At 36.6% G+C, this 60,948-nt stretch overlaps 2 protein-coding genes across 2 annotated transcripts; one reads left to right on the top strand and one right to left on the bottom strand.

Moving 5' to 3' along the window:
* The first annotated feature begins 231 nt into the window (after window positions 1-231).
* On the top strand, window positions 232-7,693 carry LOC133778279 (kinesin-like protein KIN-UA). The gene is made up of 19 exons (XM_062218157.1): window positions 232-675; window positions 1,558-1,658; window positions 1,769-1,891; window positions 2,019-2,204; window positions 2,377-2,598; window positions 2,707-2,863; window positions 3,419-3,568; window positions 3,683-3,771; window positions 4,093-4,296; window positions 4,563-4,709; window positions 5,236-5,364; window positions 5,486-5,617; window positions 5,774-5,912; window positions 6,022-6,114; window positions 6,327-6,452; window positions 6,568-6,693; window positions 6,785-6,928; window positions 7,028-7,156; window positions 7,251-7,693. The coding sequence occupies exons 1-19, from the start codon at window positions 468-470 to the stop codon at window positions 7,409-7,411; spliced, it is 2,766 nt and encodes a 921-aa protein (XP_062074141.1). The 5' UTR covers window positions 232-467; the 3' UTR covers window positions 7,412-7,693.
* A 2,416-nt stretch (window positions 7,694-10,109) lies between these two features.
* Window positions 10,110-11,897, bottom strand: LOC133778278 (AT-hook motif nuclear-localized protein 26). The gene has a single exon (XM_062218156.1). The coding sequence runs from the start codon at window positions 11,459-11,461 to the stop codon at window positions 10,553-10,555; it is 909 nt and encodes a 302-aa protein (XP_062074140.1). The 5' UTR covers window positions 11,462-11,897; the 3' UTR covers window positions 10,110-10,552.
* Window positions 11,898-60,948: the final 49,051 nt, after the last annotated feature.

Below are 60,948 nucleotides of genomic sequence, written 5' to 3'. Positions count from 1 at the left end.
TTAACCAACAAAAAAAAAACAATTTTTTTTGGGTCTGGGTTGGAACACTAGTGTTTTTACAGTTAATAGAACTAAATACTAATAATACTTAAGACTGTACTAGTAAGTTAGCTTAAGCTCCGAGTTTATCTGAGTCACGTCTAACACGATTCCGGACTTGGTCCACTACTACCTAAATCGCTTTACTGCTAAAGTAATAACCTTTCTCTTTCTCACTCTCTCTCTCTCTCTCTGCATTCAAATACACCCATTTCAAAGCTTAACTCTTTGTGGGGTTTTCTTCAATTTCACAATACGCACTTGGGTCTTTCTGTTTCTGGGTTTCTCTTTAACTTTCAAATTTGTCAGAGCTTTAGTTTATCTGGGTTCCTTCAATTTTCAGCTCACATTCTTTGTCTATGGATTTTTGAGCTTGTGATTGTCACTTGTTTTGAAATTTTGTTTAAAAGTCTTTTTCTTTCTTTGCAATGGCTGCTTCTGGTGGCTTTAATCACCGGAATGGTGGTGCTCAGAGGAGCTCACTCAAGGTCGACAGGCCTCTCTCTGTTAACTCCAATCCCAAGTCTTCTTCTTCTTCTTCTGTCAAATCCAAGCCTTTGTCTTCTTCTGGGGTCCGCCGCAGCAGTACCGGCTCAATGGGTGGCTCCACTGCAGCCGCCAAGGACGATGCAGGAGGTTGGTTTCTTCTCTTCTGTTTTTAATTGAAGAATATGATTGAGATCTTGGCTCTCCCATTTCATATGATTTTGCTTCTTGTTTGAGAATTAAAGAAAATGTGTATATGGTATATGCCTTTTTTTAACTTTTGGTGATGGGAGCTTTTAAACTTGCTTTGCAATTGGACACTGTGGTGTCAAGCTGTGATGTTTTAGTTTTCCATGATGCTAAGCAATAGAATTATTGGATTTGGAATTCTTAGTCAATCTGCATTTGGGTCCTGTGAATTTAGATTTCTTTTGACTTGATGTAGATGCAGTTTCTAAATTTGGTAACTTTATTTAAAATTATTATAATAATAATGATGACAAGATTTTGATAACTTTTCTTCTCTTTCAAATGGATTTGCAATGAAGTCATGCAGTCATTCAATTGTGTAACTGCATATGGTATCTACTATCTGGAATCACTTTTTAGTTGCAGAAAAGCCTTGGCTTTTCATGGTTAGATTTGCAGGAAAATTAATCAATGGCCAAATTTTCCTAACAGAAAAAGAAAAAAAAGCCTGTAGTCTGATTCATGTGCAGTTTTTTTGTTTTGGTTTACTTCTTATAGCACTTTGCAAATTTCCAACATTTCTTGCTATATCCCCTGCTTAAATTTTATTTTGTTCAATGCTAAGTTGTTGTCATTGTTAAAAATATTCTTTTTATCAACAAAAAAAAGATTATTATCATTGTATTTTTTTAGTCCACATATTTTTGCCGTTGGCTGTCCCATTATTGTACTTGCCTGCCTAGTTGTCTTTAATCAAAGAGAAATTATGATTACCTTTAATAAAATGTCAAATTTATAATTTAATTAATTCCACTTTATTGTTCTATATGTGGATGGATGTAGTTCCTGGAAGAGTTCGAGTTGCTGTAAGATTGAGACCCCGAAATTCGGAGGAATTGATAGCGGATGCTGACTTTGCTGATTGTGTAGAGTTACAGTCAGAGGTACCCTGCTGCAATATATGGTGTTTTTGGTAACAGTTGCCAACCATCTGCAGACAGTATTTTCTGATGCTTGTGGTAACTAAATTAGATTCTTTTTCTTTTGTTATCAGCTTAAAAGGTTGAAATTAAGGAAAAACAATTGGGACTCTGATACATTCGAGTTTGATGAGGTGCTAACTGAGTTTGCATCACAAAAACGTGTTTATGAAGTTGTGGCAAAACCTGTTGTGGAGGTGCATCTACATCAAATTTACTTTCATTACAAGTGTTGTACTTATGCATAGCACTTTTACAATACAAACTATATTTTTGTAGATATTTCATTAAGTAACATAAAACTTTATAATTCTCTTTTCCCAGAGTGTCCTGGATGGTTATAATGGGACAGTCATGGCATATGGGCAGACTGGTACAGGTAAAACATATACTCTTGGAAGACTTGGAGAAGAAGACACAGCTGCTCGTGGTATAATGGTGCGCGCAATGGAGGACATTTTAGCAGATATTTCTCTAGAGACTGATTCTGTGTCAGTTTCATATTTGCAGGTTGTTATATTTTGAGGCAAATTCTTTTATATTTGTTTATACATAGTCATATTCTTTTGTATATGCATTGTCAGATATTTGTTTTGATAAACAATCAAACTTGTTTTATGCTTTGATTAATTTATAATATTTTCCAAATGATCCTAGTTTTTTTTTCCATCTATGCTTGCAGCTTTATATGGAAACTATACAGGACCTTCTTGATCCTGCAAATGATAACATTTCCATAGTGGAAGACCCCAAAACTGGAGATGTTTCTCTACCAGGGGCTACAATAATTGAAATTCGGGACCATATGAGTTTTGTGGAACTATTAAGACTTGGAGAGGCTCACCGTTTTGCTGCAAATACAAAATTGAACACAGAATCTTCTCGTAGTCATGCTATTTTGATGGTAATACTTAATGTGTAATTCTTATTTCTTGGTACTTTGATGGTTCCAAATTTTAAAAGTTTTAAATTGTTTAAGGTGGAGCATTAACAATCACATAAACTGCTACAGGTAAACGTGAAAAGGCATGTGAAAGGAAGAGATTCAACTCTTTTGAATGAAAATGGTAACAATTCCCACATAAGTAAAACTCTAAAGGCTCCTTTAGTTCGGAAGGGCAAGTTAGTTGTAGTCGATCTAGCTGGTTCAGAGCGTATTGATAAGTCAGGTAATGAGTGTTTGAATTTCTTATTACAAAATGAGTCTTTTTTATTGTTTGCTTTGTTGACTGGCCTTTATTCATATGCTTTAAACTGAGGCAGTTTTTCTCCACAGTTTATACCAACTTGCAATTCTTTTCCTACAATGACATGTAATGTAAGGATGCAAAATCCAATCAAGTTGCCTCCTTGATTCTCCATCAGGATTGATAAAAATAACAAAATAAGACATACTTATGAGCAATTAACCATGTTGGAATTAATTAATGGTTTCTTAGACACTAGTGAACTTTAGTAGAAGGATGGTAAATGGAATGAGCAACTCCATTCAGTGTGGCCAGCATGCTCATCCTTGAGTTCAAGTCTTGAATCTAATGCATTTAGCAAAGTTTCTTCACATTTTTTGCTGGAAGCAAAGTTTCTTTACATTTAAGGCAACTTTTGGTATAAAATTGTTTGAAGATTAATTCATGTGTGTTTATAGTAAGGGAGCTTTTTCAAAGTGATTTTACCTTCATAATTTTTAATCACTTATTTGGTTTTTTAAATGGAGTGTTTTGCAGGAAGTGAAGGACATACGTTAGAGGAAGCAAAATCAATCAATCTTTCTTTAAGTGCACTAGGGAAGTGCATTAATGCACTGGCAGAAAATAGTGCACATGTCCCAGTGCGTGATTCAAAGCTTACGAGATTACTTCGGGATTCCTTTGGAGGTAAGAGTAAATAAATGCCAAATAAAAGAATTCATTTCTTGTGGTCAATATGTATTCAGTTTTGTCGAAATGGTTAGGTTATTGCTCAATATTTTCTACTCGTGGTATTAACAGGCACAGCAAGAACTTCACTAATAATTACCATTGGTCCTTCCCCACGCCATCGAGGAGAAACAACTAGTACTATTATGTTTGGACAACGGGTGTGTTTCTAAGTCATTTCCATTTTTCTTTATAATTAGGGTCCACAGCTGGTCGAGCTGATTTAGTCTTTACTAGCGTATTTCTGCATTATTTTGAAAAGTGGAACGCAGTGATTGAAATGTGTTTTCTTAAGCTTTTTTGGTGCCAAAACAGTCAATAGGGGTTTTCATGAATATTTATTTATGTCCTTGAGTCTTCATTATCCGACTGAGAGCAGCATGAGAAAATTTTCTAGGGAGTTTTGTGCAAACATAACAATGAAGTTTGATCATTTGATTCCTTCATTCTGAAGAAGACACTAAAATAATCTCTCTTGATAGGCTATGAAGGTGGAAAATATGTTGAAACTGAAGGAGGAATTCGATTACAAAAGTTTATCCAGAAGGCTAGATATACAATTAGATAAACTTATTGTGGAACATGAAAGGCAGCAGAAAGCATTTAAGGATGAAATTGAGAGAATAACCATAGAGGCACAAAATCAGATTTCTGAGACTGAAAGGAATTATGCAGAAGCCTTGGAGGTAAATATTTGTGTTAATATTATCCAGAAGCATTGTGTTCCTTTGAAAATTCTGGCATGTTTATTTGTCTCTTCAAGTGTGTTCCTTCATGTGTTAAAATTTCTTAAAAGCTAATTGGTCTTAACAGCTTTTCATTTTATTATTTTTTATAAGCAAGAAAAGTAGCTCAGGTCTCCTTGTTTTTTTTAATACATGAACTTCTGATCTGATAAGTGCCTATAGTTGTTTTAATTGTTGTAATCCTCTTTTTTTTTTTGTATTTGCAGAAGGAAAGATTAAAGTATCAGAAAGATTACATGGAATCCATAAAGAAGCTTGAAGAGCAATTGATGATGAATCAGCGAAACCATGGCAGTGACAAAATCGCAAATGGAGCAAAAGATAATGGCACTGATGTGACATCTAACAAAGAGGTAATTATATTAGATGAGAAAAAGAGCTTCCTATATAATTGTTTCTGAATGATACCTCTATTATCATCACAGAAGTTGGAAAAATAAGGCATCAAATCAAACAACACATTTTACTTATTCTGTACTCTGATCCACCATAAAGCATGTTTGGCTGCACTGATGTCTCTAATGATGTAATAATTATACATGTCTAATTCAACTAGAACAAAAACAAGCACTAAAATAAATGGTGGGAATTTATTTGATATAAAGTATTCACTGTTGCTTTTGATCATCTTAATATCTCAGTCATTAAAAAATTGGCTTATAAAGTGATGAATATGTTGCTTTATTATAATGTCTTAAACTTAATATATGGAATAATAGATAACGGTAGCAGAACTGTTTAGAAATGGATGTGAGGCTTATCTTAAATGATCACTTAGGCTTCTGATTTTCATGCCATATCTGGTCTCTTCTTTCACTCTCCAATTCAACTAACATTTTAAATTATATTGTAATGTGTCTCCGGAAATTTATTTCACAGAATTTGTCTGCTCTAGAGGAAGTTGTTGAACTCAAAAAAATGCTTCAGAAAGAAACTCTTCTAAGGAAGAATGCTGAAGAGGAAATCAATATTCTAAAAAATCAACTTTCTCAATGGAAAAGGTCAGAGGTATGTTTCTTCCTCTCTTCTTATAACTCTAATTCGTTCTTTCTGCACTCCCATATCTTCCATGCTCCACATATATTTCTTTCAGCATTATGTTACATATTTACTTTATTGTAAGCACCAGGCAGTGGGGAATTCTGAAATCTTGAAGCTACGCAAGATGTTGGAAGAAGAGACACATCGAAAAGAGAAACTGGAAGAAGAAATCACTATGCTACAAAGTCAATTGATGCAAATAAGTTTTGAAGCTGATGAGGTATGTTACTAAGTGTAACATTTTATATTTATACATATGCGTGTGTGCGTGTGTATTCAAAATTAGTGAAGCTACCAAAAGTACAAGTGTGAATGGTGACCATAAACATATGGTATCTGAAATGTGGATTTTAACCGGTAATATATTCATTTGTAGACAAGAAAACAACTAGACCTGAGTGAGCCTGGGAAAATTCTTGGCGGTCTAGATTCTCTTATGGAACAAGTGAGGCAATCACAGCTGAAAGAATCAGGAAATGAAGAGAAATCCTCTATAGCGCAACTCTTTGAACAAGGTAGTATAGCTTGTTCTTGTGCTGCTAGGAAAATGTTCTCTTCCAGTAATAATTTAAACTCATGGATCTATTGCTCTTGTTTCAAATAATAAAATGCAATATACTGCAGTGGGATTGCAAAAGATCTTATCTCTGCTAGAAGCAGAAGATCCTGATGTGCGAATACACGCTGTTAAAGTTGTAGCAAATCTTGCAGCTGAAGGTGAATATGCAACTTACCCCCTTCATCACAAGCATCTTCTTAGTTTTTATTTTTTTCAAAATATTGCCCATGCCATCAAGCTCTGTTCATATATAAAACGAAATATGTACCGAGCTTTGTTTATAGACAAATTATCGACATGGTACAAGTATTTGCAAGTAAAATAAATAATACCATCAGTGAGAAATTATATTACTCTATCTAATGCTCAGAATCAAATCAAGAGAAGATTGTACAAGCTGGAGGTCTAACATCCTTGCTGATGCTACTGAAAAGCACCGAGGATGAAACAATACATAGAGTTGCAGCGGGTGCAATTGCTAATCTTGCCATGAACGGTAAAATTTCTATGTCTGCTACGAATGGTTTATAGAATGTGTGTGATCATTGACAACTTTGCCCTGAGAACAAACACGAGTTTCAGCTCTGATTTTCTTTGAACTTTCTTATCAGAAACCAATCAGGAGCTGATAATGGCGCAGGGAGGAATTAGTTTACTATCAATAACAGCAGCAAATGCCGAAGATGCACAAACCCTTCGAATGGTTGCTGGAGCGATTGCTAACCTATGCGGAAATGGTATAGTCTCAAGATGTTTTAACACTAGTTATGAAGGTTACCTTACCATATTTGAATCAGTTTTAGTATAACAAAATCATTTCTCATTCAGATAAATTACAAACCAAGCTGAGGGGTGAAGGTGGTATCAAAGCGTTGCTAGGAATGGTCAGAAGTGGTCATCCGGATGTTCTTGCACAAGTTGCTCGTGGAATAGCAAACTTTGCAAAGTGCGAGTCCAGAGCGTCTACCCAAGGTAACAAGGCGAAGAATTAAACACCATTTTGATTAAAAGAAATTCAGGGTATGATTAAGATTCTAATGACTGAATTATACTTGTTTTAAAATCATTCAGGAACAAAGACTGGAAAGTCTCTTTTAATCGAGGATGGTGCGCTGCCATGGATTGTACAGAACGCTAACAATGAAGCCTCAGCCATCAGGCGCCATATCGAACTTGCACTATGTCACTTGGCACAACATGGTATATTTTTCTTCTTTTACTTCCTTCACCATGAACTAATAATAATAAGCTATCATATTGGCTGAAACTACTTGCACATTTGCCCTATCTGCAGAAGTAAACTCTAAAGACATGATCATTGGGGGTGCTCTATGGGAGTTGGTGCGCATTTCGCGAGATTGTCCACGAGAAGACATTAGGAATCTTGCACAAAGAACACTGTCTTCCAGCCCCACTTTCATCGCCGAACTGATACGCCTTCGAATCGATTATTGATGAGGGTGAGAGACACACTACTGTCAGGCACTTCTAGCTGTAGTTCCTGCCTTTGTCTTGATCAGCTGCTCCATTTTGGTTTTATATGGTCAAACTCGTTGATGATATTATTATGATTATTGTCTCATGGTTGTAGATTTTTAACTAGGTGTGGCCCTTTGCATTTAATTGTAGCTTCCATTCAGTTTGTATATTTATTTGTATAGAAATAAATAGGAAAAAGAAAATAGATAACATGTAGTTTGTGCTTATTATTATTATTATTATTAGTTAGTCCATTCATTATTCTCATATTACCATCCTAATTAGAGCTCCTCATGAAGCAGTTGCTTATCTCTATTAATTTGTGATAATATCTATAAAGTGTTACTATTTATATATGGTGAATTTGTACTATACATTTTTGTATACCCATCAATGATTAGAACTAATAATTATTATTATAAAAAGAAGCAAGTTTCCAAAGAAATTAACACGACTTTAAAATAATGGGTAATATAATAGAAACAATCATTAAAATCAATCAGTAGCCAATAAGTTTTCTATAACTAAACTCCAAGAATGGTATTCTAATATGGTATACCAATTATCGTCAATAATAAAAGTTAAAACTGCCACAAAACACAACATTGTTGGAATAAGTTATCATATGTTTACCTTTTCCTACGTACAAACTTTTTTTATGGCATTTGTAACTCATGCGATGTAGTAATATTTTTCTTTAGTGAGCTGACCACGAGTCAAATAAGGCAAAAACAATAAAAATGATATATATTTATATATATATATATATACACACACACAAATATATTTATATGTAAGAGTTCTATGCTTGTATAATATGTCATAATTATTTTAGATGATGAGTATGTCTTTTTTGTAAATGAGGTAAATTGTTCCATTTTTTTAGTATTGTGTATATTATACCAAAATTTATTTATACGTACAAAAAACTTATTTTCTAGCTAATTATATGAACAAGATTAACCCTGTAATGGGATATTTTTTTGCAATACCGATGTATCTTTTTTCTATTTTCGGCACCTGGATAGATATAATTCCAATTTTTTTATATGATGGTTAACATTGTACGTCTTTAGAATATCCTGCAAATTTTTAAGAAATTCTGAATATATTTAGAAACAGCACCGTAATTTATTCGGAATTTTTTTAAAATTTGTAAGATGTTCTAGATAACTATAATGTACATCGTCATATAAAAAAATTTGGGGTTATATCCATCCAGGTGCCGGAAATAGAAAAAAAATGCACCGATATTGCAAAAAAATAGATGCGTTGTGTTGTATTTTATATATAAGGAAAGAAGAGATGTATGAATGAGGGAATGGGATCGAGTGGGACTAGCTAAGAGTTTTGAGGTACAGCTGCCCAATAGCTTGATTCTCTGAACCCAAGATCTAAATAAAGATAGATAAGGGTCTTCTTACTACTTTAAAAGCAGCTGAGAGATCGAGAGAAACACATTATATATATATATACATATAATTATATATATATATATATATTTATAGACACATACATATACATGTGTTGTGGGCTTTTAATGGAAGTGTTGTTGTTTGATGTTGTTTGCCTCGTAAAGGAACTTTCATCAGAGCAGTGCACGTGTATACCAGTACCCAAATATTTTCATGTCTCCATATCCTATGTATATATACACACACACATTCACGTACTTCAAAATCTCTCTTCTTTCTTCTCTTATTGATTGCATACAATATATATGGAGAAGATCTATAATCAAGCCCATACCTCTTTGCTTTTTCTCTCCTATACACACACAACATGATTAGTAGTATAATAATTATAATTAAGGCCTCAAACTTGTTAATTATCAACATCAAATAATCACCATTCATCCACGTAATATTATAGGATTCAAGACTTCAAATATATAACGGTTTATCAAAACTTATAATAAATTACTTATATTATACATATGTATGTACATATTTATATATTAACACATCGCAATAATGTGGATAAGTTAATATAATAAATGTCACGTTTCTCTTCAAATTTAAATATATGAATTATAAAGTGCTATATATAAACCGATCGATAAAATAACTTCAAGTTAATGTTATATATAGTTTTAGATTATAGATTTTGTGTCATCAATAATTCACTAATAAATAGACACTATATTTAATTCCATAACTACTATAATAATTATCATGCTATATATATATACAAATAAATACATAATATACATATAGAGAGACATAAGATGCATATGATATATAAGATGGCAATGGCGCCATGAAGTAATAATTATATCAGAAAATAAGTTGAGCAGATTGAAAAGTTTAACTCCGTTCTTCCACAAAATTATAAGCATAATTAAGAGCGAAAACTATACATATGATATATTTTGAAATATATACATTAATTAAGTTTCTTCAGTCTTCCTAAAAATATAGATATGGATTATATCTAGCTAGTTTGGCACATGTATTTGAATTTTTATATATATATATATATATATACATTTATAGCGCTTATAATAAAGTCTTAATTATCGAAGGAGAATTAACCAATGTTATCTGTAATAATAATTAGACACGAGTTTTATTGTACGAAATCATGATCTATGGTCAACTACTTAAAACTATATGGCACGTAATAATAGTATTTGACCCAGAAAAAAAAAACAATTCATTGGAGCTAGCAAAGCTAATTAACATACAATAAAGTTTTAGAGAACTAATCTAACTCGACATAATAAATTCATCATGAAATATACAAAGTCCTTCATCAATCAACAAGGTGAAACTTGTCATCAAAATGAGAAACGAAACTAAACCCAAAAAAGGAAAAGAGTACAAAAATCTTTCAAATAAAAAATAAAAGAAAAACCTGAAATATTAAGCTTTTGCTCTCGCCCGACAAACCCAAATAACTCCTCTACTAGCTACTTAATTCCTACATACACATACATATATATAGCTAGATATATATACACATATATAGCTACACATACACATACCTATATGTATATAGTACTTGGTAATGATTTCTAGGAATGAAGAAGGCCATGATGATGACGACGACGACGATGATGATCAACTGATATATGTATAGATATCTATATATATATAGTTGTAGTTGAGTACTCAATTAGAAAGGAGGTCTACCAGTGGCCCAATAAGCCTCAGATGGCATTTGAATGGAATTGAGTAGATTAGGCGGCAGCCCATGAAACAGACCTGGTCCACTCGAGTTCGCCTGATCCGCCGCCGTCATTAACTGCGGATTCTGCCCTTGTCCGTGCCCAACTCCGCCGCCGGTAGGAGACCCAAGACTCCCTCCACCTTGCATTGGCATAGCCGCTTCTTCCTCCTCCAACGGCAGCCTCTCGTAGGCTGCGTTACTAAACGAAGCCGCCATAACAACCACCGGCCCAGAAGCAATAAGCGTTCCCACAACGCTTCCCCCAACGACCTGCCCTTGTCCCCCAGCCAAGTAAATCGTCAGTCCGGTAGCCGCCGGTGGAGCCGGCGGAGGCAGGAAGCTCCCGGCAAGTGACAAGATTTCAAACCGGCCGTGCAAAGTGACAATAGCTCCCGGGGAAGCCGGCTGGCGGAGAGTGACGTTGGTGACAGTACCTGTACCGCTCATAATGCAGACACCGCGCTGGCGGCGGCGCGCGAAGGTAGCGACACTCTCGACGATGTCGCAGCCATCGGCGATCTCCATGACGTGAGTACGGAGAGCGTTGGCGCTGTCGCGTGTGATGATGATGGGTGGTTTGGGCTTGTTCTTGGATCCGGCTGGTCTTCCTCTCGGGCGCCGAGACATCATCTTGTCTTGGTCGTCGCCCGAGCCAGAGACTAGGTCTTTACCACCGGAGTGGTCTCCGCCACTGCCGTCATCTTCGTCACCGCGATCTCTCTTGGGGGTTTTGGTGAGGTGGTTTATGCTGCTCCCGGTTTGCTCATCTTCCGAGTTGTGCTGCTGCTGGAATTGTTGTTGATGGAAGTGAAAGTCTCTTGTGTGGAAAGGAGGTGGAAGAGAATGGGCATCCATATTTATATATAACTATAACTATATATATGTTTATATCAGTACGAAGAATTATTACCCTAATAATAATTCAAGAACAAAATTAAGACTCTTGGATCTATCTATCTATTTATATATATATATATATATTGCTGTTCTAGATATTAGCAGTAGTACTAACTAGGCCGGCTTTGGTGATGAGAAAGAAAGAGTTGTAAAGAAGTAGCATAGAGAGATTTTGGTGTGTCATGGCCGGTCCACCACCACCACCACCACCACCACCATCATCATCTTCATCTTCGTGATCTTAATTGTTGAAAAGGGTTTTCTGGTATGTGGAGCTTGGAGAGCTTGGGGAGGTGTTTGTTGAAGATGATTTTGGGGTTTCTCTAGCTCTGTCTCGGCTTCTCTAATATTGTATAGCTATAGCTGTTAAGTATTGGGTTAGGGTTAGATTGAGAAAAATAGATCGGGAATGGGTTTTGTTTCGGTAGAACTGCGTGCTCATGGGCGGTGGATGGGTCCCCACCTCTCTCTCTCTCTCTCTCAAATTAATTACGATGCTTAATCAATTAATTAATATTGTCTTCAAATTATTTTTAAAAAGTCCACATATTCCTAAGTAGGTAATATAATTAATTATCTCCAAATTCAACTTTTCTTTTCATTTGTCCTCTACTACTCCCACTTCTACTCTTTTTAGCCAATAATTAACCTTATAACTTTAATTTGTCTTCCTTATCCTTTTCTTCATCATCTTTCTCCTCTCAATTTTAATTTTTAAATATAATTTTAACGAGCTAGCTTTAAGGTTGCTTATCATATGGTATAATATAATATATATTTATCTTATTATTGAATATGTATATTATTATTCCAAAAACAAAATAATAGACTTAATAAGTACATTAATTATAAATAAAGTATATGTAAGATGGTTAATTAATTTTAGGATATTCACAAAAATAGCCTTTTTAAATCGCTTTATATATAGCTTCTTGTTTATAATTTTGTTGTAATATAGTTTTTCACACATTATTATAAACTTTACCTAACACACTTTTGACTATCATTTTGTAAAATAAAATAGGTTTATTTTCAACTATTATTCTTATGAAGAGTGAAAGAATTATCAAAATAAAATTATTTTATAAAATGATTTTAAAATGAATATTTTACAAAACATAACATGTAAATATGAACTCAACCCATAATCTCCGGCAAGATTATTTGTCATATCTATATAATAACACATCTGGACAGTTCTTTCCTAAAATTTCATTATGTTACAACTCTGTCACTGATCAATATCATTTATTAAATCAGCAATATTTTTTTCTACCAATAAAAAATACAGCAATATTTTTATTTCTGTAGTTATGATAATTTTAAAATGCTTGACTAGAATCTCTCTTTAATAAATTGCTTAAATTTAATAAACTTAATAAAACTAGATTGAGTCCCATCAACTTTTTAACCTATATATTAGAAGTTAGTAGTATATATAGCTAGCTCATGATTTTACGATTACCCGATCCCAAAACTTAATTTAAATTATCTAAAGTGTAATGAACGAAATATGTATACTTGTATTTTAACTTACACACATATATAATTGTAAATTATTTGTTAATCCTAATATTAGAGAAGAAGCTAGCTTAATTAGGTACATATATTTACACTGGCTCTTATTAATTTAATGAGTATATAAATATATATCCTTATAATTATAAATGATTGGAAAGTGAGGAACACTTCACTTCTAATAAATCTGAATCATTTAAACTCAAGTACATTAATAATATTTTCTAGAGAAATTTGCGGCAAAAATTATTAAGTAGTCTGAAAAGTTGCACTTAGGTCACTAAGTAATTTTTTTAGTGAAAATAGTCAATAAGTAGGCTGAAATATTGCACTTAAACCATTAAATAGATTTTTTAGTAGCAAAAGTTAGTGAGTAATAATTTGAAATATTCTTATATTTAAGTTACTAAGTAGTATTTTTGGTGAAAAAATTTATATTTTATACTAATTTTATCTCAATTTTAATTAATTAATAAAAACATAAAAAATATATAATTTTAACATTGAAAAATTATTTGAAATTTATTTTACAAATTAAAAAAATTATTTGAATAATATTTTTATATTAGAAAATTTTAAATTATTTTTTTATTTTTAAAAGAGATATCATTTATTATATTGATCTTACGAATATATATTTTTAGACATTTTATGATTAACTAAAATTAAGATAAAATTTGTGTAAAATGTGACTTTTACAATAAAAACAACTACTTAGTGACTTCAGTGTAACATTTTAGATTACTTACTGATTTTTGTCGCAAAAAAAACTACTTAATGACTTAAGTGTAATCTTTCAGACAACTTCTTAACTTTTGTCATAAAAAATACTACTTAAAAATTTAAGTGAAATCTTTTGAATTACTTAATGATTTTTGCCGCCAATTTTCATATTTTCTAATAATATATGGTTGTAAGTTTAAGTAATTCATAAAAAAGACACGGTGACAAAATTCAAATCCTAAAATAATTTTTTCACAACTTATTGAAAATACTCTATACCTTATCTAAACTAACTTCCATTTAATTTACAAAAGTTATCAAAAATTCCATTTTTAAATGTTCTATGTATTTTCAGCCATTAATTAGTAGATTAGTGGCATTTGGGTAATTAAAACAAGTTTAACATGGGTGATGACATTAGAATTTGGAGTGTAATGCAATAGGAAAAGAGAGAGAGAAAGAAAGAGGTGTGTTTCAATTTTCCAAGGCCCACATGATGATGCAGCAGCAGCAGCAGCACTAGCTAGCTAGGTCTGCAAATTCTATCTTTATCTCAAAAAGTTTAAAACTCATAGCTTTGAGGTCCACTTGCTTTTTAAAAGCATGCCACGTGGCTCTTCCCCCGCTTTCTTCGGGTCTAAGTCAAAAATCAACTTCAGTTTTCCTGGATTACAATTGGACTACTCTTCATCAATTACTTTTGATTAATTAGTTACTCGTCTTTCTCACTACTTAACTACTTTCAGGTTCTTATGCCTTTTCCTCTAATATTAACACCAAATTTTCAATTTACCCAAAAAAAAAACAAAAAACAAATAAGGTAAATATCATGATATAAATATTATTATGTGGTACTACATATTATTTTAAATGTTAATTGAGACTTATATTAATTACACCGATTACCATATATCGTATCATATAATATAGATTTAGGCAATTTGAGGTGAAATATTGTAACTGTTATCTAATGTTATAGTAAATAATTAAGGAACAAAACTTCAGAATCCATGGTTGCATATAGCTATAGTACTTGTAGTGATTGATACAACTCTAGATCATATAATCAACTTTAATATTATATGTCACCTTCCTTGTTAATTTCAAGAAACCACACCAAGATTTACAAAAAAAATAAAATTAGTTTTTTTTTGTTATATTATAAATATATTTATGTTTTATTAATTAATTGCATTCTGATTCTTATTATTTCATATTTGTATTTATGTGTAATCTTAAAGACAATCTAAGAGGGTTGAATTTGCATGATGTCTATGCATAAAGTAGATTTATGGCTGAGATCATGTAATATAATTTCTCAATTTATTGTTAGTTTATCATTTCACTAAATATAGTTTTTAAATATTCAGCAAAAAAATATATAGTTTTAATTGACAAAAATCGTGCACAATCAAATAATGATGAGCTTATCATGCATAGTGCTTTCTATATTTTACCGATTGAATTAATTAAGACTTCATTTGTTTTATTTTCTGACTTATGATCATTGAATTTAAAATACTTATAAATACATTTGTATATACATATAATTCAATAAAAAAATAAAGTAAAGTAAATTAAATGAATTAATTTTTAAAAAATGATCACAACAAAATATATAGCCCTTGAGTGTCATTTTAAAGTGACGTGCTTTTGTGTCTCTTTAAAAATTACTTGGTAGGGTATAGGTCTATTAATAACTTTGCTTTTATTATTACTAGCGACATTGTAAGATTAAATCATTGGTCTTAAAGTGCATACAATTAAATGTCTAATTTGAAATACTATATATGTCATTGCATATATATATGGTCTTAATATGTATATCTATATTTGAACAAAAAGTCAAGCGCTCTTAGAGATCGTTTCTATATTATTACACATATAGTATTTTAATGTACAGCTTCATTTCTCTTCTCACAAAAGAGCTATATATATATATATATGTCTTTCACTTTCTATGATCTCGATGAAACACATATGTATGCTATATAGCTTGTGATTTTTTTATTTTTTTTGTAATGTATAATATAATAGCTAGGTTTCATGCATGTAACTTAAAAGATTAATGAACAAAGCCTAATACCTAATGAACACATTATAGTACTTAATGTGTTAGAAGGAGAGAAAAAGAGAGAATGGATTAGATATTTATATATATATATATATACTGAGAAATAGATCGATATATAACTGAACAATATGCTATATATATTTGTATATTGTAGTATTATATATTACTAATAAAATTCATATCATAGTCCAGATGTAGGAAACGCGCGCAAAATGACAAAATTAAAATAGTGATGATGGAATAAGTAATTAAAATATGAGCCAAATCTAATCTAGGTAACCTACTACAATTAGTTTATATATATAGAGAGAGAGAGAGAGAGAGAGAGAGAGTGAGTGTATGTGTATGTGTATGTGTATGAGTATGTGTGTGTGTGTTTTGGAGATAGCAAAAGCGTGGGAGTGAGAGCTAGAAACGACGCGTGGGTGGCGCTGACAGACGCACAAAGCGCCACTGCACGAGCGCCGGAGACGAGACGAGACGAGACGAGACGAACTATTACTTCTATAACTCCTCTTCTTCAATGTCTCTCTGTCTGCTCCCTCTCTCTTAAATAATTATATAGCTAGATTAACATTTAATATCAAAAGAAAAAGGAAATATGTAGTATTTAAATTAAATTAAGTGAAAACTGAAACCAAAAAGACAAAAATATATAAGAAAAACCAGAGAGAGAGAGAGAGAGATGTATGAAATCATGAATTGAATCATCCATCGGCCAGGCCTGCAAGAGGACGCAAACCCATATATATATATAAATAAATATATATTAAAAAGATGCTGTTTGTCGGTCTCTCTCTGGGTGGGGCCCATGCACGCCACCATTCTTCATTCATTCTTATCCTCAATTCAATTCAATTCCCTCTCCCTCTCCCTCTCCCTCTCCACTTCCTTTCTCAACTTCTTTCTTCAATTTCATTTTCCTCTATTCATATTCAATCAGTTGACTCATACATCATCATTGTTTTCACATTCAACTTCGATTCACATACCAAAATTACACATATGTCACTCTCCTATAATATTCACTTTTATTCATTACTTCATTATATATGGTCCAAATAACTCATTTGAATATGGTATTAATTCGAGCTTAGTTCAAATATTAACTCAAGAAAAAAAAAACATTATTAAAACATCATTTGTGATGTCAAAACTCTAAAAGTTTGTAATACGAGAATATATTGGAGAATCTTGATTCATCGTTTTAAAAAATATGAGATGGAATTCTTTATTTTAAAAAACATTAATGGAAAGGATGTTTTGTTATGTTATGCTAATATATATATATATATATTCAATGTTAGAGAATATTAAGATGATCAAAATGACTCAAAATACATATAATATTAACAAAACACAAATGACATTACATATATAATTAGAAGATATTATATAACTGAGGATAATTGTCATAAGAGTAGAAGATAGAAGATGAAGGTTTAAATAAGGTTAAAAAATATTTGTCCTAAAAATTATTTCCTTTCTCATAAGAATATTTTGGGAATACTCTCTAATACTTATAAAGATTTATCAAGCATTCTCTCATACTTAACATAGTATTCTAAATATGAGCATGTCATCACAAGTGTTTTATGTATGTAGTGTGTTTCTCATTTTCACACATTACATTCAAGTGAACAAAATTGTCTCTATTTATAGAGTTCTCATCCACCACCATTTGATTTAAAAACTCCACCAATCGCCTAGGCTACAGTGACCAAAGTTAAATTGGGTATTTATGAAAAATTACAATGAGAAATTGAGAGTTACCAAAATATTTGTAATGTTCAAAATGCAAAAAACTGTTTCACTGGTGCCACCGCGCATAGTGACCAGCCAATCAAAGTTTTGTGCATTTCTTCTAAATCTTTCTCATATGTTTTGTAACCTCCATTTACAATTTTTGGGAACTAAGACATGCACACAACTAGGGGTAGGAAACATCCAAACCAATCTAATTATACCGAACCAATCCAATCTAATCTAATTACATTTGGATTGGATTGGATTTGAATAATTGGATTTTAATTGGATTTTATCAGATGGCGGATGACACTGTCAAAATCTAATTAAAAACCGATACGATCCAATTACATATTATATTAAAAATTATTTATATTAAAAAATATTTATATTTCTTTTAATACATTATTCTAGGCTGACTATTAGTCTTCCCTAATACCCTTCTACACCTAATTAGAGGAGAAAACACTAAATATGTATCTATTCTCCTCTCTTTCTCATTTTTATTTTAGACTTTTGAAAATGAGTGAGACAGACACAATTGTAAAAACCTCTACTTGGTTCAATACAACTCATTTTCAATGCTACATAACTTTAAGCTTTATGTTTGATTAAATTTGTAAGGTTGATAACTTTATGTAGTTTGAATACATTTTCAATACATTTATTTAGGTTCAATACTACTTCAAGCTTTTAGTTTGATTAAATTTGTAAGGTTGGTAACTTTATGTAGTTTGAACCTAAATAAATATAAATAATATATAATATATTGATAGAAATTTGATAATCTAAAAAATAATACTTTTTTTTGGCAATATTGAATTAAAATACTCTTCATATATTTACATTATTGTTTCCCTATAGGAGTGATTGATTTAACTCAATATTGCCAAAATCGTTATATTTTTTTAGAACATCAAATTTATATCAATATGTAATATATTATTTATATATTTAATTTTTGTAGTATATATTTTTACATATTTATATAAAGGAGAGCTATGAAGAGATGAGTTTGCATCCTCTCCTTCTATTCTTCTTTTTGTTGTAGCTCTAATTTGTTCTTTATTATAATTTTTTATTTAAAGAAATAATTAATTAGCAGTTAAAAAAATCGATATAGTCACACATAGTTTACAAACCATTGTGGGTGTTATACCTTTAGAATATAAATAATATATATCACATATTGATATAAATTTGTTTTCTAAAAAATAATACAATTTTTTGGACATCAAATTTATATTAATCTATCTATATCTATATACTTATATAAACGAGAGCTTTGACAAACGAGAGCTTTGATGAGATGAGGTGGCACCCTCTCTTTCTATTATTCTATTTTCTCTAATTTTTGGATTTTTCTAATTTTTTATTTATAAAAAATATTTAATTAACAATTATATAACATCCCTATAGTCTCACATGGTTTACAAACATTGTGGGTGTTATACATTTATGCTATAAATAAATACTATTCATTTACATTAATTTCTCTAAACATTAGTGTTTTTTTTCTTCTATATAAGTGATTGATTTAACTCAATATTGCTAAAATAATATTGTTTTTTTTTTACATCAAATTCATATCAATCTATCTATATCTTCTATATATCTATATACACTACAAGAAAAAGACTCTACAACGATGGCATCTATTGCGACGACTTCAAAGTCGTCGCTGTACGTAGTCGAAATCTACGAAAAATTCTTTTTTTTTCAATTTATTAAAACAAATAAGCTACAGTGACGATATGTCGTTGCTGTAGAGTCGTCAACAACGCAACATCAGACCCTCCAAATTCCTGGTACCTTTTAGCGACGACACATCGTCGTTGTAGGGTACCGGGAATTTGGAGGGAACAAGAGGCGGTTCACTTTCCCTTCATTTTTTTGGACCCTATAGCGACGACATACACTAAAATTTAATTGTCTAGTGGATTAAATGAGACTCTATAGCGACGACATGTCATCGCTATAGGGAGTGAAAATTGACAACCAACTTTTGGTGGTCAAGTTCTCTCTGTATCTTACAGCGACACCATATCGTCGCTACAGACAAAGATATTTCCCTCTTGTTCCCTCCAAATTCCTAGTACCCTACAACGATGCCATTTCGTTGTTGTAGGGTACCAGGAATTTGGAGGGTCTGGTCGTGTGTTTTTTACGACCCTACAGCGATGACATGTCGTCACTGTAGCTTATTTATTTTAATGAATAAAAAAAATCGTGGATTTCGACTACATACAACGACGATTTTGGAATCGAAGCAATAAATGTCGTCGCTGTAAAGTCTTTTTCTTATAGTGTATATAGATAGATTGATATAAATTTCATAATCTAAAAAATAATACTATTTTGGCAATATTGAGTTAGAATACTCTTCATTTACATCATTTTAACTCAATATTGCCAAAATTGTTATTTGTTTTTTAGAACATCAAATTGATATAAATATGTAATATATTATTTAACTTTTGTAGTATATATTTTTACATATTTATATAAAGGAGTGCTTTGAGTATACGAGTGTGCATCATCTTCTTCTATTCTTCTTTTTGCTCTAATTTGTTATTTTTTATAATTTTTTATTTAACATTTAAAGAAATATTTAATTAAGTGTTAAAAAAATCTCTATAGTTCCATATTTTTTTCAAACCATTATGATTGTTATAACTTTAGAATATAAATAAAATATCTTTCATTCATATTGATTTATCCAAATATCAGTATTTTTTTCTTATATAAGTTATTGATTTAACTAATCACTACAACAAATTATACTTTCAATGACTCCCTACAATGTCTTACACTGTTGGTGTAAGACATTAAAAATTATGAGGGATTTTTAATGTCTTATGTTGGGAGACATTGAATTTTTTTTAATAATGACTAAAATTGGAGGACATTAAAACAGTGGGATGACGTTGAAAAATGGCAGTTTAACACGTGGGACACGTGGCACGCCTCCCAGTGGGAGACTTTGGAAGTCCTCCTTGGCTATTACCCTCGACCTTCTTCTCTTCCAACAGGCGCGATTACATATAAGAGGCAGAGGTGAATTAGGACTTTTTCTGTCAGTTTTTAGGGTTCAAACCTACGAAAATCTCTCAATTTTCAAGCTTTTGAGGTAAATTTTCTTGAAAAAAATTATAGGTTTATTATTAAGATGATATATATATATGCGATTTTGTGTTAGTTTTTTATGATTATGAGTTTTTTCATTATATTTTTTAGGATTTTCTTGGAGAATATAAGATGTGTGAGAACTTGAGATTTTGACTCAAAATTTCTATTTCAAGCAAACATTTGAGGTAAGTTTTCAAATTTATAAGTATAAATCATTGTTAAAATGACATTTAGTGATATTTTTCTTTATTAGTTGTGATTATTTGGAGATTTTGAGTGAGTTTCTAAGAAAATAACTTTGTTGACAATGTAGAAAATAATTTTAATTTTAATTGTGATTTTAATATGATTCTTATTACTTTCAAACTTGCAGATAACTTATGATTTGGACCCTAAACAAAAGAAACAGATATTGATAAATGTGGGAAAGTACTTTCGAAATTGGAAGACTAATCTCACAAGGGTTAACGTGTATAACGCTTTGAAAAAAAAATTCCCAAATGAGTTCCCGCCAGCTATTCCATCTGGATTTGAGAACGTCGTAAAGCCAGATGAATGGTTAAAGTTTGTGAACTCAATATTAACTCCTGAGTGGTGTAAAAAGAGAGAAGAGATGCATACTTATCGAGCATTGAAAAAATACAACCATAACCTCTCTAGAGGAGGCTATGTGCGTATTGAAGAGATGTTAATGCAACAGAGTGGGAAAAGCCTGACTGAACTTGATAGGGCAGACTTGTCCATGGGTGGTCAGAATGCAAAAAGAGAGCTAGTTGGAGAGGCCTCTAAGATTCAAAACAATATTGTAAGTGTTCATAATCAATAATGTTGGTATATCAAATTATTAGCTTCTATATATAACTTTCTATGAATATTGTTTCACAGGATCATTACCGACAACTCCAAGCTGAGGGTAAATGGACACCTGTTGGCCCTGATGATGTGCTGACAAGGGTGTTGGGCACTCCTGAGCCCCGAGGACGTGTTAAGGCTTGAGGGAACGGTGTGTCCCGCACAGTATACTATAATATTCCAACACCTACCTCAATGAAAAATACATCAAAAACACTCCTTCTTCAAATGACACCATTAGAAATGAGTTTTAAGAAAGATTTCAGAAATAAGAAGAAGAACATCATCAACAAGCACATCGTCTAGAAGATCGCCCTCAACAACAAGATGAAATCTTGAGAAAATTCATGGCTCAACAGAGCAGGTCGGAATACAACATTGGAGTCCTACCAGCACAACCATCCTACTATATGCTCGACCCACCAGTGCCACTGTGAGAGTTTGAGAAAGAGAGAAAGAAAAGGAACAAACTTATCTATGCAAAGAAAGAAGAGAAAAACAGAGTGGAGAAAAGAATGAGAGCTTCGCAAAAGTTACTTAGCTCTATGATAGAAACTCTTATTTATAGTGATGAAAATACAAGCAAGAGTAATAAGAAATCAAGAACTAAAAACTGTTACAACCAAAACAGTAATAACAGTAATTAATGAACTAATGATGATTACACACAAAATAATTAAATTAAGATAACAACTCTAACAACTAGTTGACTTGGTCAACATTTCTGTTATCATCCCCACTCAAGCGAAAAGGGGTGGAGCAGACTTTGAGCTTGGCCTTGAGGTATGAAAATCGTTGAATGGAGAGGGGTTTTGTTAATATGTTTGCAACCTGATCCAAAGATGGAACAAAACGAACCTCTAATTGATTTGCTAAAATATGATTTCTAACAAAGTGGAGATCAATTTCAATATACTTGGACCTCGCATGAAACACAAGATTGGCAGCAAGAGAAGCAACTCCATGATTGTCTACCTAGATAATTGGAGCTGAAGAAAGATGAACTTTGAGTTCACTGAGAATGAAAGTAAGCCAACGAACTTTAGCAGCAGTATTGGCCAAAGACTTGAACTCGCTCTTTGCACCTAACCGAGCCACAACATGTTGCTTTTTGGATGACCAAGACACTAAGTTCCCTCATAAGAAAACTACATAACCTCTAGTAGAACGCGGATCATCAATGCAGCTGGCCTAGTCCACATCGGAGTATGCCTGTAAATTGAGGTGAGGAGTTGGTTTGATGAGGATGCCATCGTGTATAGCGACCTTGAGATAGCGCAATAGCCTTTTGCATGCTTCCCAATGAATAGAGGTAGGAGAGTGAATAAATTGACTCAATTTATTCACTATAAAATCTACATCTGGACGTGTCAATGTGGGGTATTGCAAGGCTCCTAAAGTATTCCTGTATAGAGCGATATATTCAAACGGTTCCCCATGTTGTAAGGACAAGACATGGGAAAAACTAGTCGGACTTGGACTTGGTTTAGCTCCTTCCAAGTTCAGTTTTGTCACATATCAGCAATATACTTTGTTTGAGATAGATACAAGCCTGTAATAGTTCGATAAACCTCCACACCTAGGAAATAGTGTAAAGAACCAAGATCCTTCACTTGAAAAACCTTGTTCAACTCTGAAATAAGCTGAGAGATCAAGGCTTTGTTGGGACCAGTGATTAGAAAATCATCAACATATGCCAATAACACAACTAGATCACTGCCTAAGCCATAGATAAACAATGAAGATTTTGATTTAGATGCAGAAAATCCTTTGCTAAACAAAGTGGCTTTGAGCTTGTCATTCCAAGTTCTAGGGGCTTGCTTGAGGATATACAAAGTGTACGCCCTAATTCTCCACGGGCTATTAGCGAGCTGAGGTATGGCATAATTATATCAGCCACGTGGATGCCACGTACCCGGAGCTGCTGTTACCAGGTCCCACCTTTTTAGCTCGAGATAACCAAAGGCTTACTAAGGTTACTAAGGAGTCAGGTCAGAAGTATAGACACCACAGGCCAAGAAGACATCTAGCTCGAGGCACGTGCTTGAGCTGGAAGCTATGACCCTTTATAAAATCAATCACGCAATGTAAATGTGCATATATCAGACATCACGTGTCTGATATATCCCTGAATTCTCGGACACGCAGCATAAACGTGTGTGTTCAGGCACCCACAACTAGGTTGGGGCGTGCGGCCCATTATCCCCCTTACCTATTGATTAGACCACACTTCATTTGTCAGGTTTTAGGAATTAATCATGAATGTCACAGAAGTGACATGATGGGTAAGGAGGTCATGGGATGACCCCCCCCCCCCCCCCCCCCCCTTGCCAACCCCCAGGTGCCCTTTCCTATAAATATGGAGACCCTGGGAGTTGCAAACAGTTGGATTCTATTGTGTAAAGAAATACCCTGTAAAAGAATACCAGGAAACTAGCAATAATATTGGCTGGTGGAGTAGAATGATTTTAACCTTTGAACCACCTAAAAAAGTATTCGTATCACCATTTTATTTTAAGATCATTCATCTGTTACGGTTCATTACTTAGCACTAATCCCATTCTCTTATTCTATTAATTACCTGTTGGCGAAGAACCGCGTCAACAGTTTGGTGCTTTCATTGAGAGTTTGTTAGATTGGTGCTATCGCAAATACCCAACCATGGTGGTCACTCACTCAAGACACGGTAACGAGGCGGACCAACATGATGGGCAGGAGGCCCATCGTGCCGCCATCTCCGATGATCAGAACCCTGAAGTTCAACAGCGGCCGGGCAAGCAACCAATAGGCCAAGATGACACTGGAAGTTCGGCACCCCGGCCACCTAATCCGAACCCAGATTTTTACACGGCAGTAGAAATGGAGAATGCTCAGCTGAGGAGTCAGCTGGCGAAAGCTAACCAGCAGATTAAGGAGGTGTTGGCCCGACTACCCCCTCTTACAACCGATGTTAATGTCTGAAAGAGGCAAGGCGAGACTCATAAGTCCCGCCGGGGTAATCGGTCCAGGCCTAGCCGGTCGGCCAGACCCCCGACATCAAACTCTACTCCCTCATCGCACCACCGAGAGACCACCTTTGAAGAACTACCTAGGGCCGAGCAACAGTACATCTAATCGATCCGAACTTCAACTCCCAGCTCACTTCCACCCTCGAGTGTGCCCAGGAGGGCTCGAGGGAATTCTCGAAGGAGATCCGGGGAGGGCTCATAGCGACAGCCTGTCCCGACAAGCCGTCCTGCGCCCCGCTCAGATCGCCGAGCGCAGGACCCGGAGGTTGGCAGAGCCGAGCGGCCCCTACCTAACCTGATCCGCCCTGACGGGACCAGGATTGCATCCCCGGTCAGACATCCTCCTTCACCGATAAGATATCCGTCTCCTCCTCGGCCAGTCCGAGATGTTCCAGCTTATGGGAGCAGTAGGAGAAACCCACCTTCCGCAGGACCTTTCCATCGTAGCAAGGCACCCAGAGAAGTCCCGGATCCTCACCCCCAGAGGCGGGCTCCAAGCTTCTCAAACGGGAGCTATTGGACCGGAAGCCGCCGAAGTGACCTTTCTGGCGGAGACCTGCGCCAACGCCTGAGCTCGGCGCAAAGTCCTCAAGCCACCCCAAGGGGCGACCTCCGAGATCATCTTAACTCTCAAAAGGGAGACCCAGTAGGAAACGGAAGCCGTGCTCGCCCAAGGGAAGACCTGTCCGAGGTACGCCACAGCAGGAATGTCCCATATAACCTATCTCAAGATAGGAGAGACAATAACCCGCCAAACGTGTACAATGGATTCGGAGCTGTTGAACAGCCCCGGAATAACCAAGGAAATCAGGACAAAACCCTTGAGCGCCTGACTCAGATGGAGGAGCTAATGAGGAAGCTTCTGTCAGAGAAAGAAAAAGACGAATATGATTTAGGGGACGAACTTGAGCTCTTCGCTCCCAGCATAGCAGCGACGACATACCTACCCAGTTTCCGTATGCTGCACCTGTCCAAATTCAATGGAGATGGAGATCCGTCAGATCACCTAGGTATGTTCAATACCCTGATGATGGCCCACAACATTGGCCCCGAGCTAAGGTGTTTAATTGTGACAGTCAGAATCCCGTGATCCGTAAGGGGAAAGACTGGGTAAGCTGTGCAATCCCACACCGCCTGGGGAAGGTCAAGTGTGATGATTCTAAGACTGTGTAGGTATGGGACTACACAGTTGAAGAGGGCTTAAATGGATTGATGGGTACTACCTATATCAGGAAGGTGCATCTTCTTTTCGGTAGCCCATCACTTGAGAACTCCATGGTTAAGCGTGCTTGGCCTGGAGTAATCTAGGGATGGGTGACCTCCTGGGAAGTTTTCCCAGGAAGTGTGCGAGTGAGGACAAAGCACGCTGGAAGGACTTGTCTTGGTTTGTAGGACCAGTCGTCATTCCAGAAAGCAGCCATAGTGATGTGGGGCGTCACATAATGGTATCAGAGCCTTGACCCAACCGGAAGTGTGGCCGACGGGGACGTCGGGCCCGTAAGGGGGGGTGATTGTGACAGTCAGAATCCCGTGATCCGTAAGGGGAAAGACCGGGTAAGTTGTGCAATCCCACACCGCCTGGGGAAGGTCAAGTGTGATGATTCTAAGACTGTGTAGGTATGGGACTACACAGTTTAAGAGGGCTTAATTGGATTGATGGGTACTACCTATATCAGGAAGGTGCATCTTCTTTTCGGTAGCCCATCACTTGAGAACTCCATGATTAAGCGTGCTTAGCCTGGAGTAATCTAGGGATGGGTGACCTCCTGGGAAGTTTTCCCAGGAAGTGTGCGAGTGAGGACAAAGCACGCTGGAAGGACTTGTCTTGGTTTGTAGGGCCAGTTGTCATTCCAGAAAGCAGCCATAGTGATGTGGGGCATCACATTAATATTTCCCTCCACATTGACTGGGCCGGCCAGACAGTGGTTCAAACAGAGTAAAAAACAGTCAATCAGCTCGTGGAAAACTTTCTCTACTGACTTCAAGAGAGCATTCCGAGCTTCCCAGGCTGCCCGCGTCAAGGCCGACACCCTGGCAAACATAAGGCAATAACCCGACGAGCCTCTGAAGGCTTACCTGAGCAGATTTTCAAACGTCGCTGCTCGGGCCAGAGACGCAGATGACAGCTCTAAGCACATGGCTTTGAGAACTGGAATCCTCGTCGGAGGGGGACTTTGGAATGAGATACAAAGGAAGGGAGTTAGCTCCGTAAACGAATTCCTAAATAGGGCCCAGGGGTGGATCAACTTGGAGGAGGCACAAGCCTCAGCTGCAGGAACCAGCTATGTCCCTGAGCAGCCCGCTGGAGTGGGAACGGAGGTCATGACAGCGACCCAGAATGTTACACAGAATAACCAGTTTGGTGGAGGCAAGAGAAAGGGGAGCAGCGAGGGCAACCAGCACGGCCCAAAGAAGAATAAGTCCGTAGAAAAATTTAAGGTGGTCTATGCGACTTATACGAAGCTCACCCACTCTAGGGAGCAGCCCGGGTCTCGGATAGATCAGGACGTCCCTCCTCCAGTGATAGGAAGAGAGATCTCCACAATCTCTGGATGTCCTCATTTGGCTGGCACGAGCAGAGGTGCCCAAAAGAGGTATGTCAACGAACTTAAGGCTCATAATGGAGTGGAGTTCATCCCCGAGCATCATCTGCCAAAGCAGCAGCGATTGGAGAGGCAACCAATCATTTTTACTGAAGAAGATGCCAGCCACGTTCAGTTCCCTCATAACGACCCTCTGGTCGTAGCAGTACAGCTCGCTAATCGGAGGGTTAGGAGAGTGCTGGTCGATGATGGGAGCTCGGTAAACCTTCTTTTCCGGTCCACACTGGAGAATATGGGCTTGTCTGTCGCCGAGCTGAAGGCAACCTCCATGATGCTTTATGGTTTCTCTGGAGAAGGATCGACGGCAGTAGGGACGATCGAGCTGGTGATCACCTTAGGAGAGGGACCTCGGACGGTCTTAAAACTCCTCGAGTTCGTGGTCATCGACTGTCCCGCTGTGTACAATGCCATTCTAGGTCGACCTACACTTATAGCTTTTGAAGCCATTACCTCCATCCGCTACCTCTCGCTGAAATTCCCTTCTTCCACGGGGATATGCACGGTGCGTGGCAATCAACTTGCTGCCAGGGAATGCTACATCATTTCCATGAAGGGAAAATTAAAACCCGGGCAGTTAACGATGACCGTTCAAGATGGAGAAGAGGAATCTCAGGAACCTTTGCCTAATCCTGAGATTGAGAAACCTCAGAGCGCCGAAGGGGAAAATATCGTCCTGAGTGATGATATTGACCCCAGGGTAGGCGAGGATAAGTCCGAGCTCCAAGCTATCGAAGAGCTCGAGGAGATAAATATCGATCCACATAATCCCTCACAGATGGTTAAGCTCGGGAAAAACCTCTGTGGCAAGAGGAAGGCGAAGCTGATCATGTTCCTGCAGGAGAACCTGGATGTGTTCGCATGGTCACATGAAGACATGGTGGGAATCAGTCCAAGCATCATCATGCACACCCTCCATTTGGATAAGAGCGTGCCTGCGAAGTCCCAGAAACAGAGGCACTTGGGAACAAATCGAGCTGAAGCCCTAGAAGAGGAAGGAGCCCGACTTAAAAAGTGTGGCTTTATCCGCGAAGCCAAGTTCCCGGTCTGGGTCGCCAATCCTGTGTTGGTCCCGAAGCCCAATGGGAAATGGCGGACCTGCATCGACTTCTCCGATCTGAACAAAGCTTGCCCCAAAGACTGTTTTCCCTTGCCAAGGATCGACCAGTTGGTAGAGGCCACGGCGGGGCACGAGCTCATGTCCTTTATGGATGCGTACTCAGGCTATAATCAGATCGCCATGAATCCGGCGGACCAGGAGCACACTAGCTTCATGACCCCAACTAACGTCTATTGTTACAAGGTCATGCCGTTCGGACTGAAGAACGCCGGTGCTACATACCAGAGATTGATGAACAGGATGTTTGCCAACAAGATCGGGAAGAACATGTAAGTGTACGTTGATGACATGCTGGTCAAGTCGAAAACTGCTGATAACCATGTTTCCGACCTGGAGGAATGCTTCAAGATACTAAGAGAATACGGCATGAGGCTTAACCCGCAGAAGTGCACTTTCAGGGTCGCATCTGGAAAATTCCTGGGTTTCATTGTCAACACTAGAGGAATCGAGGCTAACCCCGATAAGGTCAGGTCGTTGCTCGAGCTTCCCTCACCTCGGTCGCGAAAGGACGTTTAAGGCCTGACAGGAAGGGTGGCAGCCCTCAATCGGTTTATTTCTAAATCCACTGACAAGTGCCTACCATTCTACAACCTGCTCCGGGGGAATAAGAAGTTAGAATGGACAGAGGAGTGTGAACGTGCCTTCCTCAACCTGAAAGTGCATCTGGCCGAGCCGCCCGTATTGTCCAAACCAACGGCAGGAGAGCCTCTTTTCCTTTACCTAGCTATCACAGAAGATGCAGCTAGTGCCGTATTGGTCCGAGAAGAAGACCGGGTTCAAAAACCAGTCTATTACATCAGCAAGGGACTTCTCGGGGCTGAGTCCCGATACCCGTTGATGGAGAAGATGGCATTCTATCTTATTACGGCCTCCTGAAAGCTCAGGCCATATTTCAAATCCCACTCAATACACGTCATGACCGATCAACCTTTAAGGCAGGTTTTGCAAAAACTTGAAGCATCAGGACGCCTGTTGAAGTGGGCTATTGAGCTCAGCCAGTTCGAGATTTTGTACACTCCGCGAACTGCAATTAAAAGCCAGGCCCTGGCCGATTTTGTGGCAGAATGCACAGGATTCCGAGAAGATTCACCCTAGGTCACCTCGGCCCAGGCGTCATGGAAGATCTTCGTGGATGGCTCATCTAATGAGAACGGCTCCGAGGCTGGAATCATTTTGATATCCCCAGAAGGGCATAGATTCCACTCGGTGATGAGATTCGGATTCAAGGCATCCAACAATGAGGCCAAATATGAAGCTTTGCTGGCCGGGCTAAGGGTGGCCCAGGAGCTGAAGGCCAGCTCCGTTCAGTGCTTCAGCGATTCCCAGCTCGTGGTAAACCAGGTGCTAGGTGAATATCAAGCACGGGGGAACCAAGATGGCTTCTTACCTGGCCAAGGTAAAAGTCAAGCTTTCCGCATTTGAACGGGGCTCAATCGAGCAGATACCTCGAGAGCAGAACGCCAACGCAGACGCCCTCGCCAAGCTCGCTACCTCCGGGGAGACGGAGACTTTGGGATTAGTATCGATAGAATTCTTGGAGAAACCAAGCATAGAAGAAGTCCTTCCTGGGTAATTTTAATGGTGAATTAATTTAAAGAATACCCATTCGGGATAAAGAATAGCTTAGAGGTTACATTTCTTGGGTGGTTTTGTCCTAAACCGCCTCCCAAGATAAGTAGTGGTCTGGCAGTCTGACATACGGATCCCTAAATATCAAGGGTCTGTTAGGAAACTGAGGCACATAATTTAGGGTATCACGTGGCATCATGCGATGGGGCTGAGGCTGACCTCAACTCGTATAACAAAAATGAAACATTCCCCATTCGTATCCTCGCGTCATAGAAGAAGTGCACGAGGGTTTTTGCGGGGACCACACTAGGGGGCAAAGCTTGGCCCTGAAAGTCTTGAGGTAAGGATATTACTGGCCCACTCTGTTAAAAGACTCGATATCGTACGTCAAGAAATGTGACAAGTGCCAGCGATTCGCCACAGTTGCCCGAGCTCCCCCAATCGAGCTGAAGATGATCTCGTCCCCGTGGCCATTCGCAATCTGGGGAATCGACTTGGTTGACGCCCTCCCCACTGGAAAGGGAGGGGTCCGTTACGCGGTGGTGGCTATCGACTACTTCACCAAGTGGGCTGAGGCAGAACCCTTGGCAACAATCACTTCCAAGAGAGTCGTCGACTTCGTGGTCAAAAGTATTATCTGCCAGTTTGGGCTGCCAAAGAAAATCGTATCTGACAATGGGACTCAGTTCGACAGCGACCTCTTCACTGAATTCTGTGAAAGGTACGACATTGTGAAAAGTTTCTCCTCCATGGCCTATCCCTAGGAAAATGGGCAGGTCGTGGCCGTCAATAAGACGCTGAAGGTGAGCCTTAAGAAGAGACTTGACGAAGCCAAGGGGGTCTGGCCAGAACAGCTCCCCCAGGTACTGTGGGCATACCGGACCTCGCATCGAACTCCTACGGGCCATACTCCTTTCTCCCTAGCTTTTGGGAGTGAGGCAGTCCATCCTGTCGAGATAAAGATATCGTCGCATAGAGTCCAGGCGTATGACCAGGACCGCAATCACGACCTGCTTTGCACATCCCTCGACCTGATTGATGAGAGACGAGAAGATTCGCAGCTCCAGCTCGCGCATTACCAGCAAAAAATCACTCGTTATTTCAACTCAAAGGTCAGAAAACGCGCCTTTGGCATTGGCGACCTGGTCCTCAGGAGAGTCTTTTTAGCCAGTAAGGATCCCAAAGATAGAGTATTGGGACCGAACTGGGAAGGGCCATATCAAATAACCAAGGTCGTAAAGGAAGGAACCTACAAGTTAGCTCAGCTTAACGGAGAAGCAGTCCCACGAACTTGGAACGCCAACCATTTAAATAAATATTATCAGTAATACCCTTGTAAGGCTTACTCAGAAAGGCCATTTTTTGTTTATTAAGCAATAAGAATTAAATATTTTTTCATTATTGTGTATATTTGCGAATGTAATCTCAAGTAACCACGAAAGACCCTTTCCTAATTACTTGGGGGGCATATGGTGCCTGGATACAACCAGGTCGCCTTAAAGACTTAGAAGTTGATTCAAATCGATTGATCGATGTTTTTCTTAAAAAGCATGAGATATTGATAAAGGATTAACGCGAACTAAGTCGTATCCTGGATATAACTAGGTCGCCCTAAAACTTAGAAGTTAATTCAAATTAATTGATCGTTGTTTTTCTTAAAAAGCACGAGATATTAATCAAGAATTAACGTGAACTAAGTTTTCAAATTAACGTCCTAGATGTAACCAGGTCCTAAAACTTAGAAGTTAATTCAAATTGATTGATCGTTGTTTTTCTTAAAAAGCACGAGATATTAATAAAAAATTAACGCGAACTAAGTTTTTAAAAGTAATGTCCAGGATGCAACCAGGACTTATCTTAGAAGTTGGCTCAAAATTGACTATGTTTTTTCCTAGAAAAGCATAAAATGTCAATCGCAGCACCAACTAAAACTAAGACTATTACCAAAATGCATAAAGGCAAAACGATGTAAATCAATTAAAAGCAAAAAGTTGGTAAAGCCAATTGTCTCGAGGTTAGAAAACCTCATACAAAGTTACAAAAAATATATATATGTTGTTCGAAGGGTAGAAAGAAAAGAAGTCCTAGGCCCCGCCAGGCTGCTCCGATGAGGTCACCACCTCGCCCTCCTGCTCGGCGGCTGCGGAGGTCTCCCCAGTCTCAGAGGGCGCCTCATGCTGAAGGCGAGCTTTGAACTTCTCCAGGAAGCTGTCCCATGTATCCGCCCCCAGAAAGGAGAAGTCACCATCTGGGTTGTAGACCCAGCAATGGTACAACATAGCCTCCATGGAGGAGCTAGCGGCTGCCCTCTACATCGCCAGGGCGGCCTTGGCCTCCTCGGCCTCGGCCTCCTCGGCCTCGGCCTTCGCGACGTCCAGTGCAGCCCTGGCCTCCTCGAGCTCAGTCCTCGCAGTGGCTAGGGCGGCCTTGGTGGCCTCTGCCTCCTGCAACTTAGGTCGAGATGCGTCTAGCTCGGCCTGCGCAGTCGCCAGGGCATCCTGTTCCTGCTTTTGGGCAGTCTTAATGGCAGCCAAAGTTTTCTGGTGCTCGCCCCTCATATCCTCGAGCCGAGCCCTAGATCGGGATATGCTCCGATGGAGAGCCAAGGCACCCTGCAAGACAAAAAGATGATAAGGCAATTGCCTTAGTGAAAAAAAAACAAACATGTGATGCATAATGGGCAAGGGATACAAATGGCAAGGCCAACTTACCGTGAGAGCCATCCCCAGCAAAGACTCCATCACGTTCTCCGGGCTCCTTGTCTCGATCGCCCGCAGGTCCCTCTCGGTGGCATTGTAGTAATGGTCCACGGTGTAGCTCGCCGTCTCGTAGACCGTTCCCCGAAAGACGTCAGGGATCTTCTCCAGAGCCCGGGGGTTCACCGGGACGCGCACCTCGGGGGTTGTGGCTGACAAGGTCCCGGTGGGCACCTCCGTTTCCCGAGCAGGGTCGGGAACTCGCGGGGGAGGAGGAGGCATCTTCATTGCAGGAGGGGGCGGAGGCACTTTCTCCTGAGCTGCCGGAGCCTGGTTTTTCCCCTTTGCAGGGGACTTAGAGGTACTCCCGATGGCCTTCTTCGCCAGCCGGAGCTTTTTCACCATGGGCCCAGAGGCCCCAGAGGAAGGGTTCCCTCCAGGGAACATAGCTCGCAGGTCGTTGCTCTCGGGTTGAGACATCTCCTCTGAGAAAGCAAAGGCAAAGTATTAATATACAAGTAGAAATATTTATGCAAGACAACAAGAGTTAAAGGGAAAATAGATCTCAAGTATATTGAAAGGGATCCTACCCTCCGAGCTAGAGGAGGAATCTATCGTCACGACCACCGGCCCCGGAGCTGCAGCGGGGGAAACTAGGATAACGACTTCGCGGGCTGGAAGAGGCTCTGGGTCCGAATCTGGCTCGGGAGTAGACTCTTCTACATATTGCCTAAGACCCGGAGTTACTATACCCTCCCGAAGGGAGGGCCACGACCAAAGATTGGTCCCATACTCCCCAAAAAAGACCGACCTAAAAGCTATGGTGTTATCTACGACTACAGTGCCCCTAGGGCGGCTACTTTCGTAATCCAGCACGAGCTGGTCGATGCATTGGAGTAAGGTTACGACGCGGTCTGGGTCACTTCGATGACGTTGAACGGGCTGGTTAGAATTGAACCTAGCTAACTGAAGGTTTGCAGTGGCCCTATCTAAATCCCTAAACATATAAGGATTACCTTGCCCGGAGGGACCGGCTGCTGCTCCGGACCGGGCCCTCTCCTCGTCTGTTTCTTGGGCGACCTTCAGCGCCCGCTTCTGCCTCACGAGGGGCACCTCATCCTCCTCGTCCTCTTCTTCTCCCGCGGCCTCCTCCTCGGGGATGGGCGCTATCTCGCGAGCTGGAGGGAGGCCCCGCGGTCTCCTCAAGGCCAAAGTCTGTCCCGGGGAGATTAGCTTGCACGCCAGCATCGTCTTGTCCGACACGAGCTGGCGATAGTCCTTTTCACTGGGGGGCAGCCCCGCCAATGTCTTGTATTGACCCCCGAGGGTCATGGACTTGGCCGTCCTCACGAAATTGGTTGTATGGTTGTCTCTAAGTCAGGAACTAATAAATGAAGATAATCAATAATCAACTTACGAGCTAAGAGCAAAGGGTACTTACGAGGGTGGTTGAAATAGTGATGTTCGCAATTGCAAAACCCCTTCGACATGAAGAACCGGTCTTTAAAGTCGTTGGGGTGGCTGGGAAGCTTGATGACCGCAGCCGTATTTGGAAAACGGGTCAGATAGTAGAACCCGTCGCCTCGCCCCCTCTACTCCGGGCTGGCCTTGAGGCAGAAAAGGTAAAGGATGTCCGCAGGCGTGGGGACCTCCCATTCCTGCTTCAGGAATAAATATCTCAACCCCGCTAACAAACGGTAGGAGTTAGGGGGGAGCAGGAAAGGATCTAGCTTCACGTAGTTGAGAAAATCCGCGAAGTACTGGTCCAGCGGAAGGAAGGCCCCAGCCTTGAAGTACTCGTCACTCCAGGCCGCGTATTCCTCATCGAGCGGCGTGCAGCTCCGCTCGTCTTCTAGGGGAGGTCGGGCGTTTAGGGCGCCCCTCCCAATCTCAATATTGTGGGAAAGGAATATCTTATTCCCTTTCCCCTGGTTGGTGATCTTCGAGACGATCCTCTCGGCCTCGAAGAAAGCGTCGGGCCCCACCTCGTGCTCCTGCTCCATGGCTGGACCGAAAACGGGGATTAGAGATTCCGTGACCACCTCTTTTCCCTTGGCTTGCTGAGAAGACGAGCTGCCAGCAGTCTTCTTAGGGGCGTTCTTCTTTGGTCCCATCTGGTCGCCTAACGAACAAAAGAAGAAATTTTAGAAAAGGCGACCTAAGCATAGGAAAGAATCTGGTGCGAAGTGTTTCCTTTACACGGGCTGAGGCAATCTCAGCCCGTGGAGAGTGAGACCACGCGGTTCTATGAACATGCGCCTGTACTCCCAACGGATCCCCGATAACTCGGAATCCTTGTGTCAGTAGGGTCTGGATAAAAGTTTGCCTTGGAAGGAAAGTTTCAGTAGGCAAACAGTGCAAAACCGCCTGTGAAGCGTGTCCCCTAAGCTACCCGGTTTTGCACCCAAAAAGCTGGTTATTTCAAACAGGCATACCAAAAATCCTACCCAGAAAATTTCCCCAGAAAGCATACCCTATGAGTCATGCTCCTAAATGGTTTTTTCTACGATCGATGCCCTAGGATAAAACCTACGCCTATCATACCCACAAAAACCAACAGAATGTTGCATGCGGCTACAGAAACAATTTACCTAAGCAACAGTGAAGAGGAAATTTAAAGCATGCATAAGTGGAGAACTTAGGCTGAAAGGGTCGTCTGGGTTGGAGCCTTGTCAAAATAGCTGGTGCCAAAGCCTCAAAGGAGCTCTCGCGCCTGAACTTATGAAACGCTGGGAACAGTAACCGGAAGAAAGAGAGGGTTTTTTTAGACTGAGAATGAAGAAGAAGATGAGAAAATAAGAAAATTTTCAAATGAACGGGTGGCCCATGCGTAAGGTGGCCACCCCTTTTATATACGTAAGAGGCCAAGTGGGGAGGGCCGTTGGATTGCCTTGATGTAGGATACGAGGCTCTCTACTCGAAAGGCGAAACGACGGCCGTGTATAGGCTAGGCCATTTAATGCGGTTCTCAGAAGACGTACCATCACCAACCATGATGCTCCACGTATTCGACGCCTGCGTAATGGGCGGGATGTGAAGATTCCACAAGGAAGCCTAAAAGCCCCCACTGTAGCCCCAGGTGGCGTCGTGTGCCACGAACAGGGGCTTGGGGGGCAAATGTTCGCCTTAATTCTCCACGGGCTATTAGCGAGCTGAGGTATGGCATAATTATATCAGCCACATGGATGCCACGTACCCGGAGCTGCTGTTACCAGGTCCCACCTCTTTAGCTCAAGATAACCAAAGGCTTACTAAGGTTACTAAGGAGTAGGGTCAGAAGTATAGACACCACAGGTCAAGAAGACATCCAGCTCGAGGCACGTGCTTGAGCTGGAAGCTGTGACCCTTTATAAAGTCAACCACGCAATGTAAACGTGCATATATCAGACATCACGTGCCTGATATATCCCTGAATTCTCGAACACGCAGCATAAACGTGCGTGTTCAGGCACCCACGACTGGGTTGGGCCGTGCGGCCCATTATCCCCCTTACCTATTGATTAGACCACACTTCATTTGTCAGGTTTTAGGAATTTATCATGAATGTCATAGAAGTGACATGATGGGTAAGGAGGTCACGGGATGACCCCCCCCCCCCCCCCCTTTGCCAACCCCAAGGTGCCCTCTCCTATAAATATGGAGACCCTGAGAGTTGCAAAGGGTTGGATTCTATTGTGTAAAGAAATACCCTGTAAAAGAATACCAGGAAACTAGCAATAATATTGGCTGGTGGAGTAGAAGGATTTTAACCTTGAACCACCTAAAAAAGTATTCGTATCACCATTTTATTTTAAGATCATTCATTTGTTACGGTTCATTACTTAGCACTAATCTCATTCTCTTATTCTATTAATTACCTGTTGGCGAAAAACCACGTCAACACAAAGCCTTGTGTAGCTTGCACACATAAGTGGGTTTTGAGGCATCAACAAAGCCTTGTGGTTGCTCCATATAGGCAACTTCCTGTAGGGCACCATTAAGAAAAACATTTAACACATCCTGTTGCTTAACTTCCTAACCAAAAGAGACATCCAAGGTAAGAATAACCCAAACTGTAGCAGGTTTAACCACAGGAGAAAAAGTCTCTTGAAAATCAATACTAGGGGTTTGCAAATACCCTTTAGCAACTAACCTTTATTTGTATTTGTCCAAAGTGACATCTACTTTGAGCTTAATATGAAATACCCATTTGTTTCCCACCAGGTTCATGTGAGATTCATAAGGAACTAAGCTCCAAGTACCATTCCTCGTGAGTGCATCAAACCCAACTTTCATAGATTGAAACCAAGCATGGTCTTGTAAGACTTTCTTAGGTTAGGTGGGTTCCTTTGGGAGTAGAGACTCAGGAAGAGGATATTTTGTGGTAGTGTAAGCCTTAGGCTTATAAATTCCATCCTTAGCTCGAGTCCTCGTATGGTGAGTATTTGATGGAGGAGCATGAATAATTGCTTGAGACATTTAAGGTTGAACAGGTGAAGCAACTGAATGAGGCTGATTTGTTTCAGCAGGTGGTGCCACAGACGCATCAGGAGCAGATGTAGTGGCATCTGGAGTGATAGTTGGAGCAGGTGAAATAACCTCAACAGCTAGAGGTATCTTAGGAGCAATAGTATGTGATTGAGACAATCAGGAGGAACCTCAGGCACAGATGTAGAAGCCCCATTAGACAGTATTTTAATAGGAGAAGTATTAAAAGTGGCAGTGGGAAAAAGAGAGGAATGAGGAGATTGTACCTGCTGAGATGAAGATGTAGTGGAAGATTGAACAACATGAAAATATTCTTCATTAAAAATCACATTCCAAGTTATGTAAACTCGACCCTCAGAATCATGACACATGTACCCTCTATGATGAGGAGAATAGCCAATAAAGATGCATTTTTGTGTTCGAAACTGCATCTTATTAAAGAGATAAGGTCTGAGGTGAGGGTAGCAAGCACACCCAAAGGACTGAAGAAAGTCATAATTTGGTTTCTTATAGAATGGACATTCATAGGGTGAAACTGCTCCAAGAACTCTGGTAGGCAGTCTGTTAATAAGAAAAGCAACACTTTGAAAAGCTAGCCACCAACAGGAGAGGTCTAAACTAGATTGAGCCATCAATGTAAGTCCAGTTTCTGTCACATGTTGGTGTTTACTCTCTGCACGACCATTTTGTTTATGGTCATAGGGACAAGGATGTTGATAATGAACCCCATGAGTAGCAAGAAACTTAGCAAATGGACGAAATTCCCCACCCCAATTTGACTGAACAGTCTTAATAGACAAATCAAACTGTTTTTCTGCCAACACTTTGAACATAAGAAATGTGTCAAAAGCTTGAGACTTTAAAGTTAATGGAAAAATCCATGTGTACCTACTATAGTCATCCAAAAAGTGTATATAATATCTAAAACTTTCTCTTGAAGCAACATTGGAAGGGCCCCATAAGTCAGTATGGACTAACTAAAGAGGTTGAGAAGCACAAGTCAGGGAGAGAGAGTAAGGGAGCTTATGAATTTTGCCTTTTTGACATTCTTCACAAAAATTCAAGTCTTTAATACTGCTTGAATGTTTAAGTTAGGGTAGAATCTATCTAATTATTTGTGGGGGCAGGGTGACCTAATTTCGAGTGCCAAACATTTACACTTTGAACATTATTTGCATTGAAATATTGTGGGGAAAAAGAATCAGTAGAATCTTTATTATTGCCAATATGAGTACAATGTAAAGCTAATGAAACAGCATGAATTTCATTACAAGTAGATGCCTTAGAAGCAACATAATTATTACAAGTAAAAGCTGTTGAAACAATTGAATTTATACATTGATGAGAACAATTACAAAGGGTGGGTATAGTGGTAGCTAGATTACATTGCAGAGGTACTTCAGATGTGGAGCCAGACTTGTGTGAAAGCATGTAAAGGGCATCCTTAACTCTCCCTTTGAGCAGCAAATTCCCTGTGTCTTTGTCCCTAACAAAGTGTAAATCCTAAAATTGACATATTTTGTAGAAATATCTTTTTAATTAAAAGATCAATTTTTGTCTTCCTTTTATTGTGATTTTCGGAATTCACTTTCCCTTTCTTGTGATTTTCGGAATATTTACATTCCTTGTTTAGCTTGATTTTATCACAATATATTTATAAAGGGAAGATATATCTTGTTTATTTAAAGCAAATATTCTGTACTTACTCAAATTGTTTCTGGAATATTTGACTTTACTTTTTCGTGTTGCTCAAGATATTAAAATTCAGGAAACTGAATCTTTGATGTCATTAATTATTATTTCTATCTTGAGCATTTTGATCCGACACAGGTATTAGCTGTCTCCACCAAAATGGTATCTTTCAGATCAGCATCTTCTAAAAAGGGCAATTCTTCATCAATAAAGAATATCTTCAAATATTATTGCCTTTATTAGGTGATTCTTTCTCAGCCTTTATGAGCATGAAATAGACTCTATAAATAGGCTTCTAAGGCATTGAGAAAGAGTGAACTCTTAGATGCATAATTTGTGAGTGTATTGTAATATTTGTGAGAGTTCCTTCTTTGTATTCAAGATCATAGTACTCACGTGATCTTGTGAAAAAATGAGTGTTTAGTATTGTGGTGGGTTTATACCATGTTCATGAGTGAATACACTTTGTAATTTGAACACAACTTTTATAATCTTCGGGAGAGGATTTTTACAAGCCTTGTATTGGGAGGATGCAATCACTCGCTGGCCATTGAAGGGAGTTCAAGTGGTCGAGCATTTCAATCAAGATCAGATTGGTGAAGAGAAGTACAACAAAGTTGCGGCAAATCTCAAGAGGGAGTCTTGTTTTGTATAAGTCAATATTTTGTACTTGTGATTCTTTATTAATTGATTTTTTTCTCTGGGCATGGCCCCAAGGAGTAGGTTATTCGAAAGAGTTTCTGAACCTTGTAAAAATTCGTTGTGTTCTTTAATTGTTTTTCACACTGTCTTTTTATTGTGTTCAGTTTCTGTCGTGACAAGTTTGGATTCTGTCCCGACAGAACAGACATTTGTTTAAATATTTAATTACCATTCCACACTTTAATTAATTCACATGGTTTAATTAATTTAGTAATTATTAAAAACAGAATTTCACAAAGCAACAAGTGGAGTGAAATTCCATGAAAACTTTGTTATCTTTAGTAAGCTTTGACACACTAACAAGATTCTTAGTAATTTGAGGAACTTTCAAAACTGAATTTAGTTGTAAACGAGAAGAAGTTGAGGAAAGAGAGGTGTTACCAACGTGAGAAATGGTGAGTCTCTTACCATTACCAACAGCCAGAGATTCATTGCCAACATATTGTAATAAATAATGTAGATTCTCCATTCAAAGTGATACATGATTTGTAGCACCAGTATCGGCATACCAGTCAAAGTCTTCAGCAAAATCAGGTATAGTTGAAGTGGTGTAGGCTTGAAGACCACCACCATCATCAAGCTCAGTGAGATATGCACGATTATGAGATTCATCAACCTTAGGTGAGACAAAAGACTTGTCAAAGCGATAATGGTATACCGTAGTAATATGACCAATCTTGTGGCAGACCTGGCACAATAATCTTGGAGGGTTTGGTGTACCTTGTTGACCCTTGAATTGGCCAACGACACGGAGTCAAAAATACGACAGGAAATAAGATGATAATTAAGAGTTTAAACTAATGGTAAAGAATAAACACAAATGATTTATAGTGGTTCGACCCCAGTGAATGGTAATGACCTACGTCCACTTAGTGCTATTATTAATATTGAATCTCAATGATGTGATCAAAGCACTAGGGTTCTTAAGTTTCACAAACCTTGGGAGAATTACAACAAGACGATGGATAATCGCACTATATGCTCTCTCTTTTAATATTCAGGAAAAAGATTCAAAGATCAAAAGTCCCCTCCTTGAGCTATTTCATGCATATTTATAGGCTTGAAGGGGGTTACATGGGCCAATGGGCCTTAACTATCCTTAATATCCGTGTATCAAGGCAATAAAGATGAAATAATAAACGTAGTTATTACAAGATTACAATGATTTAAGGAAACAAACCAAATCATATGACTGAACAGCACCGCAGGGCACTGGTCGTATCTAATAGTTAGGCTTGACGAAGCAAAGTGTAACTGGTCGATAACCGAACAACACCACCTTATTTAGACTCTGCCACGTGTCAACCATGTGTGAGAAATCCTTGCCACATCATCAACATCCATTTTTGGGTAAACATTTGCCCCCCAAATTTACTTTACTGCGACCAGCATAAAGTAAACTTAGGAAACTGACCCTTCGCTTACCCCACCAAATCTGTCAGAGCCGCCCATGCCTTCTCGAAAAAAGTAACCAATCAAGTCTTTTCGGTTTCCCAAAAACTTGTCTGACGGCTATTACACTTCCTCATACATTGAAAAAAGTAATTTCATGATTACCTCTTTTATGGTGTCGCAGTCACTATAAATAATACCCCAAATTCACATTTTCACTTTTTACTTTTTATTAGTCTTCTCTTCTTCAAGAACTCCGAAGAACTTCGACCATTAGAGCCAAGAAAATCCCAGAAGATCCTACTGGTGATCTAAGGAATTTTCGTTCAGACGCTCAAAGCTTTCGTGTTCATACTCCACCTTTCATCCAAGTAAGTTTTACGAACCTTTTAGTCGTTTGAGTTGCCATGCAAAATCATTTTTTATTTCTTTCGTATCTGAGTTCTTGGCTGTTCTTGACCAAAATTGTCTTGGGGTAAATGGGCATGTTGATCAATGCTTGATAGGGTAGTGAAATAACATTTCATAGGAGTTAGGAGTCAGTTTGGTAGTCGAGATTTTAGATTTAGAGCGTAAAATCAAAGTAAAAATTTGATTTTTAAGCTAGTTGAAAAACTGGGTTTTTCCTGCCCTTTCGGAGTCAAAAAAGTTTCCTCTGAAAATATTTTTACTTCTGTTTTTTAATCTGTTTCTCAAACTGCTCGTAAGAAACTTCATGTTTTTGCTAGAATGCTGCTAGTCGTATAAAAGCCTAACTTCTATACGCGAGCAACATTATTCCCACTTTCAACACAAGTTTTTAGGCTCCAAGTTCTCATCTCCCCTTTTCTGTTCGCAGATTTTCATGTAAGATCCGTGGGGAGGTAAGAGACCAATTGACGACGACTTGCTCACTCAACTGCTCGTGGACGAAGAACATCCGTCATTACTTATTCCGAACATCCCTTTTTCTCGAATTCCACCTTACAGACTTCATTCAAACCCTTCAGTCATGGGTAGAGTAAAATCCACTGCCCAGAAAAAGAAACCATCAAAACCTTCTGAAAACCAACCTGCCACCCTTGCGGAAATTCCCTCAACCAGCGGTAGAGCTAAGAACACTCCCGAGCTAAGAATCTAAGCTCAAGCCCAACTCAGAAACGTCATTCAACCGGATGTCGAATGGTACGTTGCCCTTCCTAGTCGAGTAACGATTAGGATGATTGCCAACTATATCAAGAAGTACGGGCTTCCTGGGGTAACCCTAGTCCAACCCACTAGAGACCAACGGGTGAATCTGCCTGGAGGCATGTACAGCGCCTGGTTGAGGTATCACATCGAGGCAGGAACGATCCTGCCTCTCCATCCTTTTTTCCAAGGAGTGGCCAATTATTATGGGGTCACTCCTTTTCAAATAACCCTAGATGGATATAGAATGCTCTCTGCACTCTATATCCTTTATAGTCATAAGAAGTGGCCGGTCCCCACGCCACACGAGGTCAACTACCTGTTCGGCCTAAAATCCAACCCCAACCAAGAAAACACGGGGTTCTTCCATGTCTGCCACTAGGAAACGACTCGCACTTTCCTGAGTGATACTACTTTCATATCCAACATGGGGAAGTACCACCTGGAGTACTTTCTAACTACCGACATGGTCGATAACAACTTGGCCTTCACACAAGGAGGTAATACCTTTGCAACCCTGGTCGTTTATTATTTTCCTTTGATTTTTCCTACACTTCTCTTAGAGATTTAGTGCATTTCAGGCCCATGGCTGCGACCAGCTCCTACTCCAGACATGGAGGTCTGATCAGCCCTCTTAGCCAGCATGACCGACATAGAGAAAAGCGTCAAACAGCTGGTCACAGAGGCCAATCTGAGGCTGGTTGGCCTTCTAGCACCTCACCAGGATGTGAGGGAATCTACCGCGGGGAGTGCCACGGGGACTGAAGTCCCCGAGCAACAACAGGACGTGTCATAACCTCCACCGAGGAGGGCAACAGGGGTGACCATCAATGAACCAACCATCGCCCCGCAACCTACTACTGCACTGGCCCCTCCAGGGAAGGATAAGAAGAAGGCCTTAGAGCCTATTCTTGAGTCGTCGGACGATAAAGATATTGATTTTTCACTTTTAGATAGTCTGCCTATCCCCTGTCACCTTTTCGACGGGGATGGCAACTTTAAATACCCACCTGCTTTAAATTCAGACTTCTTCAGGCCAGAGAGTGAGTGTAGTACTAGTAAAGTAAATAGTGTAGCGACCGGTAATTATAGTTTGAGTATTATACTTTTGATTTCTCTGCCCTTGTTTCCTAAACTTAGCAAGTTCCTTTTATTATATTGCCTGACTGTTTGCTTGTTTCTTCTTTATAGACATGCTTTCCGAATGTGCTTTTGACTTATACGCCAAATCAGCAAACAAGAAAAAGTCCCACAAGCCCCAGTCTAGGGAGGGCTGCATCAATCCCCCCGCGAAGAAGTCTCGAACAGACGACCCTCCTGTGTCTACTCCCAAAAAGGAGACAACTCCTCCACCAGCTCCTGCTAGAGATGCAACCTCGACGCCTCCTATAAATCTAGATCCATCGTCTCCGGTCGGACAGACTCCTCCAACTCCAGCCGACCTTACACCTCAAACATCCACCGTCCAGCAGTCGGCTGGTCGCCGAGAAGAAGCCTCGGGAGACGACCTCACGGGCGTGGTGCTCAATTCATCCAAAGATAGGCTGTCTAGAATAACAAAGCACCGCCGCAGCCGGGAGGCGAATCAGGAGACCGGCTCCATGGTGGTTGATCAAGTCTTCAACCGCGTACTGAACGAAGTGCTTGCTGTAAGTTGCTTTCTTTATTGTATTTTATGAATTTTCTTACCAATTTGCTCCTACTAACAGCTTTATCTCTTTCTCATCGTAGGGAGTTCTTACCATGACTTCTGGCTGGCGATGCTCGAGGACGCTGACTGCCCAATTCGAAAAGAGACTTAGCGATCAGCTTAGTGCTGCTGAGGCTCGATACACCAAACAACTCAAGGCGTCTGAGGCTACTCATGCCAAGTAGAAGAAGGTAGTCGAGGTGAAGCATTCTGAGGCGCTTAAGGAGGTCGAGGCGAAGCACACCGAGGCCCTTAAGGAAGCTGAGGCGAAGCACCTCGAGGCACTGCCGATGACCGAGGCCAAACTCTCTTCTCTTGAAGAAGACTTGAAAAAGAAGGAGGCGAGTATTGCCAAGATCACTGCATCTAAAGAGCAGTACAAGGAGACCCCGTTGACAGTAAGGCGTGAAAGCACCTTGATGAGTTGTACCCATCTTTCGTAGCTGAACCTCAAAATTTAAGGCTTGGGTTGTCTACAGATGGTTTCAATCCTTTTGGGAACATGAGCAACTCTTACAGCATGTGGCCTGTGATACTTGTCCAATACAACTTGCCGCGGTGGAAGTGCATGAAACCATAGTCATTAATGTTGTCTATTCTAATTCTAGGTCCTTCTTCTCCTAGAAAAGATATTGATGTCTATATAAGACCTTTGCTTGACGAGTTGAAGGAGTTATGGGTGAATGGTATCGAGACACGAGATGCATACAATAGTACCTTGTTCAATATGCGTGCAACAATCTTGTGGACCATTAACGAATACCCAGCTTATGTTATGATGTTTGGGTGGAGCACAAATGGTTAAGAGAAATGACCCACATGCAATGAAGAAAATCCCTCTATAGGGATTAGAAGTAAAATTGCATACATTGGCCATATAAGGTTTCGTGATATGGATCATGAATGGAGGAGTAAACGAGCACTATTCGACGGTAACAAGCAACTCAGGCCACCACAGAAAGATTACTCCAGTGATGATGTGTTGAAGCAATTACAAAATTTGCAGATTAGATAACCTAGGAAACACAAATAATTTGGTGGTGTGAAACGCAAAAGGGCTTCGACTGAACTTAATTGGTCGAAGAAGAGCATATATTTTGAGTTTGATCATTGGAAGGAATTATTGCTGAGGCATAAGTTGGACGTAATGCACATTGAGAATAATGTTTGCGATAGTGTCTTGGGAACTTTTTTGAACTTAGAAGGAAAATCTAAAGACATTGACAAGGCAAGACTTGATCTAGCAAACATGAAAATCAGGGAAAAACTCCATCTCCGCAAAGAGGGAAACAAGTGGAAGAAATCGCACGCCAGTTACACCCTTAGTGTCCCGGAGTGTCGAGTTTTCTATGAATTTGTGAAATCAATTGAATTCCGGGACTGTTTTGTTGCAAACCTTTCGAAGAATGTCAATGTCAATGATGGCAAGATAACTGGGATGAAATCACACAATTACCACGTGTTGTTTCAGCAGTTGTTGCCCGCCACAATTAGATCGTATTTGGTTCCTGAAGTTCGGAAGCCAATTGTTGAGTTGTGCGGTTTTTTCAAAAAACTTTGTTCACAGACTTTGAATGTGAAAGACCTTGAGAAGATGGAGACAAACATTATCACCATTTTATGCAAGTTGGAAATGATTTTTCCTCTCGCATTTTTCGACATTATGGTGCATTTGGTTTTGCATCTTCCGAAAGAGGAAATTCTTGGCGGCCCCGTGCACTTTTGGTGGATGTATCCCATTGAAGTTCAATGGAGGTTTATAAACAATATGTAAGAAATCGTGCACGTCTAGAACGTTCAATTGCAGAAGCTTACGTGGTGAACAAGGCCTTAACCTTTTGCTCAATGTACCTTCGGGGGGTTGAGACTCGATTCAATCGACCTGAGAGGAATGACGATCGTGTTGAATTCCAACCAAATGGGGAATATTCTATTAATAAGGCTGTTGGTCATCCATTTGATAAGAAATCAAGAATGCTCCCCATTCCGCAGTTAAAGCAAAAGGCTCAGTGGTATATCTTGAACAATTGTGCCGAAATTAAGGAGTACCTTAGGTGTGTTTTCTAATCTTTTTCAATAAATTTGTTTGGTTTATATAACGAGTAAAGGCAAAAATCATAACATTGTTGTCCGTTTGTAGTGAGCATATGGATGAATTAAGAAGACGGGGGGGGGGGGGGGGGTTCGAATCTTGAAGTTCAACAAGAAGCTGAGTTTCCTCAGTGGTTCAAAGAACGAGTATGTATATTAGTCAATTTTTTTTCCGAAACCCCATTTAATCAATCAAAAACTAACTTTCAATGTTAATATTGATAGGTGAACGGTTTGCTTGAGTCAACACCTACTGAAGTTAATAATGAATTGTATGCTCTCGCAAACAAATCAAGCGGCACCGTGTTCTCTTATCCAGAGATGATAGTGAATGGTGTCAAATTTGTGATTCATGGTCGTGATATGAAGCTTAAAACACAAAATTGCGGTGTAATGGTGCCAAGTGAGGAAGGAGTGAACTACTGTGGAGTTCTGGAAGAAGTAATTGAATTGCCCTACTTGATGGGTTACAATGTTCTCCTATTAAAGTGTAGATGGTTCAATACAAGTATAATTAAAGTGGAATCCAATTTTACGAGTGTATATGTCAAGGAAGAATGTTATAAAGATGATCCTTTCGTTCTCGCATCTCAAGCGAAGTTGGTGTATTATCTTTGAGATGTGAAAAATGGGGATGATTGGAGGCTCGTTAATGAATACATTTCGAGGAATGTATGAGATTTCTCAAATTCTGAAGTTGATAATACTGAGACCACAAATGATATACCAATATTGCAAGAAGTTAATTCTTTTTCATTTCAGTTGTGGGTAGAACTTCTAAATTTTGATAATCTTCAGTATGATCGGGTTGATGTCAATCCTACTAAAGTGTACAACGTCGATGATTTGGTTGGCGAAGGTTCAGATGAATTTGTTGGGGATGATGAAGTTGAATTTGAAGACGACACGTTGGTCGAGTATGAAGACGATAAGGATGACGACAATATTCTAATCGATAGTGATAGTGGTGTCCGTAATGATGTTGTAGTTAGTGATGATGAGGACAGTGATATGTAATTTGAACAAATATATGTAACTTTTTATTTAATTCAATGAAAACTTTATCTATTATCATTAATTAATGGTAGTATCAGATATACGCACACATGCACCTAGTGGATGCTTGGGGATAGTCAATGTATTCATGTACTAGTACTCATTTTTTCAAGATATTTGATGAAATATCTTGGAAAACTGAGTATTAGAACATGTCTGCTTACTATCTCCAAGGGATCCACTAAGTTAGAATAAGGTAGGTTGGGAAAGACAATAAGTAATAAAATGTTAATTTTATATATAAAAAAAAGTAATAAATATGCATCTAGTGGATGCCTTGGGGATAGTCTATGTATTCATGTACTACTCCTCATTTTTTCAAGATGTTTGAGAAACATTTTGAAAAAATGTGGAGAAGTACATGACGACTTACTATCTCCAAGAAATCCACTAGGTCGGAATATGGTAGGTTGGGAAAGACCATAAGTACTAAAATATTAATTTTATAACAAAAAATAATAGACATGAACCTAATGGATGCCTTGGGGATAGCCAATGTATTCATGTACTGCTCCTCATTTTTTCAAGATGTTTGATAAGCATCTTGAAAAAATGGGGAAAAGTACATGACTGCTTACTATCTCCAAATGATCCACTAAGTCGGAATATATTAGATTGGGAAAGACCATAAGTAATAAAATATTAATTTAATAACAAAAAGCAATAGACATACATAATTTGAATGAGTTAATTAATGAATATTTTAATGTAGAATGGCCGAACCAAGTAATGACACCGGTGGTGGCTCCAAGAGGGGCAGGGGAGCTTATTACGGTGCCAATATCGAGAAGGAGCTGGCCACCAAAAAATTTAGCCATCTGAAAGTAAAGTTTGATGCACAAACTGGAAAAGCTATTCAAACGTACGGCAAGTGGTTCAACAATTCCATGGTTCGTTATATGCGTGGCACCGTACCCCCAACTACACTAGCTTAGGAAAAAGTAACGCCAGCTGATATCCAAGTTATTCGTCATAGGTGATCTGTAAGCATTTTTTAAATCTTTAATAACTCACTATTAAAGATTTTTTTTATCTTCATAATATTTTAACAAATTCCATATTTAATTGTGATTTTAGGGCAAATTCATTTATCCACAAGACAATCCAGTAATCAACAATGTCATGATAAGACAAATGCAAAAGCATCTGAGTGATTGGTGCCACACGACGAAGAAACACTTGGTAAAGGTTGGAGGAGAGGTGGACAACAAGAGAGCGAAGTCGAAACCTTTTGGATCGATTAGTTCTTCTTATTGGGAAATTCTATGCGATTTTTGGGCTTCTGATTCTCAGCAGGTACGCCTTAGTTTTTACATTAATGTTTAATTATAAAATTACAATCTAGATTAATGAGTATTATTTTCTGTTTGAAGCGTATATCATAGAGAAATAAAGCAAAAATGACCATACTAGGAGAATACGGTTCCAAATCTATCGTTGCCCATGTTTATGATCACGTAAATTATAATAACCTATATCTTTACAGTTACGAAAATATTATAAAGGTAACAATGTTTAGATAATTTGTTTTTTTAGATGGACCCGTCTATTGGCCAGCTTCCGTGCATGATCGACACATTCGAGCACCTCCACAAGAAGAATGATAAGTGGATTAGCAATAAAGCGACGACAAAACATGTAAGTTGCCTAACCTTAACTAATTTATGATCATTTAACTTTAAAAAAGTTTAGTAAATTATTAATTGGTTAGTGTCAATTAGTAATTATTTATTAATTATTAATTAAATTTATAACAATTAAAAATTTATAATCTATGTGCCAATATTTTTATGATTAATGGACTAAGATAAAAAAAAAGAACTTAACTAATGTTGTCCCCGTATCAGGGAGCTTGTGGGCTAAGTTAGTTTGTTCATGAAAATCCATATCTAAATCACAAACATACAAATATTGTTGATGTATATGTTTAGAGACGTAAATTCCCCATTAATGGAATTAACTGCTCTTACTGTATATATCAACAATATCTTCATTATTGTGATTTAGATATGGATTTTTATGACCAAATTAACTTTAGCCCACTTGCTCCCTGATACAGGAACAAAATTAGTTATATTTTTTTTCAATCACTGGTTTGCAGTCATTAATGATAGGATGTTGGCAGATAGATAATAAACTTACATTTTATATGTAGTTATATTAAAAATTTATAAGTTAAGTTTTCAAATAATGTTGTATTGGAATTCGAGATATGTGCTTTTTATTTTGCAGACTGAGATGATCGAGCGTCGAGCATCGCAGAGTACGACCCCTGCATCATCTGCTGTTTCTTGTGTCGGCAATAATGTCGACAGTCAGTCCCGCCTGATATGGATATTGTCACGGATGTCCTTGGGCCTCGCACGCGTTATAAGAAAAGGTTTGGGGGGTTGCCTAGGTTGAGGGCAATTGGCGCAAAGAGGGCAGTATCTTCATCAACTTCTCAAATGTCCGGGCAATTGCCACCTGAAGTGGACACCATTTTGCAGCAAACTCAGGACATTATGCAGGAAAATCAGAACCTAAAAAGAAGTATACGACTAAACTTGAGAGTCGTCAATGACGTCAAGATGTACTGCTCAGTGCTTTGTTGAAGCAGGTTGGTGTATTGGCTCTTGGTTTTACCGTTGACTTACCAGAAGAGGATCCAAACTAGGACAATGATGCTCACGGGGGCGGGGATGATGATGAAGGCCCTACACATTTGTAGAACTTTTTCATTTATTTAAAGTTTAATTGATTAGAGATTTAACTTACTAAACTACTTTTATATTTTCATGTTTGGTAGAGACAATAAACATTAATAATTATAAAATATATATTTTTATTTATTTATTAAATAAATAAATAAATTGAAAAAAAAATAATATTACTGGCGCAAAAAAAAAAAATACTAAAAAAATTAAATAATTATTAATATATTAAAATTAAATTTATTAATTAATATTAATAAATTGAAAATAAAATTAGTAATATTATCAAAAAAAATTATTTAAAAAATACTTTTACCGACACAAAATTATGTCGGTAAAAGTCTTAATCTTTACTGGCGCAAAAATGCGCCACTACAGATATCCACCTTTGCCTGCGCAATATTACGCCACTAAAAGCAACATCTTTTGTCGGCGCAAATTTGCGCCGCCAAAAGTGGTTTCCACAATTCCGTGACAATTTTTTTCGTCAGCTCATTCTTATTTTTTCCGACGCATTTTTTCGTCGCTAAAAGATACATTTGTCGGCGCAGTAGGTTTTGCGTCGGCAAAAATTCCATTATCGACGGATATACGTCGTCACTTTTTGCCGACGCAAAATGCATCGGGAAAGCCTAAAGAGTTTTTGTCGGCGCAAAAGTCACGTTTTTTATAATGATTCTACATGTCCTTTTGGGCAAGCAAAAATCACGCACACATATATTTATATCTCACTTCAAATATTCATTCTTAATTTTTACTCTTATTTTTAAAATTAAATAATAGATAAATTATAAACTTTTTGCTTTCGTGTTAATATCAATAAATAGTATTTACGTAACTTAGAAATTATTTATTTTAATTTTAAAATAAAATATCAAAAAGAATATTATTGATTGTGATGTCAATTACTATATATAAAATTAATTGAATAACTTATTCGTATTTTGATTTATCGATCTTATTAGAAGTAGATAGAATTGCGTGCAAATAAACACATTAATATAATTATGAAAATTTTCTAGTGAAACTTTTGAAAATAAATTCACTGGTGGCGTCATCTATGTTTCAGCATGGCAGAAATTTCAAGTCAATTTTTTTGTATGACAATATATTATAGTTATAAGAAATTTTTCATAAATTTTTTAAGAAAATTCTAAATTATTTAGAATATTGAAAACAAGATTTAAGCAATTTATCTTACAAGTGTGCAACAGATTATTTAAATTTTGATTTTTGTATCTTAAATAATTCAAAATTTATTGAAAATTTATGAAAAGTCTTTTAAAACTATAATGTACACTACTATATATAAAATTAATTTTTCAAAATACCCTATAATTATATGATTAAACAATCTATTTATAATTATGACAAATATGTAACCTATTAAAGTGTTGGAAAAGAGGGAGAAAATGAAAAAATTAAAAGAGTTTGATGATATGTGTTGCACAAAATTTGCTTCCTATGTATATATATATGTAAAAGTTGGTTATAATCCATACTAATAATTAAAATTTTAAATTATATATGAATTATCAGTCCGGCCAAACAAATGTGACATGATATTGGTGACACACCTTGTTGTCAATATATAAGTACTTCTCATTTAGTTGGCAACCTATGCCTAACTGACACTATTCATTATTAACTACAACCAATCCACCAAATAAACGACAAAAAATGGCTTGATTCTCTCTCTAACTCTCTCTCTCTCTATATATATATGTTTGACTCCATTAATTGTTTTATTAGGGTATTAACGGTCCTATATGGAGTATTTCATTATTTTATTAGGATGTCACGTGGGGGGCATACACGTGATTAGGAAATAGATATATAGAAAAATTATAGGGTAGTAATTGTTTTTTAATAATTATTTATAAGTAATTATAGTATTTTTCGGTACATTAATAATAAGTTGTAATTTTTTTATCATGATACTGTATAACATAAATACACGAGATTTCTAAATTTTTTTTTAAATATTCAAGATAATTCAAAATGTTAAAATGATGATTCAAATATCATATTGTATGCAAATATAAATATTAAAATAAACGTACAAGCAATAAGCTAATTAATCAAATATTGATTTCGACATTCTAAATTATTTAAAAATTTAAAAAAAAAAATTGTATTAACTATATATAATTTATTAGTTAGCTTTATAAATATATAGAGAGTGATTTTCATGAATAAATATGCGTTATGCTAATTATTTAAGCAAACATTTATTCACTCCTGACACTATATATAATTGTTATTTTTAAATTTCCAAAACCAAGTGAAAGTGAGTGGGTGAGAGAGCAGCTATACAAATACATTGTAAGTCGTCTTTCTCTCATTGAATTGTTTTGTTTTGTTATACATTAATATCATTTACACTAAAGACAAACCACAACAACCCATTATATATCTATATATAAATACATAATATTGTAATAGATATATATTTATATAATTGTATTTTGTACCAGCTGACCCTCAAATATAACCAAATATATATGCTCAAAGCCAGACCACATTATTAGCTCCCACAGTGATAGACATTTGTTTCAATTATTCCATAGATTTGAAGCATTCAAATGTTAGAATATTATTTAATTAATTAGTCACTAAAAATTATAATTCTAATTGATTCTGATTCAAATCAAATATTAAGATTAATTGACAAATATTCTCTATACCATTAACATTAATTAAGTTATTCAATTTTATATATTGAGTTACTTAATATTTTATATTATATTAATTGTTAAGTATTCTGACATTAATTGTAGTAAATACATTGATATGAAATCTCACCTATATAAATATCCTCAAGCTCGTATCGTTTATTTTTGTATTCCATCTAAAAAGTTAGTGAGAACTTGAAAGTCTTTTATCTTTACTAATACTTTTTTTTTATTTTATTTTTTGGAAATAAAAAACTCTTAGATAGAGATTATCATAATCAATGATTAAAGGCTTGCTCTAACGATTCTTGTTATACGTCTATATAAATTTCTTCCATCAAATATATATATAGAGATTTTATATAAAACTTTATGATAAAAGGATTAATCAAAACATATATATATATATACATAACAAAAGATGTATATAACTGCTCACCTCAGCTTGATGAGGTTGGGGTGATCAATTATTAGTTGATGTAGAATCTTCAAATAATTTATTAAAAGGACAATTAATGATAATTAAGCTATATATAGATAACTATTAGCTAAAACATGAAGAAGACTTTTAAGTTTAATTTCCGAAGTTGATTTCGAAAGGTCTAATTTTTCAAGTTCACAAGCATTTGATTTCTATTTTGTTTCTTATGATACGTTAACATTAGAAGATATTGTTTTCATCTACCAAAGTCCTAATAATAACCAAATTAAAGTTGACTTGATCTTCTTCACGGGTTCAAATTTAGCAATTTATAACCCCTCCTCCAAGCTATTGACTTCACAAAAAAATACACAGTAAATTCTTATTATTTCGACCTGAAATTAATCAACAAGCTATATATATATCTGTGTGGATCTTAATCTATAAATTATATCAATTCATTCAATATGTCAAAGTGAAACACGATTTATTGGAAGTTGAAAAAACCTAACTTATATTATTGAAAACTGAAAATTTGACAGAAATTAAATTATGTATATATATATTAATGAAATATATGTGATTTAAAATTACTAGTGTAAGGTACTAATAATCATGAGTAGTAACATGTACCTTTAGGGAAATAATTACAAAGTTTTATAAGGTAGTGTTATGATGAAAAATTTGGTGTATGTTGGAGTTAAAATGTTTATTTAAAAAAAACCCTAAAATTTTGTTGTTTCTTGATTAATGTAATTTGTCAAAAAGAAAAAGACATCAGAAAACTCTGAGTTTGTGGGCACATATATATAACATCTTGGAAAAGTATATTATATAATTAAGCTTCAAATCCATATATATATATATATGTATGTACTGAACTTTTACATAAAAAGTAGTTAATCCGATCCAGAAGTGTTGTAAGACTTTGAGGTCTTCAAGAAAGACAAGGTGAAGGTGAAGAAGAAGAAGAAGATGATGATGTCTATGATAGGAAAAAGAGATGAGAAGTTGTTACAGCCTTAATGGGAGTGACATAATTATTAATTAATTCATATAATATTATTTTACTAATGATCATCATCTGTACTACTGTATTCCATTAACTAAACAAATCAAAATTAGCCCATCACCATCTCCCTTATATATTAATATAAAATATCAAACAAGCAAGGCCCATGAGGGAGAGGGTGTATATGAATAATTAATTAATTCATAATTATAAAAAGATTATTTAAATAAATAATTAAAATTTAAAACAAAACCTAGCTAAGCAAGAAAGCATGTGAAAGGCACCCACCCAGCTAGCCCTAGAATAAGGCTCTTAATTAAAATTCACAAGAAGAGAAGTCCTATATATGTGATTATTATCAAGTCTTCAAATTCCCTTGTTCTTTGGCCAAAGGGAAGACCCTCTCACATGTGGGGTTTTATTTTAATTAATAAATTAATGTGAAGTGCTATATTGATATATATAGGACATTTTTTGGAAGGGGCTAAAAAAGAGGTGCATTGGTGCACTTTTTTTTATTTCTTTACCGTGAATAGTTTTTGCTGTGATTTTTTTACAATTTTAAAAATTAGGTTTAAATATGTTGTTTTTCACGCGTATAAAAAAAATTAACTATTCGTGCAACAATTTATTTAAATCTTATTTTCAATACTGTACCCTAAATATACACGATCATACAACAAAAAATCGTGTAAAAAACTATTAACAATAGGGAACAAAAGAGATCTCTTTTTCTAACCCCTACCATGGAAAGTCCCATATAGTTATAGAGAGTTGAGAGAATAATTTATTTGTTTATATATATATATATATATAAATTTGTAGATTAAGCAAAGCGACAAATGAGGTACCCACGTGAAAATATGCCAATTTTTTAATTTCGAATCTTTTTGATCCATATGTTCATTAATTTATGTGCGTGATCACCCACTAGATATACATATAGCTTAGTTTTTTTTTTCCCATCAAATTTCTCATAATAATTACATATTTAAGTAATTGGATGAAAGAACGTTAATATGTGATATTAATATTCATCGTTTATTTATAGAGTAAGGATGTAGTCCTTTTTTGTTGTCATGATCCCACTCAACCTTCTCATATTAATCTTGATTATAAGATTATTTTATAATTAAATAAAATGACATGGCACATTAATTTGACAATACATAATTAATATTGCAAAAAATATATGTTTTTGATGTAAAAAATATACCGCAGAACCTATTTAAGTCCCTACAACATAATTCGTCTCATTTTCCTTCAATATGTGATGGAATGCATGGCCTTACTTATATTAATCATACATATATATATATATATATATATGATAAGACAAAACCAGAAATTTATTATTTTTACTAGAACTATTTACAATTTTAATAATTTAGATGCATTTTTTGGTAATATTAATAAAAAATAAAAAATTAATGAAAATTGAGAATTTAAGCCCCTATAACTAATGTAAATCCGTGCCCTAGTATGTAGCTGGTATATTATATGTATATAATAATTAATCTAAGTACAATTTTATTTTGCTTATTTTATTTTTTCTCAAATTTCAACCAATGGATCATAGTATCATATACTCGTAATTGGGATATATTCTAAGATTGTTGGCTTAAATTCTCTTCATCGTGTATAGTTTATTGTTACCAACCTTTGGATATGATACTCGATCTAAGCTATATATAATACATGTAAGGTAAAATATTCAGAAATTAAATCATTATCAAACGTTTAGGAGATTTCTAACAAACTATACATATAAATATAATTACCAGTTATTAATTATAGTAAACTACTGGACAATGGACACTTAAACTTTGTGCAATAAGTCCACAGCTTACATCCCTATACATAATTATATATACATGTATAATTATTAGTAAACATCTATAAATATATATATTTATTTATATGTATATATATATATTTATATATATCCAAGCTGATCTATTAAAATAAACTCCTAGAATTCATTTCTTAAATGATAAAATTTGGCAATTTCTGGCAAATAGCTAGACAAAGATTGAAGCAATACCATAATATTTATATATATATATATATTATGTATGAAATTATTTAATTGTATTAAAGTATGACTTCGTTCTTTTTTTTTAATATTGATTTAATTTAATTTGCCGTCTTCATCCTTGTACGGATGAACTAATTAACATTATATATCGAAACATGATATCTTTGAGGCAAAGTCTTAATTAATTGTTAATAATAATCTAAAACTTCTATAAATAGTTAATTTATATGATTGGCACAACAAAAAGTGCTTCTTTTGATGATTTTTATTTCGTTGAAAATATAAAAGCCAATGAACAACTTTTAAGTAAGAGTAAACATATGCAAACACAAACACACATATGCAGTCCTAGCTAATATTATATATTAATATAAATATAATGGTAATTATATATATTTGTTTGTATACGATGCAAAGTATAATTTTCTTCACGTATGTTTTCGATAGTGTTGTGTATGGATTTTTAAGCTCGCACTGTTCTTGGATTAAAGTAATTAATTATGTTGGAAAGCATATATATCTCTATTATAATAATAATAATAATAATAATAATAATTTATATATAAGCATAGTTAATAAAGTACTAGTTTGCTATATACTGACTAAATTATTATTTTATATCCATATCATTAGGTACGTTATATTCAATTGAGAAATGTTTTGTATAAAATGTATTATTACTTTTTTAATCATAATTAAACTATATTTGTTAACAAATTATTCTATACGTGCATTAAAAAAGGATAAATAATAAATGAATAATTTTTTTTATGCATGTCTAGGAAGTGTTACCATAGCCAAATGATATTTATTCGATTCATAAAAGAAGGCCTAGCTAATATATATACATTAATTTTCGTTACAAAATTAATGTAATATTCCTTTAATAATGTGATACTTTTAGCTCAATTGGATTACATTTTCGTGTTAATTATTATATATATTATATATATATGTATATATTATATATACACGTAGGCCTCCACGCATAAAAGGTCAAATAAAATGAGATCATTCAGTTTGATTTTATGTATAGTGCAACCTATATATAAATTTATCTACGCATTTTTTTTCGAGATGAGACTAATTTTCTCAAAATTATTGATGTAATTCACTAATACAGAGATCAATAATAAAAATAATTAGTGATTTGCAGAGAGACTATATGTACAGTCCTTTGTAAAATACAAAAATAATATTTGAGCTGGCATCGAAAATTATATATACATTATCTGTGAGAATAATGTATACATAAATACTTTTCAATAGGCTTATTTTACAAAAGAAACCCTATCTAAAACCATAACAAAAAGTATTTTGTGTAAATCCTAGAAACTATACATACATTCAAGTATGTAGTTGCTGGACTGGGCAAGCCCAAATATAAGTCCAACTTTTATAAATAAATGGGCCTTGTGATCTGCGTGATCCTTGTTAGATCTAATGGGCCACTAAGGCCCATTGAGTTTTCTAACCTTTTTGTTCAATTGAGCTCTCTTTCTCAAAACAAAATGCTGACTATTACCGCAGTAAGTGATATTTATTTTTTATTATTGTTATTATTAGCTTTGCTTTTCTATGGATTATGCTGAGTCACATTAATTTTAATACAAACAGAGCCCTTGTCACTTTAATTGGTGATTTAATTATAAGCCTCTAACTTTCTACTTATTTTTATTATTATGGAGATAGTGTCATCAGATACTCCAACTTGGATTAACATGACCGCATGGTTAGTTTTTATGATTAGGAAAAGACTTAAGCATCATTTCCATTTGCCATAACCATTATTATATCATGATTATCTTCTAGAAGAAAATAATTATTTTATTATGATTTTGGGGGACTTATGGTCAAGTTGTCCACTCCAAGTTTGTCAATCTCAATTCTAAAAATATTCACAGTACCACAACATTTTATAAACGACAAAAAAATATACGACATTATTACATAAAAACGACATCAATCTAAAAACAAGAAGATGCCATAAAAACGACATTATCCACCAGGTTAAGACTAGGAGTGTTCGTAGTGTAGGCAGTGTAGTTTTTTGCCAATTTATTAGATCGCACCACAGATACGCTTTAAATAATTTTCCAAACCACAACCCACATTGCATAAATATGAAACCGCACAAATTGTACCACAAAAATCTGGTGCAGTATGAGTGGTTTATATCTCCAAATAATTTAACAAGTTTATATTATAATTAATAAAGATTCATAATAAAGCTCATAACTAAAGAGTGTTCAACAAAACAATAAAAATACAACAAATTAATAAGATTTCCTAGCCACCATTGATTCTCGAGATATTTTCTAAGAGGAAATGAGGATTAAGATTGAACAAGTCTTAAACTCTCAAAGTCAAGCACTTTCTTTATGAAATCCTTTGAGAAAACTAGAGATTCTTAGAAACTAGAGAGAGAGAGAGAGAGAGAGGTTACAGAGAGATTGGAGAGATTGATCAAGTCTTCATAAACTTAATGATGACCCTTTTATAGTGTAGGCACCGTCATTAGGTCGAATCAATAGGATTAGAGATAATTAACAAGTCATTTGGAGCTTATTTACGTTAGGGGTGCTTATCTGATCCAATCCAACATTTTTACCGCTAACCAATTCAATCCAATTAAAGGTTGGATATTGGAAATTATCATCCAATCCAGATTGCCCTAGAAATCTAATCTAATCCAATCCAATTGTAATTGGATTTGTAATTGAATTGGATCATTTATTTTATCTTTGAACCTAAATTTTATTATTAAAAAAGTTAACAAATAAAAAAAAAGCATACAAAAAAATAAACACTATTTTGCAATAATACTAAAGGAAGTCATTTCAATTACCATATTAAGTCGTCGAAATATTAAGTTTACAACACAACCATTCAAATTTAAAAGTAATTTGTCAAAACTAACCAATAACTAAAGTCCTTAGATGGTAACAAAATACTAATTTAGCATCAAAAAACAACAACATTCCAATTAAAAATAATATATATATATAAATATATTAATTGTAATTGGATTGGATTAGTTCCTAATTGGATTTTCACAGTCTCTTCTGCCAACCGATCTAATCCAATTAACATCCAACTTTTCAAATCCAATCCAATTGTAATTGGATATCCAATTTTTTTTAATTGGATTGGTTCAGGGTGATTGGATTGGTTTGGATCCTGAGCACCCATAATTTATGTAACCTATACGGACACGACAGGTGATACGTTGCCTTCTAGCAAGCGATGCATCACCTGTTGAGGCTTATGAAGCCCTTCACATTTTGGCGATGCTACGCCACTTAGGGGGCGACATATCACCAACCCCTCTGAATTTTGACCCTCCAATGGTCCTAAACTTGAGCCAAATGCTGTCAAACTTTTTGGGGATTCTTAGATACCTCTATGTATCACTTTGGGCCCAAAAACACATTTTTAAAGTGCCTACAATTGAAACTCAAATTTCACATCTACACTATCTGAAATTCACTAAGTGTTTATACCTAGCTTGTATTTTAACATTTATCGTTTGTATTTAATCAATCATAATAGCTCTGTGATCAAACCTACATAGTCTTCTTCCTCTAAGCTTCGACGACGACTCCTGGGCGACGAGTTTCGAGCTTCAACGGCGGCTCATGGGTGATGAACTCTGAGCTTCAACGATGGCTTTTGGGTGACATGTTAGAATTTTATATGGACTAATATAATTACAAATATAATTCCATTATCACAATCATTTTCTAGAGTGCCTACGAATAGTTAAAGACCATAATGGGATAGTTAATATTAATCTAATTGCATTTGAGGCACATGGTAGCACCCAAAAGACTATAGGTTGGCCCATTAAACCATAGTCCAACATATCTAATAATATAAGCCCAATAGGCCCAATATACCCCTTAGGGTAAGAAGGCATACGAGACATATATATAGAACATATATGTTGTTGGGTGCAGAGATGCATGTGGTTTTGGTCAGGGTTGCTCTCCATAAGTTCTCTCTTGTATTGCGATTTTCTAATTTTGTTTGTGTGGATTGTAAGAGATTCAAAGATGAACATTGGAGACTCAATGTCAGTTATGTTTATCTCTATATATTCAATTCAATACCCTAAATAAAGTTTGATCTTGCAGATTACATGAGCATGGTTTATTGTTATTGATTTCAGAATTGATAATGTTATAATGCTCATATGTTAGAAATATTAACATGACAAGCTCTGAGCTTCGACAACCTCTGCAAAGGTTTGCATTTTTTTTCTTTTGGGTTCAAATTTGCGTTTATAGTGGGTCAAAAAAATTTGGGCTCAAATCAGGGTTTGAATATTAATCTGACTTTGTTGATAACTTTGATAATTTCTGGGTTTTGGGTTGTTGATAATTTCTGAGTTTTGGGTTGTTGATAATTTGTGTTGTTGAATATTATATATTGTTATTTCTTATTGGATTGTCTCAATGCACAAATTTGTGGATGTTGAAGGCACCCTTTTGTTCAATTTTGGCTTCAAATTTTAGTTTGTTGATAACTTTGCAATTTTTGTTGATAATTTCTGGGTTTATGGGTTGTTGTTAATTTTTCTTTGAATCTTAAGTATTGGTATTTCTTAGTGGATTGTTTCTAGGTTATTGGATGAATTATAAGAACATAAGTTTTTGTTTATCGGGTCAAGGGGTTAATCTTTCAAGAACACATGAATTTTAAGAATTAGATGAGTTGATATTTTATGATTTAATAAGTTTTGGTATTTTTAATTCAATCTATATTATTTTAATATTTTAAATTAATTTTTAATTATTTTTTAAAATTTTAAATAATTTTAAATTCATTTTTAAAAATATTTATGACTAGACCAATCACAAAGTGACATGTGTTGGTCCAGGCATCACCAAATGGAGCTAAATGAACAAGGGCTAACATAATTATTATTTTTCTAACTTTTGGTGTTTTCCTTGCAAAAAAAAAAAGATTGGGTCTATGCCGATTACTGTTAGGAACGAGTTTCCTAATACGCAGCGGAAAGGTGGTGTGGTTGGCCCAGTGTACAACAAAAATTTTGTAACATATTTAAACTACCTTTAAATATGCGGATCCATTAATATACATACATTAATCATAAGCAAGATAGTGGTAGAAATCATACCTCTTGAAGCCTATCAAGTGTCCTTGCTATCTTCTCGTATTTAGAACGATCTTCCTATCCAAGCCGCTCCACGTACTCACACCAAGATCTTCCAAAGCGTTCTCTACACCTCAAGAAATGTGTGGGCATTTAGAGAATGAAGGATAGTTTATTTGTGATTCTTCTTGATGT

This window comes from Humulus lupulus, chromosome 5 (genome assembly GCF_963169125.1).
Source record: "Humulus lupulus chromosome 5, drHumLupu1.1, whole genome shotgun sequence".
Lineage (NCBI taxonomy): Eukaryota > Viridiplantae > Streptophyta > Magnoliopsida > Rosales > Cannabaceae > Humulus > Humulus lupulus.
Note: the sequence above shows the minus strand (reverse complement) of the source record. Positions and strands in the feature narration are given on the sequence as shown.

Bases quoted from the DNA above. Each gene is read 5' to 3' on its own strand.
- LOC133778279 (XM_062218157.1), top strand. From the start codon at position 468: ATGGCTGCTTCTGGTGGCTTTAATCACCGGAATGGTGGTGCTCAGAGG. The intron at 1,892-2,018 runs GTGCATCTACAT...CTCTTTTCCCAG, and splicing joins TGGCAAAACCTGTTGTGGAG to AGTGTCCTGGATGGTTATAA. The intron at 6,929-7,027 runs GTAACAAGGCGA...AAAATCATTCAG, and splicing joins GTCCAGAGCGTCTACCCAAG to GAACAAAGACTGGAAAGTCT.
- LOC133778278 (XM_062218156.1), bottom strand. From the start codon at position 11,461: ATGGATGCCCATTCTCTTCCACCTCCTTTCCACACAAGAGACTTTCAC.